This window comes from Gobio gobio, assembly GCF_949357685.1.
Source record: "Gobio gobio genome assembly, chromosome: 19".
Lineage (NCBI taxonomy): Eukaryota > Metazoa > Chordata > Actinopteri > Cypriniformes > Gobionidae > Gobio > Gobio gobio.
In genome coordinates this window covers 16,713,555-16,785,643 of record NC_137112.1, presented here as the reverse complement: position 1 = coordinate 16,785,643, position 72,089 = coordinate 16,713,555, and the positions used below count along the sequence as shown (strand labels likewise).

Below are 72,089 nucleotides of genomic sequence, written 5' to 3'. Positions count from 1 at the left end.
ACCTATGAAGGTTAGAGTTTGCTCTGGGACCAGATGACTCTTTGTGTCGTTCACAGTTAGACCCAGCCTCTGAATATGCTCCAGCACAACCTTGGTGTTGCGAATAGCATGTTGTTTTGTTGGGGCACAAAGCAGCCAATCGTCTAAATAGGGCAGAATCCTCATGCCCTTGGACCAAAGGGGAGACAGGGCTGCACTCATGCATCTTGTGAAAACGCGAGGAGCAAGAGATAGACCGAATGGTAGGACTCTGAATTGATAGGCTTGATCCTGAAAACTGAATCTTAGGAACTTCCTGTGGTGGGGAGCAATGGGAACATGGAAGTAAGCATCCCTCAAATCCACGCTCACAAACCAGTCTCCTTTCGTCACAGATCGAAGAACATCGACCGTGCGTAACAATCGGAAAGGAAGAGACTTTAAAAACACATTTAGGCGTCTCAGATCCAGAACTGGCCGAAAACTGCCGTCCTTTTTCGGAACAAGGAAGTACATGGAGTAAAACCCGTCCCTCTGACTGAGGGGAGGAACTTTTTCTATGGCTCCTTTCAGCAACAGTGAATGAATTTCTAAGGAAAGGGCCTTTGAACTGTTTGTATCTTTGACAACTGTCCGAAGGATTCCTGAAAACTTGGGAGGCCGGCGTCGGAACTGCAGAGTGTATCCCCTGTTCAAGGTTGCCAGAACCCAGGGGTCGGACACTGAATTTTCCCAGTAATCTAGGTGTTGCACTGTAAAACGACCGACTGCCGGCCCCATAGCTTCAGGGTTTTTGGCCTCTGGTTTTAGGACCTGTGGGGGGGCGCTGACGTGGCCCCCCCTGACGGTGACGGTGAAAAGGGCGGGGTCCCTGAGCCTGTTCAGTCTCTCTATGACGCTGTGGTGCTTGAAACTGATGAACATTGTGTTGACGCACTCGTTGCTCTGAGCCGTGGTAGCGTGGGTGAGCCGGAGCCAATGGCATCCTAAACGGTGGTGCCCGTGGTACTTGAGTTAGTTGTCGTGTTGCTTCTGACAACTTCATTCTCTTCTCCAATACCTCAGAAACGTTGGGGCCGAAAAGGTGTCCCGGTACAATTGGCAGTTCTCTCAGCGTCTTTTTACAATCTTCAGATAACCTTGCCTGGGCAAGCCATACCTGGCGCCTGGCTGTTAGAAGGGTCGATGAAAGTGTACCAAGTTCCCGCGTCACATGACCCATAGTCAGCAGAGCCGTCTGTAAGAACCGAGGAATGGAAGCATCCACGCTCGCGGACTCCAACGTATTATTACAGGCAAGAAGTAGCTGGCAGATAGTATTCTCAGCCCTCGTTATATATGCTACAGACTCATATGCCTTCTTTAGGAAAGAGTCAGTACGTCCACACTGCGCGCTTGGGCAGCGTACATTGCCTCTTAAAGCCTCATCCGGTGATACCACCAGTGCTGCAACTGGCTGTTCAATTTCAGGAGCCCGTCCTACACCAATGGAGTCAGCTTCGGCCATTGAAGCCAGTGTGCGGGCTAGGGATGTGCGGTATACCGGTACTGGAAAAATACCGGTATATATTTTATTTCAAACGGTACGATATCATGATTTTGCTCATTTCGGTATATGCTGCTGTTCCGAAGTACACCGCTAGGTGGCAGCGCTACCCAAACTGACGCGAAACCGGCAAATGTGGCAACAGAACAAGATGAATACAGCAGTTGAATCTCACTCAACACGCACAAAACTCATTAATAAAGAGAGGATTAGACGTGAAACTTGGAATTACTTTGCTTATAAAACTGCTGAAGAACCATCAAACCTTGCCAAGCATCGTCACTTAATTCCTGACTTGTAAGACATTATGAGATCGACAGGTGAGTGCATAATTCTAACGATCTAATTTAGACATTTTTCTTTTAACACTGATTAACGCACATACATAAGATCGTATCGTTTAAATATAATGAAATCTCCAGCGTTCGTTTCAACCAGTGACGTTACTTTAGACCTAATATTTGCACGCATACTATTGCACTATTTACATCCGCGAAAGACATACCCAACTCTGTTTATGTGACTACTCACTAAAGATTGACATTTTTGACATAATTTTGTGTGTATTTGACTGAGGAAAAACAATTTAATTTGGAATGCGCGAGCTCTTTAGGCCTGTGTGTGTGTGTGTGTGTGTGTGTGTGTGTGTGTGTGTGTGTGTGTGTGTGTGTGTGTGTGTTTGTTGTTGGCATGAGCGCAAAGAAAACTCTCTCTCTCAAAGAGCTCTCATCCCATATGTATTACGAAATGCTATAAAATCGCTTGCATGTTAAAATTGGCGAGGTTTAAAAAGACGTGGGCAGTGATTTCCGTCAGCTGTCCCGCAACGGAAGTGAAAGTGTTGAATCTGAGCGCGCAGATGCTTTTATAGTCCATGCATGATGTCTTTTGAAGCCAGAAGCAATTTGCTCATTTTGAGAGAATGGAGACGCGCAGTAATGCTGAAATTACTTACAAAAAAGTTTCCAAATGACTGATTAATGTGATAATCTTTGTTGATTAATTTAATAATAAACATTTGCGGTAATTTACCGCTTCATAAACCCAAAACTTGCGAGAGTGAGTAAAATTATGCGCAATACCCACATCAAAATTCAGACCCTGTATGGTATCGATTTAATATCGGTACTTCGGTATTAGATTGTGGTACCGTACCGAAGCCAAAATTGTGGTATCGAGCCATCCCTAGTGCGGGCTGTCTTTGATCTTCTTCTAGGTACGTTAGGACTTGTAAGTGCACTGGAGAATTCTGTCACAAAGTCCTTGCATGGTGGCATTGCAAACACATTACTACCAGCAGCTTGTCTGAAAAACACATTGGCTTGAACGGGCTGCACAGGTGATTCGTCAAGACCCAAACGAGCCACAGCCATCTGCAGAATAGATAAAATATCATCTGGAGAAGATGGGCCTGCACCCGATGAATGTACAGACCCACCACTCGAACCACCTGTAGCTGACAGGTTGGAAAAAACATCATGTGGGAGGGTGGGTTGCGTGGCAGGTTCCGCCAACTCTGCATCGAGAAAATGTGAATTAGACGCGCTCATGGAGAGAGCGTCCAAATCCATATCCATATCGTTTGAGGGTTGGAAATCACTCTCATCCACTGGTGTGTTCCCAGTATGGGTGGTTAGCGTTGGGGGTTGAAGAGACTGAAGAAGACGTTTCATCTCCATCATTTCTGAAGAGAGAGTAGCCACAGTCTTCGATAACATATGTTCTGAAGTTTCCGTCTGTCGTGAAGATTTTTTCTTACTCGTTGGAGCGCCAGCAGCTGCCGAAGCACGGCGCTTTTGAGCGCGTCGCGGCTGTTGCGCAAGACTAACAGGTGAGTTAGTGTCTAATTCAGCCAAGCGAAGCTGTCTTTCTGACAGTGGTAGCATACTACAATGCAAACACGGATCAGTTAGAGCCTCCTTCAAATGTTGAATCCCTAAGCAAGATGGGCATACATCATGTCCGTCGTCGGGAAGCATCGAATTCGGACACAATCTGCAGCTTGAAACGGGGATGAGAGGGCTATGATCCATGACTCCGTCAATAACGCGTCCTCGGTAGCACCGTAGGCACTCAGAACTGTAATAACACCCACTCCGGAGGTCAGACGTACCTCAAATCTTCGGATAGAACCGGAAGATTATAACGTCCAAGATAGTAAAATGTAAAATAATAATATATAGGTTTGCGGTGAAAACGCTACCCAAGCGCGGTCGAAACCAGCCACCGGTAGTACCGTGAAGCACAGGGTATCGCCGACACAACAATAAAATATAATAGTATGCACTCACGTAGAAATGGAATCCGAGATATCCGTCCCGAAGATAGCGTTGAGCGTGCTGTCACAGTTTAGGAGGGCGAATCCTCGCAACTCAGGTAAACTGTACAGGACAGCGCGAAATAATGACCTATCATAAGCGAGAAAGCGAAAGAGGCTGGGCACCGAGCTGCTGGGGATTATATCCTCGCGTCTCGGTCTGCGTCATGACGTGACTTTGTTGTTATAATTTTCTCGACCTATCGAGCTGGCGCAGCGATTATCCACTAGTGCTTAGCACCGCCTCTGGCGGTCAGGAGGAATGAAACAGAACTCGCGGTAAATCTTAGCCAGAAGAAAGTCGCTGTAATAGGGGGAAACACTTCAAAACTACGAACGCAAGGCAAGTGGACTTTGACCTCAATACCAAAACTACGTCTGGGAAATAATAACGTGAAGCGAACGAACAAATTCAGTCAAGACTAGGGTGACATTTAAGGGATAATAATCAGGGCTTGACATTAACAACCGCCATTTGTAAAGTGTTCATCTAGGTGTACAGGTATGATGCACACCTTTTGATATTTAATAAAATAAACTGTCAAATCATATGGAAATATGGATATGCATTATTTCACTAGGATACTGTTTGGGCTCTAACACAAAATATGCTAGATTAAAATGCATCATTGCTGAACACTGATGAGAATTTTGCTTGAATATATTTACAGAGATAATATTAGAGATTATATTTACGACAAATTATTATTATTTATGCGTTATGCGTTGCTATTGACGACGGCCATTATAAGGAAGGAAATCCCACAGAATAGAATCTATCTTAAAAAAGTGCTTAGAGCTGCTTGATTTATTTGTTGTTTGTTGATTTTCAAATATAAAACTTGTTTAAATGTTTTAAGTGTGTGCATCTGTTCTTTTTGAAAACTTTCATCTCATTTGAACAAAACCGTGATAATATTGATAACCGTGATAATGTGGGTTACTATAATCGTGATGTTAAATTTCCATACCGTTTCATCCCTATTACAAACCAAAATAAAGATGTGGTTGTAAGGAAGGGGTTGCGTAAAAAATTATGTCAGCCAAAAAGGAAGGTCGTTTCAGTGTTAAAACGTTGTAATAAACAGCTAACCAAAAGGCAATTTCCCTTTGGATTTATGGTCACAGATTTTTTCAAAATAAGAATAGGAAAAATAGGAAAGTGTGTGACAAATTACAGGGTAAGCTTTTATTTCAGGTTGACTTGTAGCTAGCAGGTGATCAGCTCAAGTTTTTGTTTGTGAAAATAACCACTGTCGTTTTGTCCATGGTCACCTGTGTTAGCAAGTCTGGACTTGATGAGTTTGTCCAGAAGCTCCTCTGGAATGGGTTTTCCAGTTTTGTAGTGCTTGGACATGCGCTGCAGTGGCTCCTTCTCCCAGACCCAGTTCTCCAACATCTGAGATGGAGCTTCCACAAAATCCCTCTCAACGTGAGTCCCGCTGAACATTGCAAAGTCAGTCTGAACAAACAAAAGTACATCCATATTAATCTTCACACACTGCAAAATAGTTACAACCTAAGTGACACTGAAAGGCTTAATTCAGACCTGAGCACAAAGCTGGTGCATCACATGTCCAAACTCATGGAAGTACGTTTCCACTTCGTCGTGCTGCAGCAGGGATGGCGCGTCAGCGGTGGCTTTGCTGAAATTAGCCACCATGGCAGCCACTGCCATTTGCCTGGTCCCATCCGGGAGCAAACAGCCGGGCTGCAGACCAAAGCATGCAGCATGGCCATACTTACCCTCCCTACAAAGATAATGAAGAATTAGCGATTAAGATTGTTTAAACTGCCACTGAAGCTCTGCGTTCAGGAAATAAATGGGTTCAAGGTCTCAGAAATCCTACACTGAAGCTGCCTGTCCACCCTCATAATTCAGGTGCCAGATTCACGAAAAACCTGCTTAAGAAAAAAAACTTAAAGGGTTAGTTCACCCATAAATGAAAATATCCCATACTTGACCTACCCTCAAAACGTCCTAAGTGTATATGACTTTCTTCTTTCAACACAATTCAGCCAAAATCACGTTGCCAAGCTTTATAATGGGAATACGTAGTAAGTGAGATTTTGAAGCCCAAAAAAGCACATCCATCTTTATAAATAAAGCTTTAAATATGAATATTTTTCTTACAAAAACTCATCACTATGGATTAGGGCTGAACGATATATCGTTATCGTATCTATATCTAGATATGAACTTTCAAGATATTACTATCGAAAAAAGCAACGATATAGACGATATAGATTTCCCCTCTCCGCACTCGCCCTGCATACAACTCTGGCAGTCACAACAAACATCAGTTTGAGTGCCCTTGAACGCACCGCTAAAAGCCAGCGCGCGCGCGCGCGCACTACAGGGACTTGAGAGGGGGGCGGCGTTTCCATGACACGTCATTGCTTGTCACGTGACACACCGCAGCAGCAACAGCGCTGAATGAATGATGATCTGCTTTTGTCATTTTTTCCTTTTTTATTCAGAATATTCACAAATGTGTTAGCTATGGCATGAAATATCTGATATTCCGATTGTCAAATACATGCAAGTGGAAGTATATTGTTGTTTAAACACCTTTATAACGATCGCGTTAGTTGAGCTGTATGCGCGATGGGCGCCGCCGTGTAATGCTGCCTTCACGTGCTCTCGGAATTATCGTAAATACGAGTTTCCTAGGTAAACATTGCACATGAACGCCCTCACATTTTGAAACTTGAATGCAATGCGCTCGTAATCACGATTTCAGAAGTTGGAATCATCCAATTTCCGATAGCACGTGAAGGCAGCATTAGTTTGTGCCGCAGACGCAGTTCAGAGAATCGGATCTGTTGGATTTACAACCTCTATGTTTACAACACGTGAATTCATCCACTTCTCCCGAAATACTTAAAAGTAAGTGGCTGGTGAACTGGGAATAGAATAGAGTAAACATTGAAGTTACTTACAATGTGTATCTGATATGAATAAAACGTGTCGAATTATAATGGAAAGGATTATTACCTCTTCCATAGACATCAGTGTGTATTTTACAAACTCTAAATGTATTGTTTTTTTTAGTACTTATGTGAATTTATATGTTTGAAACCTAAAATAAACAGTATGTGGTTGAAAACACTGAAAAGTTGTGATATATGACCGCTCTGAGCGCGCCTGTCTCTGTTGATCATGTGATGCACTTGATCATCCGATCCAGCCTAGACTGATTACACCTGTGTGATCGTACGTGCCAAAGGCTTAAAAACAATACATTTTCTGACACAAATTTTTGAAATGTAGGCTTAAATCAAACACATTTGAATTCAGATTCTGGTTTTCACCGAACACGTAGTCATATATTGTATCGATATCGAGATATCTGGCATGAAAATCGAGATATTAAATTTTTTCCATATCGTTCAGCCCTACTATGGATTACCTTTATGATTAATGGATGTGCTTTTTGGGGCTTCAAAATATCTACTATTACTATTCTCTTCCATTATAAAGCTTGAAAGAGCCAGAAGAGGTTTTTTTTTAGTGGTGCTTGCGTAGCAAGGCATCACTATTACTATCTAGCCCCAGAACGAGTTTTAGTGATGCCTTGCGCAGCAAGGCATCACCATCACTCTCAAACCTACTTATTAGTGATGCTTGCCAAGCAAGTCATCAATATTGTTATTCTCCATACTTAAAATTATTATTGGGGCTTGCGTAGCAAGCCATAAATATTTAATATCTCACCCAGATCGGTTTATTATTATTCTTACTTCTGGACACTTTTTCGGCGCGCTTCTCCTCCCACATTTTTTGTCACAGACCCATGAATGAGGCGTCAAATCGACCGGCCTATACGGGAATGGTGTGCTATATCTTTTCTAAGAGGTCGGGGGTGCGATGTTCGCCCCAGGGGCGAAAAAGTAGCCCAAAAATCCCATTGACTTAACATTGCAACGAATTTTGACCCCTCGTAGCTCCGAGCGAGGATTTCGTAGAAACTCGTGACTTACCACATTTGAAGAGGCTGACAGGCCCAGTAAGATGACACATCGCAATGGGGTATAAGTTGTACCCCTGGGGTGCTAGAGCTGCCCAAAATTTTATCCCATTCATTGTCTATGGGGAGGATGTCCCGTTAAGCTCGTGTATCTCTTACTATGGCAAATTGCATAGGGATTTTGTATTGACCATAGCTCTGGCTCACAGTGTCTCAGAGACAAGGGGGTGGGCTCAATTTACTCAGAGAGCCAATCACTATCTCAGGATGATTGTCAACATATGAAGCCACGCCCTAGCAACCACTTAGAGCTCCCTAGCAACTGATCCCATAGACTTCCATTGAAAGACATCAAAGTGATATCTTTGGATAGAAGTGTCATAGAAACACGAGGGTGGGTTTGTTTGACTCGGGCCATCAACAGCCAATCACAAATCACCGTCAACACTTCCTAGCCACGCCCTAGCAACCATTATCAACCTGCCTAGCAACCGTTTTACAAGACCTATATCTCTGCATCAGAACATCGTAGAGACATGGGGGTTGGTTTATATCATTCATACTGACAAGCAGTATCATCATTGGATGCTGCCAAGCCACTCCATAGCAACCAAACAGAGTACCCTAGCAACCGTATAACAAGACCTATATCTCTGCCTCAGAACATCATAGAGGCATGGGGGTTGGTTTATATCATTCATACAGACAAGCAGTATCATCATTAGATGCTGCCAAGCCCCTCCATAGCAACCAAACAGAGTAACCTAGCAACCGTTTACCAAGACCTATATCTCTGCCTCAGAACATCATAGAGACATGGGGGTTGGTTTATATCATTCATACAGACAAGCAGTATCATCATTGGATGCTGCCAAGCCCCCCTAGCAACCAAACAGAGTACCCTAGCAACCGTATACCAAGACCTATATCTCTGCTTCGGAACATCGTAGAGACATGGGGGTTGGTTTATATCATTCATACAGACAAGCAGTATCATCATTGGATGCTGCCAAGCCCCCCTAGCAACCAAACAGAGTACCCTAGCAACCGTATACCAAGACCTATATCTCTGCTTCAGAACATCATAGAGGCATGGGGGTTGGTTTATATCATTCATACAGACAAGCAGTATCATCATTGGATGCTGCCAAGCCCCCTTAGCAACCAAACAGAGTACCCTAGCAACCATATACCAAGACCTATATCTCTGCATCAGAACATCATAGAGACATGGGGGTTGGGTCTTTTGGCTCATGCTAGCAAACTGGACTTTCAACATGCTACACATGCTAGCAGTGAATAGCTACATGCTAATAATGATTAGCTAACAGCTAAATCAGGCTGAGAACATGCTAACAACTCTATAAAAACTCCATAGTAACCATTTGTGACAATTGACAACTGCCTAACAACAACATAGCGACCACCCACAATACCTTAGCAATGCCTAGCAACCACCCAGAAGACCTTAGCAACCGCCTAGCAACGCCCTAGCAACCACCCAGAATACCTTAGCAACCGCCTAGCAACCGCCCAGAACACCTTAGCAACCGCCTAGCAACGCCCTAGCAACCACCCAAAATACCTTAGCAACCACCTAGCAACCGCCCAGAACACCTTAGCAACCGCGTAGCAACGCCCTAGCAACCACCCAGAATACCTTAGCAACCGCCTAGCAACACCATAGCAACCACCCAGAATACCATAGCAACCACCTAGCAACACCCTAGCAACCACTCCGAGTACCTTAGCAACCGCCTAGCAACGCCCTAGCAACCACCCAGAACACCCTAGCAACCGCCTAGCAACCACCCAAAATACCTTAGCAACCGCCTAGCAACGCCCTAGCAACCACCCAGAATACCTTAGCAACCGCCTAGCAACACCATAGCAACCACCCAGAATACCATAGCAACCACCTAGCAACACCCTAGCAACCACTCCGAGTACCTTAGCAACCGCCTAGCAACGCCCTAGCAATCACCCAGAACACCCTAGCAACCGCCTAGCAACCACCCAAAATACCTTAGCAACCGCCTAGCAACGCCCTAGCAACCACCCAGAACACCTTAGCAACCGCCTAGCAACGCCCTAGCAACCACCCAGAATACCTTAGCAACCGCCTAGCAACGCCCTAGCAACCATCCAGAACACCCTAACAACCACCTAGCAACCACCCAGAATACCTTAGCAACCGCCTAGCAACGCCCTAGCAACCACCCAGAATACCTTAGCAACCGCCTAGCAACGCCCTAGCAACCACCCAGAATACCTTAGCAACCGCCTAGCAACCGCCCAGAACACCTTAGCAACCGCCTAGCAACGCCCCAGCAACCACCCAGAATACCTTAGCAACCGCCTAGCAACACCATAGCAACCACCCAGAATACCTTAGCAACCACCTAGCAACACCCTAGCAACCACTCCGAATACCTTAGCAACCGCCTAGCGACGCCCTAGCAACCACCCAAAACACCCTAGCGACCGCCTAGCAACCACCCAGAATACCTTAGCAACCGCCTAGCAATGCCCTTGCAACCACCCAGAATACCTTAGCAACCGCCTAGCAACCGCCCAGAACACCTTAACAACCGCCTAGCAACGCCCTAGCAACCACCCAGAACACCTTAGCAACCGTTTACCAAGACCTATATCTCTGCCTCAGAACATCATAGAGGCATGGGGGTTGGTTTATATCATTCATACAGACAAGCAGTATCATCATTGGATGCTGCCAAACCCCTCCATAGCAACCAAACAGAGTACCCTAGCAACCGTTTACCAAGACCTATATCTCTGCCTCAGAACATCCTAGAGACATGGGGGTTGGTTTATATCATTCATACAGACAAGCAGTATCATCATTGGATGCTGCCAAGCCCCTCCATAGCAACCAAACAGAGTACCCTAGCAACCGTTTACAAGGACCTATATCTCTGCATCAGAACATCGTAGAGGCATGGGGGTTGGGTCTTTTGACTCAGACTGGCAAATAGTCTTTAAATGTCACCCCATATATTGTATAGCCACTCCATAGCAACCATATAGAGTACCCTAGCAACCGTACAATCACATGAATAGGACATATCTCAGCTCCACAACATCGTATAGACTTGGGGGTGGCCTCTTTTGTTTTGGGTGAGAATCCAGTACACACAACATAGCATCCGAGAGGATTTTTTTGCCACGGCAAGCACCACTCACATTTTCTTCAGGAAATGTACATTCTAGTTATATAACTCCTATTGTGTTTGGCTGTAAGAGGAAAGTCATATACACCTAGGATGGCTGAAGGGTGAGGAAATTATGGGATAATTTTCATTTTTGGATGAACTAACCCTTTAAAAGGGGCTAGGCATGTGCCGGTATCAAATTTTCATTTTGCGATTAATTGCTGAAGCTTTTATCACGGTATACGGTATTATCACGATATTGAAATACGTTTTTTAAAAAAGTGTTATCATACTATAACAGGTTTAATAACTTTCTTATAACAAAAAGAACCAAACATTTAAATACATTAAAGCAATACACAAAAAAATGTATAAAGTAAACAAATATTTAAAACAGATTAAAGTGCAAAAGAACTATAAAAGAACAATAGGTAACACTTTACAATAAGGTCTCACTAGTTAACGCATTAACATTAACAAAGAGCGAATAGCTACATTTTCACAGAAGTTATTCTTCTTTGATGACTTTAGTTAAAAAAAAGCAAGTGGTGTAAGCTCAGGTCCATTAATACGGTTACAACTTTTGATTTCAATAATGTGTTATTAAATGCTGAAATTTACGTTTAACTAAGATTAATAAATGGTTTAGAAGTATTTTTCATTGTCAGTTTGTTAATGAATGAACTAATGATAAATAATGGAGCCTAATTTGTAAAGTGTGTGACTGAACAACAAAGAATCAGAACATATCCAAACAATATCTAGGGCATGTAATTTAGTCCAGATTAAAATGTTTAAGTTTGAAAATTAATACCCTTAAGTCTTTAAATATAAAGTATTTGGTTATGTGATGAGCACCATAGCAAATACAGACACCTGAATGGCTGGATTACCAGGGAAACGGCTGCATTTCTGCTGCTCCGTCATTGCTCTGCTGTCAGAGAGTGAATGTGCATTTTCATTCCGCCGTTCTCCTTCGTTCCGCCATGTGCTGCTCATGCACGTTGGGTCTGTTTACATCAGTGCGTGTTCCTCTTTGATGTGTTGTTCATTTTAAACAGTTGCTGGGTAAAGTGTTCTTAAAATCTGAATAATTCGTAATAAATAATTATTCACTTTATTTTGAAGTGCCCACGATAACAATATCGTGCATGTTCATTATTGTGATATATCGTATTATCGTATACCAGCACATGTCTAAAAGGGGTACTTCACAGATAGTAAAATAGACTTCAAAGAAAACATGACTGCTTATACAGCAGAGAGTCATAAAGATATCGTAGGGCTGTAACGATTTGACCAAAAATAAAAACCTTGATTAATTGAACATTTTACCTCAATTACGATTAATGAACGATTATTTTGCTTTTTTATTTTTTTGCCCTCATAAGGTTTTTGAGTAAGTTCCTGATAAGGTTTGTAGGCCTACTGTAAATATTTTCTACTATTAAAAGGTGGAAATTTTTTTTTTAATTAAAAAGTGTTTGTCACAATATATCAGGCATTAGGTCAACATAATACACATCTGATGGTCTAAACTCGCTTTAATGTTCAAACTGGCAGGGCTTAAAACACATACAATGACAAAGCTTTGTGAGGATGCAGGTGACACAGGTCTGCCTTCAGGGCGCGCGTGCGCGTTGTCAGAGGCGCGACACTGCTCGGCTCTCTGTGTCACAGAAAAAAGCTGAGCACTGAACGGAGAAGTTTTCCGTATTGTTGTTTTTGAATAGTGCACAATCGCTTTAAATGGTGAAACTGGCAAGCCTTTAAACGCATTTACTTGACAAACTTTAGGAGCACGAAAGTGAAAGCGATCTGGCTTCGGGGCTTGCGCGCGCCGTCTGTGTGTGTGTGTGTGTGTGTGTGTGTGTCAGTAGCAGCGCGTATAGGCTATAAGAACGGCGATTAACTGACCTGTATATAAACTGTGTAAAACATGCAGTTACTAAAGTGATTCTGGGCATCTATAAACACAGATAACTGCTCCTGCATCTCTCTGTGTGCCTGCAAACTGCACTTGATGTGACTGACGGGGCGGAGTCACGTGAAAACCGAAATAACCGACATGGGAAAAATATGTCGGTTAGAGGTTCTGAATGTCGGTTTCGGTTATTTTTCGATTAATCGTACAGCCCTAAGATATCGACTTTTATTGTTCTCGGGTGCAAAAAATTAAAAGAGTAAATGTTTAGCGGGAGTGAGTTATTTTCAGTTTCCAGTGAAGGATTCAACACGTAGGCAATGGCTATAGGGTAGAAGGAATCGGAAATATGGAGAGGACACTGCGACAGAAAAATCTGAAAAGCCTCCATGTTTGTAGTCAACATTTCAAGCTGGAGGAAAACAAACAGTGTTTTAAGCCAGATGGAGGGGAAACAACTGAAAGAAACTGCCGTTCAGTTAGTTCCACCCAACCCTCTTCCTCTTTACTACTAGTTACAGAACCAAATAAACATGAAAATCAGAAGCTATGTTGAAAGAAACAGTGCAACTTACTGAAATGTATCATGTCTCATGTAATCGCTCAATCAGGGATTCAACAGCTTGAAAACAATGGTATGAACCATAACGTTAGATTGACCTCAGGAAAAGCCATTCAATGTCCATAACTCATTAGTTAGCAAGGGGAAAAAATTAACTCTAAAGATCAACATTTTGCTAAATATGTACTACGGAATATTCCTTATTATTTTAACTTGTTTTCAAACATATATTAAATTAAGACAACAGGTTATTACAGCCACCATTTAAACTAGGGATGAAACGATTACCGGTTTCACGATAAACCACGATAAAATTTAGTGACGGTTAGTAATATCATATAAAATTTTATTATCATTAAAACCGCGTGTGATTATCACGGTTGTGAAAACTCGCGGTAAATCTTGTCCAGTTAGCGTCAGTCTGGCGCACCGCTGTTTTCTGAATGAGGAGCAATGGCAGAAAGCAGTGACAGCACTCGGGGGATTGTTCTGCCTTCTAAAAGGACCAAATCTGAGGCGTGATCATATTTTGGCTTTTACAAAAGTCCTGAGGGAAACTTAATCTAAGATGGTCACTCTGTCTGCAAACATGCCAGAAGAAAGTCGCTGTAATAGGGAAAACACTTCAAAACTACGAACGCAAGGCAAGTGGACTTTGACCTCAATACCAAACCTACGTCTGAGAAATAATAACGTGAAGCGAACGACCAAATTCAGACAAGACTAGGGTGACATTTAAGGGATAATAATCAGGGTTTGACATTAACAACCGCCATTTGCGAGTGTAACGTTATTTCGGCTGCACACTAGCCACTCTGGCTGTTGAACTTATAATAGTCTTCTCAAAAGCCATCTGTTATAATCGCGTTGCGCATTATAACCACTCACACCTGCTTCTATTGAGTTTATGAATGCAATATCTCATAATCAGAGGCGTTCAGATTAGCGGAGTTTTGTTCAGTGCGCGCGCCGCTCTCTCACGCTGAAATCTGCACTCAAAGCAGAGATAAACGTGTGCTGTACGCAGGAGATTCATTCATCATACAGTGGATGACTGCTTTTGTTCTATTTCAGCAGCGAAAATGGTTTAAAAAAAACACAGCAGAACCACAGCGCATCTGATATGACTAGCATAACGCAGGCGAATTTAGGGACCGTCTGTAAAGTTACATACAACATTGGTAACGTTATACACGTTTCAAACTTCAATAGCATTTGAAGAGAATGACAGTCATAAAAAGACTGTAAAGTGTTCATCTAGGTGCCAGGTATGATGCACACATTTTGATATTTAATAAAACAAACTGTCAAATCATATGGAAATATGGATATGCATTATTTCACTAGGATACTGTTTGGGCTCTAACACAAAATATGCTAGATTTAAATGTGTCTGATAGAACACTGATGAGAATATTGCTTGGGAATATATTTACAGTGATAATATTAGAGATTATATTTACGACAAATTATTATTATTTATGTGTTATGCGTTGCTATTGATGACGGCCATTAAGGAAGGAAATCCCACAGAATCTAGCTTAAAAAAGTGCTTAGAGCTGCTTTAGTTATTTGTTGTTTGTTGAATCTCAAATCTAAAACTTGTTGAAATGTTTTAAGTGTGTGCATCTGTTCTTTTTGAACACTCATTTCGTTTGAACAAAACCGTGATAATATTGATAACCGTGATAATTTGGGTCACTATAATCGTGATGTTAAATTTCCATACCGTTTCATCCCTAATTTAAACCATTATATTTCAAATATTTTGGTTGTGCTTCAGTAAAAAAAAAAATATGTTGGTGCATAACTAACTTCCAAGGCCGTCTATTGTGGTAATCTGCAGGCAGAGGAAATCATAACACACCATTCTCATCATGACTGGCTTGTAGGGATGGGCAACAGTGGTCGAGTAATCGAGTACTCGAACGTGACAGCGACCATCGATCATGAGAACGATGATCGCCCTGACTTTTCAAAAAAAAAAAAAAAATCTAATTTTTTATTGGTTATTGCGCCATTTCGCGCGGTACCTGAGGTCTGATTGGTTAGCGTTATACAGCACACCTCCAGACCGCGGCGAAATGAAGTGAAACTGAGGCGTGCACTACAGTGATGTCTGGAATCACTGAGATCATTAAATGGTTAGTGCAAGATGTGCAGCGCCAATCTGTCATATAGCATTATAATGAGACGATGGAAATAGAATGCTGTAAATTCTCTGTGCTTAGTTCCCCGTGTATCAGCTGTTAAAGGAAATCCACAGAGAAACTAGCGAGGACACTCAGACTAGCGCGTCAAGTTCATGTGCGCATTTGCGTCCTTTTCTGCAGATGCACATTGTAAAATAAGATTACTTTTATATTTTCTATATCTGATTAATCTAATATAAAACGCGTTTGGTTGAGCTTAATAAGCTAGCAAAACGCTGCCGTTATACCGGCTGTTGTTCATTCTCTTCAGTTTCAGCTCAAATGCATTAATGCTCGAAATTATAATATGGTTTAGAGAAACGGTCATATTCTTTTCAGATAGGCTATTTCTTTCTCAGAATCATTGATATTAGTAATGCAGCACTGCTATACTGTTTTCGTATTTTTTAACAGTAGACCTAGTTTATTTAAAGTTGTTTTTCGTTATGAGTTCTAAAACGCGCAGTGATGTCTGTAAACACTTCGATCATGAATAATAAAATTAAGTGCATGATGTGCAGAGTCAATCTGTCATAGCATTATAATGAGAACACGTTTTTAATAAAATTTTGTTTCTGTGTGAATTTGTTGTCCGTGTATCAGCGTTGTTAAGGGAAGAGCGCATTCAAAATGTTCAGTTTCAAACCAGCACGCTGAAGTTCACGTGCGCATTCACGTCCGTTGTGTTGATTTAAGTTGTAATAGGTTAATATTAATCTGATATAGGGTGCGTTTGGTTGAGTTTATTAACCAGCTAGCAAGCTCTGCAGGGTGGTGTTATTTCACCGTTTCAGCTCAAATGCAATGTTCGATATTATTGACTTGGTTATTTGAGACGGTCATTTTATAAAGATGTTTCTTTTTCAAAGACATTTATGCATCATAATCTAGCAGTTATTTTTTTTTTATATGTTCATGTTTTCATATACCTGTTTTCATGTCATGTTTGTATGTCAACAACCATTTTCATAACAGTATTTTCATTATCTCAATGACGACATGCCCCGCCCCCTGCACATGCCCCGCCCCAGAGTACTCGTTTTTGAGACCTATCGATGATCGAAATGAGAGATTGACAAAAATGCCCATCCCTACTGGCTTGATGGGCGTTCAGCACTGCATTTTTAATAGTTTTTTTTTGTTTCAATACACAGAGCTCTGTTGCATCCATTTGCACTCTCTCTAGACAAAATGGATGGTCATTCTTATTTGGGCTGAACACTGCTGAAAATTATGTTGTAATAATAAAATAAAAAACAAAGTCACTATTTTACTGTTTTTGTAGAGTGGTTGCTGATTGGTGTCAATTCAGAGTACTTGTGCACATCCTTATTTCTAGTAATAATACACATTATTAACGATTCTTAAGGGGGGGGGAAAGAACATTCTTAAGAAGCATTTTTAGCAATACATATCCTTAAATGTTTTTCTTAAATAAAAAAAGATAGCAGTTAAGAAGAAATGTATTATGAATGAAAGCTTTTCAGATCCCCACCAGTGCAATTTCTGTAGAAACTAGGTACGAGTGCTTACCTGGGGAAAAGATCCAGATAAAACTGGCCCACCACCTGGCCTGAGGAGCGGTCTTTAACGCAGTACAGCGTCACATCGTCGTGCCAGACAGGTGCTCCCTCTACCTGCTGAAAGGTGAGATTAAGTAGCTCCTGATAGATGTCCAGAAGGCCTTTGGTAACCACCTCCATTGGGAAATACTCCTTTAGCAGGTTCTGATCCACTGCATACTGGGTCTCCTCCACCTGGGTCATGTAGTAACGTGTGTCCCAGGCGTGGAGTTCTCCAGTGAAGGGGACATTTTTCTTCTGGCTCTCCTGTTCCTTCAGCTTCAGAATAACAGTCCTCTCCTCCTCACCCAGTGGCTTCAGTTTACGGGCCAGATCCTCTACATGGGGAAATAGAACAAAGGGTTAAACACAACAGCACAAAGATAACAATAAACCAACTTAATGAACAGTAATATTATTTTATTAACTAACATTAACAAAGATGAATAAATACTGGAATAAATCAATTGATCATTGTTACATTTACCAACGTTAACTAAATGGATCCTTATTGAAACTTTAAATTAACAATTTAAAATAACTGTTGTCTGTTTATAATATATTTGAAAATGTCATTTATTCCTGTGATGGGATTTTTAGCAGTCACACGATCCTTCAGAAATCATTAATTTATTATTTTTCTCAAATGCTTGCTTTTACACATTAGAACAGCATTTTAAAACAGTTTCAGCTCCAATCACAGCTCTATTCCTTTATATACACAGTCTCACATACACCTAGCAGAATATGCAAAATGTTAATTTAACAAAATAAGAGGGATCAAACAAAATGTGTATTTTTTATTTTATTTATTACTGTCCGGAATAAGATATTTTGCATAAAATAAGTTAACATGGTACACAACACACAAAAAAAAAAAAAAAATGACCAACAAATGATGGCTGTTCATGAGACCTGTATGTCCTGAGCAGTTAAACCGCTCAATGTTCTTCAGAAAAATCCTTCAGGTTCTGCTACTTCTTTAGTTTTCCAGCATCTTTAGCATATTTGAACCCTTTCCGGCAGTGACTATATGATTTTGAGATCCATCTTTTCACACTGAGGACAATTGATGGACTTAAACACAATTATTAAAAAAAGGTTCACACATTTACTGATGCTCCAGAAGGAAACACAATGCATTAAGGGTGAAAACTTTTGAACATAACATCAAAAAGTAATATCTTTTTTGTTCATTTAGTACTGCACTTCGGTAGCAACAGAAGACACTAACATGTTTTCCAGAAGACAAATTAAGTACAATTTACCTTGATCTTAATGCAGTGTTTCCTTCTGGAGCATCAGTGAATGTTTGATCCTTTATAATTGTGTTTGAGTCCCTCGATTATCCTCACTGTGAAAAGCTGGATCTCAATATGAACCGTTACATTCAAAATATCTTTTTCAAAAATCATATACTCACTGCTGAGTTCAAATATGCAAAAGATACTAGAAAACTGAATTTGCAGGACTTGAATGATTTTTCTGAAGAAACTATGGTAGTTTAACTGATCAGGACAAACATGGGACTCATGAACAACCATCAAAAAAGAAAAAAAAATAGCCATGGATCATCCAGGTAACAACACACAATATTAAGAATCAAGGGTATGTTAACTTTTGAATGGGGTAATTTTTATAAATTCAGCTATGTTTTTGTCTTGTGGACTATATAAACATATTTTATGTAAAATATCCTATTCAGGACAGTACTACATAAAAATATAACATGCATTTTGTTTTGTTCGAATAATTAACATTTTGCAGATTCTGCAAGGTTTATGTTAACTTTTGAGCACGACTGTACGAGAATCTTTTGGGTACATTTCCATGTAAAGACAGCAGTCATTACCAAGGAAAGTTGCGACCTTCTTGGAGGCCTTGGCCATGTTCATCTCAAGCACAAAGTCAGCATGAGTGCTGAAGCCCAGCAGGCTGCTCTTCTTAGAGCGCAACTCTACAAGCTCCTTCAGAATAGCAGAGTTCTCCTGTCAGGGGAATCATTACAATACAATTATTAAAATGACTCATTTGCATTATTTTAAAGCGTCGCCCACATAGCATGCTACCGGAAAAAACGTAGTCTGGTTACAGGTGATTTCTGGGATATCTGACCTCTTTGCAGCGCGAGTTGAAAGCCTCCTCTAACTTCTTCCGTGTCTCTGGGACAAAGCATTTCTTCATGGTGGGGAAATAATGAGGATACTTCAGAGTGAGCTTCAGTTTTCCAGACTCATCCTTCTCCAGAGAGTTGAGGAAATCCTCAGGGAGCCCACCTAAAAAAACATTTACCCCACATCTTATTCATCAAAACTGCATGTAACAGAAAAGAAAGAAAAAACTGTGTACATGAGCACTGTTTATCAGGGAACTAAAAGTAGAAATGCTAGTAAATGAGACAATTGATCAGCTTTTTGAAAATCAGTGCCGTTTTCCCCTCAACATTTTGAAGTGTAGCATGAAAAAACACTACGCGTGATGTGGATTTTTCTTAATGTGTTTTTGTCAATGAATTGTGCACAGCTGATCAAAGCTGAGACAATAAACAAACTCCTTAAAATCTGAATAATAATCAATTGTCATTTTGGCATGGAAAATTACTTTGAATGCCCCTTTACTAATGCTCATATTCAAAAGCAAACGAATTGAGAAAATTAATATCAAATCAATTAAAATTCAATAAAAAAAAACATTAAAGACATTTCTCAAGACAGTGTTAAAGTTAGTTAATACAGTGCTCTGCATTTAGGGCAAACTGTTATAAGCAATTATTTACACCCACAAGTTGAGTTACACTTAAATTCAAATGATAATTGCCTTAAAGGATTAGTTCACTTCAGAATGAAAATTTCCTGATAATTTACTCACCTCCATGTCATCCATAATGTTCATCTGTCTTTCTTCTGTTAAAAAGAAATTAAGGCTTTTGAGGAAAACATTCCAGGATCGTAATTAAGTTGGAAAGGTCATCAGTGACGTGATGTTCATTTGTGTACTCCGGGTCAAAAACGTAGGGTAGGGCGAAAAACTCCATCTCATTTTCTCCTCCAACTTCAAAATCATCCGGCACCGTTGTTTAGCTTTTTTATTTTTGTAAAGGGCACTTGACTCAAGTCTTTGCACGATCTGTGTGTAAACACTGGGGTGGTACTTCCGCCTATTTCCCGCGTGACCTTTTCAATGTGACTGCATAATGCGTGAGGTTGCGTGAAGTGGACGCTAGTGCAAGATGAGCATTTGTGGTTAAAATGTATATAATTGTTTTTTTTAGAAAACGACTGATTTTTTCGCTAGAATCCTCGGCTGGGATCGTGTAGAGACCTTTGAAGCTGCATTGAAACTGCAATGTTGACCTTAACCCATTGGGCCCTGTTGAAGTTCTGAAAAAATCCTGGAACTTTTTCCTCAAAAACCTTAATTTCTTTTCAACTGAAGAAAGAAAGAAATGAACATCTTCGATGACATTGGGATGAGTAAATTATCAAGAAATTTTAATTCTGAAGTGAACTAGTCTTTAAGGAGGGATTAAATCAGATCCTGTGTCTCTCTGAAAGGAAAGTACTCTGCCCACCCACCAAGCTCCTCTCGAGAGAAATACAGGCAAGTTGTATCTTCATTCAGGTGTTTGTTGAAATCGATACACAGAGTGCTCATTTTTTTCTTGATCTTTTTGATCTCCTGTTACAGGGAAGACAAAACTCAGTTACAGGCTAGAAAAGAGTGTATGCGCTACTGTTACACAACAAACTGAAAGTTTAATATCTGACCTCCTGTGTCTCTTTGGGAAGATGAAGGCCATTTCTCTTCCCAAGCTTTATGAGTCTCTCCATATAACGCTTGGCCTCGGGTGTCAAACTCTCATCTGACAGCTTCTCCTGTTAAAAAAAAGGAAAGATAACATTAAAAAAACAAATAAATATATATAAAAAAATATGGGGTGATGAGAGGTTTAGAGAATGTTTTTTTTAAACTTGCATCATCTTAATCTGTTTTTATATCATTCATGGCTAATAAAATTATGCACATGCTAGTAGGGTTGGGTACCGAAACCATATAACCTGTGTGTAACCGGACCAAATCAGAACGCAGATTTCGGTGCCACTTAAGTTCAAACGTGCTTTGCGCTTTGGCTGGTGCCGAGCCAGAGATAGACGCGCTCAGCGCTCGTCACATATCACAACTATTCAGTGTTTTCAACCACATAATGTTTATTTTAGGTTTCAGACATTTAAATGCTCATAAGTCCTAGCAAAAAACACACTGATGTCTATGGATGCGGCAAGAACAATCCTTTCAGACAGTTATAATTTGACTATGCCATTATTCATATCAGATACACATTATATAGTAACTATATAGTTTACTCTATTCTTCTCCCAGTTCAGCGGTCATTTACTTTCATGTCTTTCGTGAGACGTGTATACGTTAACTTACGTGTTGTAAATCCGACAGATCCAATTCTCTGAGGCGCAAACTAACATGGCGCCGCCCATCGCGCATTATAGATCAACTAACACACATTCACTCACAAAAAAAAGAAAAAACTAAATAAACCCGATACAGCTGAGCTGTCATACAGCGCTATTGCGGCTGCTGTGTGTCATGTGAGAAGCATGACGCTTCGCTATGGAAACAATAAAGCGATGCGTTCCAAAAGATTTAGCCAGATAATATGGTCATATTTCATAATAAGGCTGAACCTTGAAGCTGGTTTGAAGCACACCAAGAATACCAACTACTTAAGTAAATTGTGTTTTGTATTTATTTATATTTATACATTTACTTTATTAAGTATACTTTAAACTTTCAATAAATGGTTCAATTTAAATAATAATAATAATAAAAAAATTCAATAAAAAGCAATTCTTTAATGTCATCCACCTCGTTTTGTGACTTTTTTTTTTTAAGTATCGGTTCAGGTACCGTTTAGGCACCGGTACCATTTTAAAAATATCGGTTTGGCACCAGTATCGAAAAAAAAAAAACGATACCCAACCCTACATGCTAGTGGAACAACAAACTAATGTGTGACTTATTTGGTAGTCAGTTAACAGGTATCCTCAGCTTTCTCAAGAGCTCAGTTCAGTCCCTAAGAGATACTAGCGTTTAATTCCTGAGAGAGATGTGCTAGTGCTCGGTCTCTGCTCACCTCCAAAGCCACGATTCTCAGATAAACATCTTCCCTCATACTCATCTCCACATCAAACTCTGACAGCTTCTTATCGGCTTCGGTGCTGGCTGTGCGGACATCCTTACAGGAGGACACATGCTGAGGGAAATCCAACATGTTCCGCTGAACTGGGGGGGGGGGGGGGGGGGGGCGGGGTGGATGAGAGCAAAATGTGTTTTATATATAAATATATCTGTCGATAACAATAGTTGATTTTCTTAAGGGGGAAAACAATCTCCAAATTAATGCTCAAGTCTAAACTACACAGGAAACACTCACATTTGGTAAAGTACTATAATATTATAATAGGCTAATTATTTTCATATATAATAATTAAAAAACTAAACTGAAATGTTTGTATACAACTCAGCTGCACATAAGGTAGTTTTCATAAAAATTTATTTAAGCATACATATATAATTAACAGTAACTAAACTAAATTTCCAGGTGTAGATGCAATTTAAAGTGACATTGTTTACAAGCGGTTTCATTGACGTCTATCTGCAGTTGTAACACTGAGCAGTTACATGAGACATGATACATTTCGGTAAGTTGTACTGTATCTTTCAATATACCTTCTGATGTTCTTGCATGTTTTCTTCTGCTATAACTTGTATTCAAGTGGAAGAAAAGCCATTTATTGTTTGAATTTTATGAAAAAATTGACAGAATTTGAGTTTTTTTTATCAGAAGTAAAGCACAAAGCTCTTTGCAATTATTTCATGGGAGGTGCACTACAAATAATGTTTGGTGTAGGGAAAAAACACAGACCTGACAACACTGGCTTGAACTTTGAGTGATTCATTGGGTCAAATAGAGCCTGCTTTAACGTCACAAATTTTTTTAACAATGGTTTTTTTTCTAGTATTGACTTCAACAGACCTCAAGTCAACACAAGATCAATTTTCTTCAAACACAGAATGAGTTGCAGTCTGACACGTTTTATGATCAACAGGATATAATTGGCTGATCATTGGCTGTTGGCCGATAGTGAAAATAATAGCTTTTACCAGCCAATACATCCGTGCATCCCTATTTTAGATTATATGCATGTGACTTAGGACTCAACATAACATCAACTAATATTATATATATATATATATATAAACAATGTAAAGACAAAGGTGTATATATATATATATATATATATATATATATATATATATATATATATATATATATATATATATATATATATATATATATATATATATATATATCCGAGGCGCAATATATATATATAAACAATGTAAAGAAAAAGGAAAAAGGGGTAATTTTAATTGGTATAGATGCAATTCAAATTCAGCTAATTCAACACCTTAATGGTGAAATGCAGTGGGAAGCACAGGCAGGTCAGCGTGTCATTATGCAAAAAGTGCTGAATGGTGTATACCCCTGCACACAGCTTTCCTGCACACTCAGACTTTTTTCTATGGAGCTTACAAATGTAGATAGACAGAGAAATCTGTGGTATGTCACTTTGTAAATGTCACCTCTGAGTTGAACTATTAGGGCAAATGTAATCTGAAACAAACAATAATCAAACCAAATAACAAGTGTTGTGTCAATACATTTCTATTTATTAGTGAAATATGAATAAATGTGTAAAATAAGCGTTACATACCATTTAAATAATTTTGTGCAAAACAATATTTAATAGTTATAAATAAATTGTGATAAAAACAGTAACAGTTGTTCAATTATTTCTACCTGTGTACTCTACTTCCACATCAGCGAGGGCCTTCAGGGTGTTCTCATAGCTGACACTGACCAAGTCCAGGGCGCCAACTGTGTCATACACCTTTTTGGTCTTGACAATAAGCTCTTCAGTAAGCTGGTGGATCTGGTCAGGAGTGAGGTCCCAGCGCAAACGGTTGTCACCACAGACCCGATCCCCAGAGCCAAACACAACTTCACCTGAACAATGAAGATGACAATGCTTAGATTGAATAATACAACGGTATGAGTATCACATTGAACTTAAATGTGGAACTAAAAAGGTGTTCTGTTAATGAATCATAAAATGTATTGTTCCTGAAACAACATACCCATCAACAAATCACGGTAACTATGATTTTAAGGATGTTAAGGACTATGATTGTTCTACCACCTGGTAATAAAGTAAATTTTGTAACGTATAAAGTAACGTTTATAAATAAGTTCTATTGCAATCCCCTTTAGCGCCAAATAAAGACTGTTATCTGCTCGTTACAGTTATTCTGACTCATATTGTTATGGGTGTGTGATGAGTTTGCAGTTAAATCTTAGAGCTTAAAGGTTATCCAGCTACGTTAACCTTGCTCTACTTGAACACGACATAATTAAGTTGAGCCAGCATTATAAATAGGGTAACAGCGTCAGAAGAATACCGAGGACGTGTTTTTGCAAAAGGATAATGAAGATGAATGAGTCCCCTGTCCTACTGGGATGAATGGCGTGTGTTTCCACTTGTCGGAACCGGATGGTGGATGCGGAGACGAGCGGCACCAGCTGACCGAACTTTACAGCTGACCCACCGAATATTAGCTCACTGCGCTAACGAGCTAACTTACAAACATCACGTCGGTACTACCTGAGCTTCATTTAAACAGCAGACAATTATGTTCTTATATTCTGGCGGTATAATATGTGCACTTGAAGTTTAGCGTAGCATGTATTTCTTACCTGTAGGTGCCATTTTCCACTGAGTCACAACACCGCGTGTATCAACGACGATTCAAAGACCCTATAATAGCCGCTCAGTCACTCTTCCTGGTCCGGTCACATGACCCCCTGTGGATCCCGCGATTGGTTGGAGACTTATGCAACCTTATAAAAATCAGAGCCGTCTCTCAACTTCTCTGATAATATGCAAATCTATCTATCTATCTATCTATCTATCTATCTATCTATCTATCTATCTATCTATCTATCTATCTATCTATCTATCTATCTATCTATCTATCTATCTATCTATCTATCTATCTATCTATCTATCTATCTATCTATCTATCTATCTATCTATCGTGGGTGCGGTGCTCATTTTCATTTTGCACTAATTGGTGGTGTAATAATAGTAGGCCTACAATTCTAAATCTACAATCTAATATCCCGCTCTACTGATATTAAATATTAAATAGCCTATGAAAGAATTCATGCTTAATCAATTATCTTACCATGTTCTAAGAGCCTACGTTCTTAACCCTACAAATTAATTCATCACTTCGTATTGAATTTTTTTCAAATTCTGTGCCAGTGATTTTATGGGTTTCTTCAGGTTTTATACCACAGGGGTTGATTTTTATTAGGCCTAACATAGGCTAAATGAAGATCATATGAAAACTTTACTTTTTACCTTGCAATCATGATTTATTTCTGCTACTTTTCTAATGCGTTATATTACAGTTTTTCTCCATTGGTTTGGCTCATTTCTTGAAACAGAAATGACATTCTCAAAATTGTAAGATCATTTGGCAAAACTGTCTTACAGTTCAGCACTATAGCTCACTTGCAAAAGCTAATATCTCTCCCAAAACTGTTCACTCATGCTTCAGAACTAAATTCCTTTCCCATATAAATAGTCAGTGCCACCAAAATGGCAAAGATCCTTCTCATTGCTTTGGCTCATTTCTTGAAACAGACCGGACGTTCTCAACACTCTTGGTGCTTTTGCCAAAATAACGTGGATGGTTCGGCACAACACCATGGTTCACCTGCAAAAGCTCATACCTCTCCCAAAACAGTTCACTCATGTGTCAAAACTAAATTTCCTTCTCATTTAAACAGTCAGTGCCCCCAAAATGCTTCGTCCCTTTGGCATTGTGTAAGCACTGCGAGTCAAAATGTTTAGATGTTTTGTCACTATGGCAGAGGACCATTGAAATATCCCTCATGTCCACCTTTCAGTCTTAGCCCAGTCCTTCATTTTTGTCTAGCTAACAGAATACAATTGTGTATAAAACTGAAAAAAAAAAAAAAAAGAAACAGGATTTTAGGGGAAGAGTAGCCTCCAAGGTTTGACATCACACATTGCACTCATACTGCCAAGGAAATTGTAACCATTATCATTCACACACATAAAGTAACTTCCATACATCAGCGTAAAAAGAAAATGTATACAGCATAATATACTGTAATATAACACACAAACAAAAAAACTATGAAAATTACCATCCTCACCCTCCTGGCCATCCACACGCTGCTGTTCTCAATCTTACTGTAAACACTTGTAATATTGTAAAATTTCTACTTTTCTAATTATATAATCTGGGTTTGATTTTTTTCAGAGATATTGTTAGAGTAAAGTGAATATATGGACCAAACAGTACACACAAGACCAGTACTGCATATTGATGAAAATATTTAGTTCTCTCCACATTTGTAAAATCATTCGATTCATTCATGCATTTTCAAAGGTTTGTTTTTTTATATCTGCTGAGGTTGGGCTGAATTCTCTGTCCAGCCTCTCTCAAAGACAACCCATGGGTACTCAGTAGAATCGCATCTGATAAATTTGGTCCGTCTCTTCTTTGGCCACATCCTACTCCAGGTCTACCTCTTCCTGCCCCTCTCTTCCCCTCTTTACCCCTCTCTTCCCCTTCCCCTCCCTTCCCCTCTCTTCCCCTCTCTTCCCCTCTCTACCCCTCTCTACCCCTCTCCTACCCCCTTCCCCTCTCTTCCCCTCTCTTCCCCTCTCTTCCCCTCTCTACCCCTCTCCTACCCCCTTCCCCTCTCTTCCCCTCTCTACCCCTCTCCTACCCCCTTCCCCTCTCTTCCCCTCTCTTCCCCTCTCTACCCCTCTCCTACCCCCTTCCCCTCTCTTCCCCTCTCTACCCCTCTCTACCCCTCTCCTACCCCCTTCCCCTCTCTTCCCCTCTCTTCCCCTCTCTACCCCTCTCCTACCCCCTTCCCCTCTCTTCCCCTCTCTACCCCTCTCCTACCCCCTTCCCCTCTCTTCCCCTCTCTACCCCTCTCCTACCCCCTTCCCCTCTCTTCCCCTCTCTTCCCCTCTCTACCCCTCTCCTACCCCCTTCCCCTCTCTTCCCCTCTCTACCCCTCTCCTACCCCCTTCCCCTCTCTTCCCCTCTCTACCCCTCTCCTACCCCCTTCCCCTCTCTTCCCCTCTCTTCCCCTCTCTACCCCTCTCCTACCCCCTTCCCCTCTCTTCCCCTCTCTTCCCCTCTCTTCCCCTCTCTACCCCTCTCCTACCCCCTTCCCCTCTCTTCCCCTCTCTACCCCTCTCTACCCCTCTCCTACCCCCTTCCCCTCTCTTCCCCTCTCTTCCCCTCTCTTCCCCTCTCTACCCCTCTCCTACCCCCTTCCCCTCTCTTCCCCTCTCTACCCCTCTCCTACCCCCTTCCCCTCTCTTCCCCTCTCTTCCCCTCTCTTCCCCTCTCTACCCCTCTCTACCCCTCTCCTACCCCCTTCCCCTCTCTTCCCCTCTCTTCCCCTCTCTTCCCCTCTCTACCCCTCTCTTCCCCTCTCTACCCCTCTTCCCCCACGGGCTCCCCCTCTCATCCTCACTCTTCCTCTTCCTCGAGCAGGCAGTTGCCCATGTTCATTTACTTGGCCAGGTGCCTCCATGTTCAGAAATTGTACTGGTCCTGCATGGTCAAGCTCTTTACATATATGTTTGGCAGCATTCACAGTCATGGACAGCACCTGTCAGGTAACTAAACACACTGTTTGATTGGTCAACTGAGATGTGTGAAAGTCCTCCTTCATTAGTCTAGTTTCACCTGACTGTCAACTGCTGTAATACATTTATCAAATGTTCCAAGGGATTCATATATGGTATTCATGGTATGATGTTCTTGACTAATTTTGACAATTGAACAGACTATTGTGCATGTGATGACTTATACAATGAAATTATGCTGATACGTTTTGGAGCGAACGACCATTAGACTGAGAATCAAACAATCAGTTTAGATCAACAAGATTTATTCACTTGGAAATTGTGCTAAATGTAGGCTACCTGTACTTAATAATTTGCAAAGATGTACTGAGACATTGAGACATGTACTAAGACATTTGCAATTTGATGAAATGAATGAGAAATGCTATTCTGTTGTGAACAATTGCCAAGTGGTTTGGAGATTTGTCTATGTTGTTTTGAGAATGTAATTTCTGTTTCAAGAAATGAGCCAAATCAATGGAGAAAAACTGTAAACAAAATGAAATAAACACAAACCGTTCCAATATCTCGGTGAAAATAATTCCTTTTATTTATTAATTCATTTTTATTGTTTTTTCCACCCCAACCCCCCACATATATTTTTGTCCATTATTTGAATTATATAATAGCAAGATGTGAAAAATTTAAGAATTACTCAAAAGATTATCAAAGTAGTCATTATCTATCGAGAAGACCTAGGCTATTGATGTTAACTAGGGGTCTAAAGACAATGAATCATATCTGAGACATTTTTGTGAAGCTTTGAAAGGATATTGAGAAAAGCTCTATAAATAAACATGATTTGACCTCACTATAATCTCTGTGGGTCTGGGGCCATCTGCTGGCAAGGTGAGAATTTACTGGTAAACCCATTTAGGCCTAATATATGAAAACCGTCAGATCAGGGGCCTATACCATGAAGCCAGTTTAGCTGGCTAGCCAGATATGTTTAAGCTTAGTTTGTGCAAACTGAAATTGGACCAATCAGCTGTGAGCAAAGTGTCACACCTCTGATGTAATAAAGTCACTCCCCCTGTTTGTACTCAAAATTAAAGGTCACTACATAGCAAATGGTTTTTAAAGACTAAAGCGTCTGGCTTTTAACAATGCTAATTTATATTAATCATAATTTTGAATGATTTAGATATCATTTATGTAATTATTACCCTTAATCAATTACACATATATAATTTTAGTTAATCAATCATTAATAGGCACTTAGTTAAAATTAATATAAATAGCCTATATAAAAGTCATACAAATAAGCTTTAAAATCAATAAATAAAGCTATAATTACATGTTAACCTAAATGTTCAATGATCTATGTATACCTAACTAACTTCATAACCTTTTCTTGCATTGACGCAAGTTGTCCTCTTTCATAGACAGCTCTTTTCTTCTTACTGTGTAAATTTGTTTAAATTCTCAATATTTTTCAATCACGTAATATTCTGCAAAAGAGAGAAATGAATCTCGCTGCTTCTTTCGCGAGAAGTGAATCTCAGTTTCACTGCATGTGATTGGCTGTTCAGTACTGATGTCACAGCTAAGCTCCTAAACTCAGGATCAAAGCATCATGGGACCAACAAAGCCTGAATAGATTGGTTTGATTTTGTCAACTCGAAACTAATCATGTAACCCTGAGTTTGTTAAACTACCATCATGGTACAGGCCCCAGATGTCAGGATTCAGGACAATAATCGGTTAAATCATGAGATGGATCACATTATTTTACAGGTTTTGTATGTGAGAGATGTAACAACAGCAAGGTCAATGTGTCCTTGACTAATGGATAGAGTTTAACAGCAACAGTCGTGAAGAGGACACTGTTCATAAACACCGGACCTCCTTCTATGTTTACAGATTTTTTTTTTGAATGACGTAAGACTGACCCGACAGTTTAAAAAATAAATCAGGCTCCTGCTTATCGTGATCGTAATCTATCATCTCTGCTTTCTGGGGAAACTAAGTGTTTCGCCAGGCCTGGTGCTATGAAGCCACCTATAATCTATAATGTGCAGTAAAGACATTTCATGAAAACCTATTCCAAATGCCCTGACTCAACAACATAACATGATTGTCATTCTGCTAAATATTTTCACAATTTGTGGTTCATACACATTGAAAACATTACGAAACATTATAAATTATTCATTATTAGCCTGTCAATATGATCAATAGCCTACCTTGAAACCACGTGGCAATAAATGGTACATTTTATTTAGCCTGTTATGTGTTTGAAGCAGTGTTCGAATTGTGTCAATTCGAAATGTGTCGAATTGTGTGTGGGGGTTTTTGTCCCCCCACCCGCCACAACATTTATTTTTTTTGTGAGTTTACATTATTTGTCAAGCACATCCTGATAACAGATTTAAACATGAGAATCAGGTTAACATCCATCGTGAAAATGAGGATCCACTATGTCAGTGTCAGACGGGATGCCTGTAAATTCCTTCAGAAAACATGTGCCACACTTGAGCGTGTTTTTCAGACACAAATCTAATTTGGAGTAGCTTCTTGTGAAATTGGGAGTGGCAGAGGAACAATTTGTTAAAATAAGTTTTATTGTTATGTATTACGTTATATATTATGTTTCTAGTTTTAATGTATAACCGCATAATGCTTTACGGGAGGTCCGGGACCGTTCCCCAGCTCACCCTCAATTTGAACACTGATTTAAAAATACATTCAGTCAACTTAATTTCTGTTTAAATTGGAAAAATAAATAAATAATAATAATAATAAAAAATATAAAAAATAAATAAATAAATAAATAAATAATAATATATATATATATATATATTGACTGGGCTTACCATCCATTCACTCTATTACTGTTACTGGTGCGTATAGCTTCAAATATGTTTAATATCGATTCTTGATTATCAAGTCAATTAGTGTTAACTATAATTTCAGGCATTTTGGGTTTTTGATTTTCCCAGTAATTTTCCAACTACACATTTAAATCGATTTAAACCTTAGATTATTCACACTTTTTCTATTTAATCATTTATACATTTTTAATTTGTTCAATTTCCCCAACATTTACAAATGAGTTAGAAATAGTTATGTTGTGGTAATGAGTAATAAAGACCAAAATACTCTCTTATGGAAGTGATTGTTATCTTGATGATATGTTCACGTTATTAACCTATAATTAAAAAAAAACAGTTTGAGGACATGGAAAAAAAATTTTTTTAACGGTACCCATTAAATGTCATAAATTCATTCAAATATTTTTTAAGTATATAGGTTTTTGTAAAATTTTTAAATTATGTGTGATGTGTGAAAAACTAAACAACTAAAGGATGCTCATTTTATTTGTCTGCATATACTCAAAACTGCAATCTCATTTGTCATGCAATTGGCTTGCAAACACGTCATGGCAGTGATTTGAGCCAGTCATGTGACCCAAAAATATTCACAATGCAGCAGCAGAAACAATTGAAAGAATTTGAAACAACTTGTGCTTTTGGCTGAAAAATCATTTATTATAATTTATTTCTTGAAAATATATTTTTTCAGTGCCACTAGATGTAAAAAGCAGCAGTGTGCTGTGGAAATGGGGTCACCCAGCGGTGGACTACGAGTCTCAAGTTATTTGGACGACCCTTCAGTGAAGTCTGAATTCAAACGGATGGAAGCTGATTCTCATCTCACTGCCTTTCTTTCATTCATTCATCTGTGACATACTGCACATCATCAGATGCATGGGATAAATGGGGCTTCAATGATTGAAAACATTATGAAAAATAAATAAAGACAGAGATGTTGGCAAAGAGGGGGAAGCTATTTACAGAGTCCCTATGTGGCATGTCTGTCATTAAAAGCACCATTGAATGAGAAACTTGCATTGGTTTAACATCAAATTCCCTCCTTTCTCAAGCAGAGCTGAGCAGCTCTGTCATATCACAGGTTGGGTTGATGATTTTGTGTTGTAATTTTACTCTGCTTTCTTTGACTTCCTCTTGCGCGTTCCTTCACTCAGTTCCTCCTTGGTTTTGGCGGGAGACAGGGGCGCAGCAGCAGCGGCTGGGGCGGAGTGGTGGTGATCATGGGGATCTTCAATACCAAGGGGGGAGCCGAATAGCAAGTGGCACACCCAGGACTCAATGAGGGCGAACGGTGATCCGTGAGAGTGTCGGGCCGTCATAAACACCTAAACAATTAATAAAACAATAGTAAATGTTCTTGAATAATGAAATTAGAAATGTCTCAGTTATTGAGATTTATTACATTTTCTCAATGAAATGTGAGTGGTGCTTGCCTGAGCGAATGGGTGTTGGGGGCGGTTGCTTGACTGGGCATTGCTATTCAGTTTGCTCTTCGATTTTTATGCGTACACTAGGGTATGTGTACAGTACACGTTAAAGGACGGTCACACTACACTTTTTGTTTTCACTTCAATTCATATGCATGTGAATACTGGAAACGCAAGCTAATGTGAAACTTGCTGCATTCCCAAGTTCAAGTTTGGAATAGATGAATTTTAATACGTAGGGTTGGAAGTTGGAGCAAAAATGTTGTATCTTTATAAATCCAAAAAATATACATTAAAGGCTTAATGGAAATTTTGTCATTATTTGCTCATGATTATGTAATTTTTAACTTGTATATGATGGGTGAGGAACAAATTATATGCAATTTACGTCAATAAATACATATAATACAATACATACGTCAATAAACTATTTGCTGAAAACATTCTCTGCAGGGGTAATGTTTGCCTCAGGGTTGCTTGATGTAATATTACTGTTTTCTTATTATTGGATTTCACTTTTATTTTATTTATTTAATCCTTATATATATATATATATATATATATATATATATATATATATATATATATATATATATATATATATATATATATATATATATATATATATATGCAGACGCTTCTTCAAACATTTGTGAAAGAATGGGATGCTCTCAGGAGCTCAGTGAATTCAAGCGTGGTACTGTGATAGGTTGCCACCTGTGCAATAAGTGAAAATTTCCTCACTACTAAATATTCCATGGTCAACTGTTAGTGGAATTATAACAAAGTGGAAGCAACTGGGAACAACAGCAACTCAGCCACAAAGTGGGGTCATGCTCATGCAGAGGGGCACAGTGCACAGAAGTCGCCAACTTTATACAGAGTCAATAGCTACAGACCTCCAAACTTTGTGTGGCCTTCAGATTAGCTTAAGAATAGTGCATAGAGAGCTTCGTGGAATGGGTTTCCATGGCCGAGCAGCTGCATCCAAGCTTTACATCACCAAGTGCAATACAAAGTGCTGGATGCAGTGGTGTAAAGCACATCGCCACTGGACTCTAGAGCAGTGGAGACGTGTTCTCTGGAGTGACGAATCACACTTTTCTGTCTGGCAATCCGATGAATGAGTCTGGGTTTGGCGGTTACCAGGAAAACGGTACTTGTCTGACTGCATTGTGCCAAGTGTAAAGTTTGGTGTAGAGGAGATTATGGTGTGGGGGTTGTTTTTCAGGGGTTGGGCTTGGCCCCTTAGTTCCAGTGAAAGAAACACTTAATGCTTCAGCATACCAAGACATTTTGGACAATTTCACGGGGATGGCCCCTTCCTGTTCCAACATGACTGTGCACCAGTGCACAAAGCAAGGTCCATAAAGACATGGATGAGCGAGTTTGGTTCAAGACCAAGTCCTTTCTATTTGAATGGGGGAATCCTAAAATCTCAAAAACTGTTAGCTGAACAATTAAATATCCTATTTCAAATCAGCAACAAATTCTGACATGAATTGTCCCACAGATGTGGTTTCTTAAGGCCAATTTATACTTCTGCGTCGAGTGTACGCCGTAGGCTACGCGCGTAGCCGACGCCGTCGTGAGCATTTATACTTCTGCGCTGTCAATGTGCAATTACACATGCAGACGCTAGTAGGCAGTGTCCTCGGGCATGTTGGTGTAATCAAGACAACAGCCGAAGAAGAAGCAGCTTGTTGGGTAGAATGTGTACATTCATGTCGGATTATCAGCAGCAGTGAGAGAGCGGCTTTTCTTGCAGCTTGAGTTGTTGTATCTAATACAAATGAAGCATCTCTAGTTGATTAGTTAAGTTAAATAAGGTGATCTGGCGCTGGAATGCGTTTGTGAAATCATGCAGAGCTCGTGGCCGCTGTTTTCACTAGCGGTGGCTCGAGTAATCGATTGCTGTTGCGGAGACTTCATTCACGAAATGTACCCTAATGTGTCCCTGTTCTTGATATACAATTACTGATTAACATCTTTGGTTTTAATGAGAAAATAAATAAACTATACTCAGCGGATCTATGTATTTATTTACTAGCATAAAGAATCGCTGGACTACAAAATATTGTGTTATAGCAGACGTAAGGAACTATCATCTCATTTCTGGACACACACACTCCTATCGCAGATTTATTTATTTATTTGTTGACCTGAGGCGGGAGAGGTTCTGGCAGACCAATCACAACGCTTGCGGTCCGCATAGAATTGACGCGTTGTTACATTTTTGGAGAGGTGCGCGTCAAGGTACGCCATAGGGTACGCGCGTATCACACCGCCTACGGCGTAGCTACGGCCGACGCAGAAGTATAAATTGGCCTTTAGGCTCAAATTGCGTTAAAAAAGCATATTTTACATTTAGCAGACGCTTTTATACAAAGCGACTTACAGTGCCCGAATTACAGGGACAATCCCCCTGGAGCAACATGGAGTAAAGTGCCTTGCTCAAGGACACACTGGTGGTGACCGCTGGGATCGAACCAGCAACCTTCTGCATATCAGTTCCATGGTTTAACCCACTGGACCACCATCTCTCATTTTTCAGGCTAGACCAGCCAATGTGCATGTGCAGTCCTAAGCGCGAGTCTCCGGCTCCTATGGGAACCAGAGCTTCTAAGGGCATCTGCAGTGACGCAATGACTTTACCGATTGGCTCTTTTCTTTAGAAGGCGGAATGTATTTCGCCATTTTGTGTGTTGCCGTTTCTCCCATTAATAAGTAATAGGAGTGCACTGTCTTTGTAGATCTATAGTCTTTGGCTGTGCAGGAATTGACAATGTTCCAAGCATTATAATGGCAGTGAATGGCAGCCCAAAATTTGAATTCCAATGATGTGCATCCATCCATTATAAAAGAAATCCACGCGGCTCCGGGGGGTTAATAAAGGCCTTTTGAAGCGAATCAATGGGTTTTTGTAAGAAACATACATATTTAAAACTTTACAAAGTAAAATATCTAGCTTTCAGCGGACTGCCTTCCGTATTCAACTTACAGAAAAAGTGTATCTGGCGCAACGATGACGTCGCTTGAACTGAGCGTTTTTGAACTGAGAGAGGTTTGAACTTCGTAAGTTGAATACAGAAGGCGGTCCACTGGAGCCCATCAATTCACTTCAGAAGGCCTTTATTAACCCTCTGGACCCGTATGGATTACTTTTATATTATATTTTATATATTATAATGATTGGATTATCTGGGACATTTTTTATATAACTCAGGCCTGAAAGAAGAATGTCATATACACATAGGATGGATTGAGGGGGAGTAAATGATGGGATCATTTTCATTTTTGGGTGAACTATCCCTTTAAAGATGCTGAATATTACCTTGGATGTGGCCATGAAGAGTGTGAAGAGGCAGATGAGCGTGCTCTTTGACACAGGGAGCAAGTGAGCCTCCTGAAGAGTGAACAGAATGGCTCCATACAGACTGGCCTTGGTAGGGCTGAAAAATACAAGAACCACATTCTACACGTTTATATCAGTCATTCATCTAAAACATAGACAGAGACTCTTTCTCATTATGGACTTGGAATGAAGGAATGAAGGGCATGATTCATATAGACTACCTTTATGCTTCTTTATGGTGTTTTTTTATATATATATATATATATAATTTAATTTACAGATATGATCATGCCAGTAGAAAATACTTTCCAAAAAGATGACTTTTTTTTAGTAGATGACTTTCCAAAAAATTAGCTTTTGTGTACCAGCAAAGGTTTTAACCAGGAAACAGACCACTCACAATGACATGTTGAGAACTTCATTGGTCTCTGGCTTCCAGACTCCTCGCAACAGCTGCTCGAAATTGGACATGAGAGCGACCCCTGACCCTGGGAGTATTAACAGAGACAATCAGCAGAGCGGCACAGATCTCCTGAGCAAGAGTTTTTAAAGGGTCTTATGGAAGTGTTACATGACCCCCAAAAATAAATCCCTCTGGAGATATAAGATACTTACCCTTGACATAACCAGTAATGACCATGATCAGCCAGCCATGGTGATATGCATGGTGAGCGTGATGGACTCCAGCAGCAATTTTACGAGTTCGGACCACTTCTTTCAAGGCCACTAGCACAAGTTTCACAGGCAGAAATGCCACACATTTATAGAACAGGTTAAGAGGGCAGAAGAAAACCAGGTACCTGAAAAAAAGAGAGAAAAAAGACATTCTGATAAATAGATATTCACACAAGAACCCTGTTGTTTAGAGTTGCACATGTTGGTAAGAGGATTTCATCAAAGTAGTAAACTTGGTGGTATGATGGTATATACCTTGTCATGGGAAAAACATGTTAACTGGTCCATGTTTTACTATATATTTTGATATATTCACATAGCTATTAGTCTGCAGAACTGCTTTATGTTATTAGCACATGTAATCGATGAAAAAACATGGAGTAAATGTGAAAATACAGAGCGAGACATATCCCAAATAAGTCAAGATGTGGACAAAGATGTTATTAAGGGATATAAAACAAAGGAGTTTAGTTGTTTAGTTTACAGATTCATAGCAACTTACCACATTTAAATAGAGTACAACTGATGTGTGCTAACAAGTCTGTATATTAGGTAATGGCTTCAGATGTGTCTAATCCAATCGGAATGTACAGTGAGGACTATTTGTTTTATAGTATTAGTTTTCCTCATATTATTGTTTTACTGTACTAGTCGCACTTTAAATTGTAATTAATCGGATTATCAAAATAGACATGGTTATTAAAATAAAAAATAAACCATAACTATCAATAATAATTATTTGTGCTGGAAACAAAACTTTGTATTATATATATTTTTGTACTTGTTTTGTTACATTTCCTGCAAAAATAACAGTTTTGTGATACATAACATTACTGAAATTCAAAAATATGCATACTGTGATATAAGATTCTGTAAGAAAACTTAATACAATGAGTTATGACATTTTAATCAAGTTATTATCATGTTATAAACTGGTTAATGATGCAAAAGCACAATTGTCAGATTATTCATCAATGTCTGTCAAGGTCAAGTTCTTGAAATAATCTTCGAGGTAACTTCAGTGTCATATGCAAAGTGTACAAGCACTGAACCATTTAAAAGATCCTCACCACACAGCTGAGGCCAGGAGGATGTGACTGTTGTTATGGAAATAGTCGATGGGAGACACACCAAGAATGATGTCTGCTAGTATGTAGCTCCCAAAGCAGTAGAGCATTGCACAGAGCCATGAGGCCACTGGGCTTCTACGGGACACTTCCACAGCACCTGATCAACACAGACCATTATATATGACATTAACACTTAACATTTGCATATATATATATATATACTCCAAAACTCCATTGACTTTTATTTTAAAAAAATATTCTGTTCTTGTAACACAAAAAGAGAAATGTCATAAAAGGGGCCTATACGACTTGTTTGCCAAGTGATTGTTTTCTGTGAACAGACCAACATTTATATTGTTATTCAATGAAAATAATCCCTGGATCAATGATCAGTTGAACCTAAAAAACTGCATTAAGCAGCCTGAAAGAAGTCTCTGTTCATTGTACTGTAATTGCACTGAAAAATTCCAAAAATGGTTTTAGAACAACATAATGGTAAATAATGAGGAAATGTTCATTTTTGGGTGAACTACTTAACTCCTTTGTACAAGAAGTCAATTCATTTTGGATCAAATTGATCAACGAGTTTTTAATAAACTTGTGAAGTTCATAACAAAAAGGGGACACGCCAAAGACATTCAGAAATGCATCCACTTTCTTGCAAATTATGTACAGTAACGTATGTTAAATATATATGGTTTTGATTGGAAATTAGAAAAATGCAAAACAGTAGTGTTTCAGTGGTCTCAGACTTTTGGAGGCCACTGTACTTTAGTCAATGTAAAAAATATATATCTCTGTGAAATTGATGTTAATAAATTTGACGCTGTGGTTGCCAGAACTTAACCATAAAAATACAGTAGCAACATTTAAATTGTTTCAAATGTAACTTAAATTTACAGCAAATTATGTATATTTCATTAATATTAATATACAAAATTACTCAAATTTGCTTTTAATCGAATAATATACTGACAACCACCATAAAACCAGGCCGTAAAGAGAAAACCACATGATAAATAAAAGAACATAACACGTAGCATTTCTTGATGTAAATTTTTATATACAGAAGGTTTAACAGCATAAGATGTAACATAATATCATATGTACATAACTGATAAGAAAGAAAAATGTACTGCTAATTCATTCATTTACTCACCCTCAAGTTGTTTTAAATTTGTATGAATTTATGCTGAACACAAAAGAAGATAGTTTGAAGAATGCTGGTAACTAACAACCCCATTGACTTCCAAATGGAAAAAAAAAATCCTATGGTAGTCAATGGGGCCCATCAACTGTTTGATTACCACCATTCTTCAAAATATCTTTTGTGTTCAGCAGAAGAAAGAAATGTATACAGGTTTGGAACAACAATTTTTGGGTGAACTATCCCCTTAACTGATTTTTACTGTGGAATGTTTAGTCTTTTACCATTAAAATGAAAACATTTTTACAGTGTAACATCAAAAACATTACTCTCTAAAGCAGTGTTAGGTTTACCACATTATCTCTGACACCACTAAGAGACGTTATATCAAGATCTTGGGGTCCACACACCACCCCTCTGAAATCTCTAGGGATGAACACATCTTACAGAACAGGTGTAGCTTGGGTAGTTACGCACCCAACAGGCATTTTGAATGAAAAATGATCCTCTCAAATGTGGCCTAAAAATAAACAGAAGCCTAAAGCTTTTTGTTCATCTCAAACTGCAGGCCTGTTTCACACCACGACATCCAACACGCACAGACAGCTGACAGGATAGCAACTGGCTAATGTTTGGACAAAGTGGTGGATATATATATATATAAATATATATATTTATTCTATTATAGCTGTGCCCTGGTATATCTGAAAACCTGATGCCATTTTAAACGGTTAGTTCACCCAAAAATGAAAATTAGCCCCTGATTTACTCACCCTCAAGCCATACTAGGTGTATGACATTCTTCTTTCTGATGAATACAATCTCAGTTATATTAACCAAATGTCCTGGCTCTTCCAAGCTTTATAGTGGTAGTGAATGGGAGTTTCTGTTTTGAAGTCCATAAAAGTGCATGTATCCATCATAAAAACACGTGTACGGCAGTTAGCGGAAGTAAGAGATTACAGTTCGTGAAGTTTTAAATATTGATATTTTTCTTACACAAACACATTATAAAGCTTGGAAGAGCCAGGACATTTGGTTAATATGACTCTGATTGTATTCGTCAGAAAGAAGAATGTCATATACACCTATGGCTTGAGGGAGTAAATCATGGGCTAATTTTCATTTTTAGGTGAACTATCCCTTTAAGTGATGCACGCTCATTAAATTAAAACATGGAAAAATCAATCTCACCTAAAAGTATAACTACTGGATGACGACTAACGTGTGAATTGCACTAGTCGAAATGTCACCCCAAAATGAATGACAGTTAAGGACATTTCCCCACATTAAAAATAATCTCGTTCTCATTACCATAATGGCAAAAAAATGTTTTATGTAATGCCAAAAAAGCTCATCCTTTTAGATGATACAAACATATTTTCATAAAAGATTATTTAGGCCAACCACAAATGAAAAAAATTGGCTTATAGGCTACATAATGGTTTTGTTCAACTTTTCAAAATTGATTCTGTTTTATTTATTTAGCTATTTTTAAGTGTCCATGTAGGGAATCGCCATTGAGAATAATAGGAATTACAAAGTCGTAGTAAAACGTTCCTCAGCAACAAGAATTTGCTTAACAAATTTACGGGGCTTCGTTTTGTCCTCTCTGCTTCTGTCTATTTAGGGCGCTTCTATTTATTGCAGCGAGACTCGCAGAGGAATGTGCACAGACTCTATCGTGTTTCGAGGAGGGTCTTCGAGAGTGAGACAACTCTTCACCATAAAGAAAATAGCCGATTGAGACGTAGAGACATGAATAAAATATTGAAAACGCACGAACATGACTATTCTGCATTCTATTGCAAAAACAATGTCGGAGTTACAATGAACCCTGAAACAAATTAGGCTGCATAACACTTGTTGAAAACAATAATAATTAGCCTATGATTTGAGAATGAATTGTTTCATATATAACGCTGTTGATTAATTTATAGCACATGCCTTGTTCCACGCGTAAATGCAAAGATAAATAGCCTATAAAATCTTAATTTAACACAAATAAAGCTCTAGTGCAAGATTCTGTTATTATCCCTAAACAACAATTCCACTTACCTGGTTCATATTTGAGGTAGAGTATTGACACGATATAATAAGCGACATCAAAAACTGGAAACATCGCCATTTTCGAGAAATACTGGGCAATTTCGCCCAGATTGAGGACATCTAGCACGTCCATGATGTTCTGACTCTACCGCATGAACAGATCTTCAGGAGACTCGCCGTGTGCACGAGTGAAAGGCTCTACTCACATGCAGATGCCTATTAATACACAGCACAAGCTCAGGCGCACTGTTGAGGTGAAATCAACACACACACACACACACACACACACACACACACACACACACACACACACACACACACACACACACACGGACGCTGCTCACGCGCAGAGACTGCCTACTGGATGACCGCGACATGCGCGCGCTTAATCGATCATCAACTAAGCCATTTCGATCGTAAATCGCCTAATATAAGATAATACTATGCTATTCTTTGAATATACATTTTGGACGTGTTAGTAGCATATTCTATTAATTGGGTTGTGTGAATCAGCATGGTGAATGGATTTCAGTGTTTTTGAATCAGTGAATGCAATGCAGTGTTTTTGTACCAACATGGTCAAAGTACAAAATCTACTACATCATTTACAGGGCACAAGCCGATTAGCTCAGCTGATTCTGCAGCCAAAGAGCTTGCTTGATCAACATAGTCTGGTTCAGTCCCAGCTTTAAACTGGTCTTGTGTGCTGCTAGTTCTGAAACCCTCCACCTCCCCCAGCTCCACCTGTTTAGATCTGCTTTAGCATTTATGTATGCCCGCGGATTTCCCAGGTTGATTTCCACCAACCACTACCATGATCAAATACATTAACATTGTCATATCATTCTAAAAAAGTTGTCATGATTGAAATGCTGATTTATTAAATTATTATTTATTATTATTATTATTATTATTATTATTATTATTATTATTATTATTATTATTATTATTATTATTATTATTATTATTATTATTATGTGTTGTTTTAACTATATATATATCCTCCTGGGACCCACGACTAGACTTTTGTCCACTGTAGTGGACATTATATTTTTGTGAATTTCTCTGACATCATACATGTCACAGTTTTTAGTCTGGATGTCCTGTAAAGAGCACATTTTGGGCTTTGCATAGATACCAAATGTTTGGAGGTTTCACCAGGTCAACAACTTCTTGGTCTTGGCACTCTTATGGAAATATGATATTTTTAATTATAAATTAAATCGGATTCATTTTAAAATTGTTTGTTATAAATCAACATTTCAGGAAAATGTTTTGGGGTATTTCTAATCAAAATATGACTTTCTGTTACAAAACGGCATTGATTTCATAAATGTCCAGTGGACGCCAGGACTTAAATCATGTTTATCAGGCATTTTGGAGACATACCAAGTGAAAGAAATTACACATCAATATTCTTATGAAATATTAGATATTATTATGAAAATGTTGCCAATTATTACTCCCGTTATTACACTTCTTTTTTCCAGAAGTTGCTCCAAGAACACATTAATATGCAAATTAGATGCAGTATAGATACATTGTATTGAATGGGAAAATCCAAGTATGGCCATTTAGTAAAATGGTATAGCAATGCATTTCATTATATCTTTCATAACATAGTTCAGAATAATTGAAACCTAAAAATTGATTGGTGAATTAAAAATAAATCCCATTGTTTTTGCCTATACATGCAATTTAATGCCATTTTATTTTTTCCTGGTGTCAACTACAGAGGACATATCATGACATATGAATAAAATATAATTTTTCCACAAAAAAAATGTTATGCTCTAAACAATGTAATGACATTAAAAAATACTCAATTCAAAAAACCTTTTTTTCTGGGTCACATATACATCTTTTTTTTATGGATTGCATGTTTACCTCTTATAGTTTACCAAATGCATGTTACTGTAGGCCATTTCTGCCCCCAGATTTTTAGCCCTGGAATGGATTATATTTGACTCTTATCATGCTGTCTGCGGTACTTCTGGATATTAATTTCTCTTTGGAAAATTTTCATCATGTTTTGCATGATTGTGTAAGTATGTAAACATTGTTGTTTCCTTCTTTCATGCTGTAAAAAACAAAACAAAAAAAAACAATATATATATATATATATTTTTTTTATGTATTGCATTTTTGCCTCTTATAGCTTACCATATACATGTTATTGTAGGCCATGCTTAAAATGTAACACTCAGTATTGTATAGGTTCATGGCCAGGGGCTGAAGAGGATCCATGCCTCTGGAGCTCCAGCTCCCCCTCTCTTGACCTACTGTGGGCATGATGGGTGGAGCTGCATCCCCTAGCCACACCCTAACCCTATCTCTCCACCCATTAAACAGGTTAAGCTCCTTGAGCTCCAGAATCCAGATGCTCTGCAGCGAGCACTATTTGCTCAGTGACAGAATTGTCATGTTCTATTTCACCCGTGAGGTGGCGATGAAGATCTAACGACTCATACTGTGCCTTATACAAAGATCGAAGAAGAAGCGGAACCGAGGCGGATATAATCGGCCAAAATGATCGGAGATCTTTTAATTTTGGGGTAAATTTCACTGTTACTAATGTTTATTAAAGCAGGAAACGTTTTTGTGAAATATAAAGTGATTTGTTATGTTTGTATGTCTAGTATATATGAATTTCCCAGTGTAACAGCAGTTTGTTTTCCTCTCCACGTCACACATCTTCTGTCGTGTTCAGCACTCTGCTCATGAACGCTGGCGCTGTGCTCAACTTTAAACTGTGAGTAAAGACACAAAAGTTGTCTTACAGTTTTAGTTCGGAGGATTGTTTGTTAATCTGTGCGGTGTCTTTGCGCAGAAAGAAGAGGGAAACACAGTCTCAAGGCTTTGGCGATGAATCTGGATCATCCAGCACTGGTAACAGCAATTCATTAACGTTGTAACGAAGTAATAGTTAATTTAATGCTGTAATTTAATTGTAATATTAATAATCCACTAATGGTAAAATGCTTCGTTTTAGTTCAGCATGCAGTTTCAACTATAGTTTTTTTTCTTCTTTTTTTTTCTTAAAGTCTGTCTATCTATCTGAAAAAAAGAAAGTCCATCACATACATCAAAAAGTGTCGAATCGTCTATGTTGTAAAAAGTATATAAACTAGAATATTAGGTAAAAGATGCTGCATTTCTGCCTTTAGATTTTTAGCCCTGGATCTAATTTGACTCTTATCATGCATTATTTGTCTTTAGGTGACAATATCAGAGAGTTTTTGCTGAGTCTGCGGTACTTTCGTATATTCATCGCCCTTTGGAACATTTTCATCATGTTTTGCATGATCGTGTAAGTATTGACTGTAAAAATTTGAGTTGTTTCCTACTTTCATGCTTGTTTATGCAATATTGAAAGCTGTTTTTATGGAGAGTTTTTACTGTGTAATAGAGTTCTATGTGTGCTTTGTCTTCTTTTCAGGTTATTTGGATCATAATACATGGCTGTTACAGTGAGGATAACTACAAACACAAAATATATAATTATTGGGTGGATTTCTTGTAATGGTTATTTTTTTAGTGCAGGATGTCTTTAAGTCTTATACTTAGTCTTATCCAACGTCTCACAAGACGTCTGTATATTTTGTACAAAAGTGTGTAAATTAATATTGCTTTTACTTTCTGTGAATCAAATAAGGACAGAACATGGGAATTAGTTTTTGTTTGATTAAAAAGTACAGTTTAAAACAGCTGCGCACTACAGAGAAGAGTTTGAACTGTCTTCTCACAGTAACATATATATATATATATATATCTACTGTCAAGTATTTCACCCAGTAAGAGCTAGGTTTAAATCAATGTGCAGTCCATTCATGTCAAATCTCAGTATGGGAAATCCAAGCTTTTTGATCATGATATGAAATAATAAATTACACATTTTAATAGCTACTGTTTGATTAATATGAATACAAATTTAAGCAGTTGAAAATTCAGTTCTGCTATGAAAATGTCAGTGTTAAATGCGTTGAGGCACCTTGCTTTCAGGTTATAAATATTGACTTGGAGTGTATTATGCACCAAGTTATGGCTGACTCTAGCCGATGTGAAAGACCTCAAATATGACGAAAAAACAAAAATTCATAGATGTAACAGTTTTGTTCCTCTAGTGTTCTGCAATGTGACCAAAAAATTACACCATACACAGATTCCATTCACAAACTACCAGATTCCAGACTTTGTACACAGAAAATCCTGCAAAAATCTCTTGTGGTCAAACGGGACTTGAATAAAATGAAATGGCGATAACAGTGTTTGGACCGCTTTTTACAGAACATTTGCAGAAAAGGGTTTGGATCGGAAGCTCGCTTTCTGATTTGGTCTCAATCAAGACAATCGGGACTTTACCCAAGATTGTCAGAAGGAGTGATCTGGGTCCAAAATTGGCCCAATTTATCTTGTAATGTGTGGGTGCCTTTAGTTTGCAGAAGCACCAAGCTGTAAAAAGTGATCAGTTGACTACTTAAAAAAGTAAGGAAACCCGTTGCCTTAAAATTAAGTAATAAACGGCATGCATAATTAAAAAATATGAATTATGTGAACTTGACAATTCCACAAGACCAGGGTTCTTACACATTCCAAAAGTCCATACTTTTCCAGACCTCCTTTCAAAGGATTTTTCAGACCATATTTAAAATAAATGGTTCACACAGTATGATTTTTGATTAATAGTCCAGTCATTTGTAAATGTTCTGTTTTTCATTGGTTTTCTCAAAGTGATAACATCCAGAGAAGAAACCTAACCTTTATAGCCTGCATATATTCACCTCTGATACATGACTGATATTGTAAATGTGGTCTGATGTTGCATGATCACCAAACAGCAAAGTACAGTCTGATTTACATGATTGTTTGCGCCTTTATCTTTTGCTGGTTTGAGTGACACATGCACATTCATTTAGTGAAGTTTAAAACCGACTCACTTATGGAAAGGAATTTGACCATCAAACAATCACTCAAATTTTACCATGAAAACACTCCACTTGTAGGGCTGGGTATTGACAAATTTCATGACTCAATTTAGATTCTCAAGCTTGCGATTCAATTCTGATTTCAATTCAATATCAATTCATTGGGGTATGTATCAGGCACAGTACAAAAACATCAACTAGGTAAATGTAACATTACATGGCAGGAAGATAAATCTCCTAGAAAAGGATTGAGCACCCCTGGTTCACAAGCTTTATTGATGTCTTTTTGTGGTTTAAACACTGATCGAGCTATTACTTGAAACATATGGATTTCAGCAGTTGTGTATCATTTAATATTCCTTCTGACATTATATTTCATGCTATATCCAGTAGAAAAGAGATGATCAGTTTCATGTGCTCCATGCTACCGCTTCGCTTGAACTGAGTGATTCACATTAATGAGCACTAGAATGGTATCTATTGTTTGAATTTCATAAAATGGACTGGTTACATAAAAGTAAAAAAAAAGCTAGTGATTTGGGGCTGCAAATTATGGTTAAAAAAAAAAAATACATGGAGGAACTGATATTAACCCAGCCTGAGATAAATTGTCATAAATCCTTAATTTTATATTTTAGAAAACTGAATAGGAGCAATAGTCTGGAAACATTTTCCATCTCAGGAAATTACTCAGATTCTGTACTTTTCCTAACTGTAGGAACCCTGCATAACTTAATTTCTCAACTACACATGAAGTTCATTCAAGGGAACATGCGTCCTCACTGTTCAGTGAAGTCAACTGATCGCTTTTTGCAGCGCATTACTGTTAACTTCAACTGGTATTAAAAAAAAACACCTCATGATCAGTCTGGGGGATTTGATTTTAGGTTCCCACACCTTAGTTTACTTCCAATTCAAGGACACATTTTAAGTGAGAGCAAGGTTACACCATATTACCTTGTAAAAGACAGTTACACTTTTCATGCGTTATACACAACTAGACAAAAAAATATTTTTTGGCCATATGACATTCTATATGTTGCATTTCTGTTTTGGATAAAACTGAAGAATATCAAAGTATTCCAAAATGATTTGATATTTTGCATGGATTTCATTGAAAAGAGCTTAGGCTCATGCAACCAGAAGTTAAGATACATGAATATGCTTTGAAATGCTTACCTCATGGGTTTACATTATAAGTAAAACAAGTTAACATTACAGTAAATAAAATACTTGGGCAACAGATTATCATAATTTGTTTATTGAATATACAGTCATTGTCTGAACATATCTGGGTTCTGTGTAAGCACTGAAAACGTGTAGGTGCCATCATAGCACACTTTTTTTGAAGATTGTAATTGCAAGTTAAAAATCACTTTGCCCCCAGATTGAAAATAATTCATAAGTTTAATGACTTGTCACAAACCAACCATTAATTTAATGGGTGAAGGCATAGGTTGCCTCAATCACTGGTAAATGTGGGCTGCTTTGCAGACAGCCATCACACACTTCACGTAAGTTTGGCACTGAAGGGCCTTTGGGGTACAAGTCTTTCAGAGCCCTAGAAGTGCACAAGAGAAAAGATTAAAATCTACAATTGAAGTTGTGAATGGAAGAGAAACTACATACAAACACTAGAATAAAAATACACAGACTACCTTCACATGTTGGCATCCATCAAGGGACACTCATGTAAAAGTCCTCTTGAATTACAATGCTTCCTTTTGAAAGGGAGAAGAAAAAAAATTAATGACAAAGAAATGCACATGTAACTTTGTATGCCAAGCAAGTCTGGTGGTGCTTCAGATAAATTGGCTTTTAAGTTTAGAGCAAATGTCAACACTATCGATCTGCTGGGGAAAAAAGATCAGTCATCATGTGCACCTGGTAAAACTGCAAACACAAGTCTCAAGGACATGTTCAGCCTTACCTGTTTGAGTGCATGTAGGACTTAAGAAACAAAGCCTGATGACCATGAGGTTATCCGTTTGGTTCTAGCATGATCTGTGGGGACAAGAGTAGTAAAGTTGTTACCATTAAAAAAAATCCTTGAATAGCTCTAGGTTTTTGCAACTGCCTGGCTGCTCAGTTCACTTGGCTTATTTTCTTTTAAAAATTAAGTCAACAGAGTCGATCTGCTGGGGAAAAAAGATCAGTCATCATGTGCACCAGATAAATGGCAGGCAAACAGTCCCAAAAACCATGTTCTGCCTTACCGGTTTGAGTGTGTGTAGGACTTAAGAAACAAAGCCCGATCCCCGCGAGGTTATCCATTTGGTTCTAGCATGATCTGTAGGGAAGGGAGTAGTAAAGTTCAGTTACCTTAAAAAAAATACCCCTTACTTCTTGAGTTCTCAACTATCTGGTTGCTCAGTTCACTTGGCTTATTTTCTTTTAAAAAATTAAGTCAACAGAGTCGATCTGCTGGGGAAAAAAGATAAGTCATCATTGCTACCAGAAGTTTTAGAGCGGAGTCTAAAGTGAATCTGAACTCACCAAGATCGGAGTATGCGCTAGAGCAAAGATCCATTTTCCAACAGCCCACATACTGAAACAAACAAGATAAAAGGGAGTCAAGTATATTGTTAGAGAATTAGACATTTACAAATAATCTGCTATAAAGAAACTGAAACGATGGCCAGTATGCAGTATTACGATGAAACAGAGTCACATTAACCTAGTGTTTGGACATTTCATTTACGTTAATACGAGAAACATTACAGTTTTTAATCAATTAAGTTTCGAAGGTCTAAACGCCTTCCCGCTTGCAACGGAAACGAGCCACGTGGTCGGCAAACTACACGAAAAACCGTGATTAAAGTTTTTTTTTAATCCATACAATTTAAGCACAATGTGAATTTTTCAATAACTCCATAACATCTGTTTTTACAAACACTTAACTTAAATAAATAGAGTAAATAGGAGTAAATACTGCTTACCCTGAACAAAGAAGAAGGAACTGGGAAGAACGAACAGGCGACCACGCATTATATAGTCCGTGCGCATGCGCAGTGATGGACTGTCGCGATTAAAAGACGTAGACAAGCGGTAAATCTAAAGGTACATTTTTATATAATTTTAACCATTCAGGGTGTGATGTTACACGCAAAGCAACACATATCATGCCATTCTTTATATCATTGTGTTGTTATTTGTTTAGCCTTACTTTAACATGCCTGAAAAAGTGATAGCTCACTAAAATATTTATGATCATTAATTGCAATATGCAACAATAGGCTACTCTCGTTTTAAGTGTTTTAAAATATATGTATATATATTTTTATTTAGAAGATGGTTAAAATAGGCTACTCAAAAAAGCGTGCAATTGTAGGCCATTAACAAAATGAGATCCACTGCATTTTCCACCCCCCCCCCCCCCCCCATATATAGCTGTAAAATGATTTTTACCCGAACTACTTGGAATATTTTGAAAAATACTTTAAATATAACACAATGGCTGTAAAATTGCTGGGTGACTATCAGGTGACTATTCGTCTCGTTTTACCATATTGTCTCCGGAAGGTGGCAGTATAGGCTAAATTTGAATTCCGCCTATACAGCTCCCCCCTCTGTATTTAATAAATGATTGTGTTTTAAACTATTTCTGCATTCAGATATCAGAATGTTTTATACAGGCCTAGGTAATGTTTTTTACTTTCAGTTGAGGGTTTTTATTGTGTTTTTACCGAATTGCTCAAAAACACAGAAAACATCGTCAACAAAAACAGCTGCACAAACTGCCTTTTTTTTTGGTCAGAATGTTTTTTATCGCTCTTACCCATACAAATCTAGCATATTCGTATCATATAGGATATCGTAAGAAATTTAGTTTGCAAAGTGCCAATTTGGCAAGGCCATGATACTTCAGTATTGATATGTTCACGCCCATCTTAAAATATATTTTTAAAAGTCTAGCCTATGCCTATATTCTTTAATTGTCTAGCCATTAATCTTTGTATTATGTATTATTATTGTTAATATTATTACTAGACTAGAGGTAGTAGGCTGTTTCGTAGTGTTATCCATGGTAGGCCTAGTTTGTGTGTGTGTGTGTGTGTGTGTGTGTGTGTGTGTGTGTGTGGGGGGGGGGGGGGTCGCATTTTTATGCACAAATTTGCACGTTCACTTTAGGGCAGTTAACGCCTATTTGTGTGATTACATTAGCACATATCTTGTGTTTTGTAAGTCGAGTAGGCTACATAGAACGGCTGAATGTGTTACGTCTGCACATAAGGGGGCTCCCAGCTCTTTGTTTTAGCACAAAGAAACTAAAGTCGCGAATTACCAGTAGTGGGATTATCTACCATCAACAACTGATATTAAAAAGAGCCCGTCCCCCATGTGTCTCTGGTGCAAAACATCCCTTCAAATCATGTGAAGCGCTGCTAGTCTTGCTAAAAATGATCAATCACGTAATAAATATATTTTATTTATTTTATTTGCGATGCCATTTCACTAAAGCACGTGAGCCATTCCACCGAATGAATAACATTTCAGTCCCCAGGACATTGTATGAAGTAGGCCTATACATTTTCATGGGAATTAACTATAAAATACATGTTATTATTAAGCAAAGAGTCCTACTGATATAAAATATATAATTTAAAACATTAGTAAAAACTACTGAGAACACACAAAAAGCATTTGTTAGGCTAGGCTACATGTCCCCGGTATGAAATATAGCCTAGCTAATCATTAAAATCGTTCAGAAATCTTTTTTTTATTTTTGTTGCCAATTTAAGTTACTTGCAATTGAAAGCAGAAGCGATTAATAATAATAATAATAATAATAATAAAAAAACAATACAAGTAAAGGCTGGTTGGATAGCTATTGCAAATACGTTTTAAGAGCTGGTTTAAATAGTGGCTTTTTGCAGTTGATCTTGTTTGAGAGATCCCACCTGTCAGTCGCTTTGTTCCAGTGTTTGGGGAATTAACTAACTAAATTAGTAGTCTACTAGTTGAAGTTGACAAATTTCTGCCTTGTTTAACTAGTCGAGAGGAATCAAGATCTTAAGAATGGTTGAATGGCAGGAAAACCACTGTCCAAAATGAAAGGATTACCCAAATAACAGGAAAATGCATGTTTTGGCTATAGCTATGATTTCTTCACTTTATTTGAATTTTTAAGCACTAAAATCATATCACAAAAACCCAAGGTGTATCTTATTTTAAATCATCAACATGATCAAAACTTTGCTGACGTGAGGTGATGCGTCTCTTTTGGAAATCTTTTCTTTACTGTTTTTTTTATTTTTTTTAGAAGGTAGCCTAAATGTAATAACTTTTGTATTGTTAGTAATATTTTACTGAATTGAAGCAGCTAGGTTTCCTTGATCCATACATAATTTATTTATTTATTTTTGAAAAATCATGTTAAAATGTGAGTATCAAATATGATTTCGAGGAAAGTTTATCCCCCCCAACAATAAAAACTAAAGAGCTTTGATCACAAAACTAAGCATTTAAATATCTTATGACATATTATTGTGAAATAGAGAGTAACAACTATGCATTTTATGTAATGCTAGACTGTTATAAAGATTGATCAGCAATTTCACCATACTTTTTGGCCATGTAAATAACAACATATGCACCAAATGTCCTATTTTTGCTCAGTTGGTGCCTCTGGATAAAAGTGTGGCATTTTTCCTTCTTTATGTAAGAGTATGAGATCCATATTATTCAATATCATGCTATATGAGCCATAAAACAAACAACACATATGCAAAGGTCTAAAGATTCAATTAAAAAAAGTCAATTATTTCATATGTCAGGGCTAAATCATGTTGATTGAAGTCGATGTCTTGTTATTCTCATGAAGAATCCAAATGAGCAGCGCAATTATTTCCTGACAGTTCACATTTAATAAAACACATAGCAGATCCCACCAATTTAAGTTCACATTATGATCTCACAAAAAGGAGAGGCAGCTTCAAAGAGAGACAGATATGTTTTGTTTTTTTACAGTGAAACAATCATGGATGTCTGCAGCAATTTTTATGGGTTGGCCATTCCGTTCTTTTCTGGGGCCCAATGGCTAACCTTAGGGGGGCGGCCTCATCACAAGGCCCAGGACAACTTTCTGAGCTTTCAACCCCCCCAAACATCATCCCATACCAAACGACAGCCCAGGTCTGCAGAGGAAAAGTGTCTGGGAAGGACTAATCGTAGGACAAAGAGAGTTGCTGGTGAGATCACTGGTGCCTTTCAGCATGGGCAGTGAGCTAACCAGGGTGTGGGACTTGTTTGACCTTTTGGCTCAGGCTTGCGGGTGCACGCAGACTGGAAACACAGCAGGAGGGTGGTGCTGGTTGCCAGACTTGTGTCTCCAAGCTGCTCTCTATACTAGTGACATAGGGAATAGGGGCCCGAAACACAGCAGGTGGTCAGCAACATGGCAGATCACCATGGCAGATTATTATATTCTATTGACTTTTAGAGTCCCCAGCAGGGTCCTGTCATGACGTGCATGATGTTTTTTTCCCTAATCGGACAGAGATGAAGGCAGACAGGGAATGTAACATGGTACCCTGTGGCAGGCTACAGGTCAAGGATGTGCTGGGTGTTTTCATTGAACAGGTCAGGTGGTAATTGTGTGCTCAGGCTAAAGCTACAATTATTAACCATGAGAAAATAAAGCAGAATTCTGTTATGGCACTGAGCAAGTGATAGCACTGGCTGAACAACAAAACTGCAGCATTATTATGGGATCTCATTATTGTTTGTATATGTATTTATTTTGATAACTGGTGGCTAAAAGATACCCTAATTTTATTGTAATAATAACTGTAACTGGTATTTTGAAGAAAGCTTCGATTGTCGAGTTCCCATCGTTTTTTAATAAGATGTGACACATTGGTGACCAACATTAAGTTTATGGGGTCTACAAAGAATTGAAGAGTTTGTGTGTATATATGTATAGGCCTATATTATGGAAGTCAGTGGAGAATAAGTGGGGACCAGAAACTGGTTACACACATTCTTCAAAATATCTTCTTTTTAACAGAAGAAAGAATTTCATACAAGTTTAGAACAACTTGAGGGTGAGTAGCCTAAATGATGACAGAATTTTCATTTTTTTTTGGGTGAACTAGCCCTTTAATGCTGTTGTTTACTAAAAGAGTGGTCAACTATAGATGCAAACTGTATTTTTTGTTAGGTTGTGTAAATAGTCATATGACTTTTTCTTAGTTTTTTTTTTTTTTTTAAAGGGGGGTAGCATTTTAAATCAAGCTATTCCAATGAGTAAAACTGACCCCTTATTATAATAACGTAGGCTATGCAAATGTGCCTTTACTAATCAGGACATAATTTTCTATGTTTTCTATGTTTATGCTGTTGTTTACTAAAAGACAGCCCATGTGCGCGCGCCCCACCCACGAGCTTCAGCGGGCTATTTAAAGCGTGTAGACAACAGCAGAAGCAACGAGACCATCAATGCAACATTACAGATCATGCTGGATTTATCTCCGGACTGGATTATTCAACACATTCAGTATAGCTATTCATTATAAAACTCAACTCAGCTTCATGATATAATCAAATGAAGTAGCAAGACGTCAAGTTATCTAATCAACTGAGGACTTAATCTTTCTTATATTTTTTAAAGAATACGTTAATAAATATGATTCCAGCGCAGCTGATCTCAACTTTGATAGTGGCGTGGGGTTGCAGTGTGCTCGCGGACGCAATGCAAGCTAACTTCACCCTGGATAATGACATTCAGTCCAGCTTCATCCAGCGGCGGTTGAAGAGCCAGGAGCGCAGGGAGATGCAGCGGGAGATCCTCTCCATCCTCGGGCTGCCGCACCGGCCCCGTCCGCTCCTACACGAGAGACGCACCGCAGCTCCCATGTACATGCTGGATCTGTATAACGCCATCCTGGAGGATGGAGATCTGCGCAGCGGGATTGCGTACTCTTATGAACCGGCATACACGACCCCGGGACCCCCGATGATGACCCAACAGGACAGTCGCTTTCTCAGCGATGCCGACATGGTGATGAGCTTTGTCAATCTGGGTGAGCAGATCAGATCAGTTATCATATCGCAATTTAATCAGTTTAACAAAGAGGATATGATCTTTAACAAAGAGGATATGATCTTGGTGGATTGCATAAACCACTTAGAATTTTATATAGCTATATATATATATATATATATATATATATATATATATATATATATATATATATATATATATATATATATATAGGTATTTAGGTCAAGCCTCTTCCTATCAAAAAACATTTTGATTGTATTGGGTTCTTGAGAACTATGATTCTTTGGAGATGACAAAAAGTTTTGTTTGTCTCTTGTTTATTTACATTATAGGTAGCCTATATTTAAAAATAATCATTCACACAGAGAAAAAAAGGGTGTCAAAATTGTACCTTTAAGGGTACAACAGCTTGTCCTTGGGGCAGTACCCTTAAAATGATGTCTTTGTACCTTTTTACCACAAAAATGTTCATTAGTTTAGCAGTAGTAGCTTAAGGTACGTATTTGTGCTCTAAGGTAAAAAGGGTGTCCTACATAAATGTCATGTTAAGGGTACTGCCCCAGGGACAAGCAAGTTGTACCCCTAAAGGTACAAATTTGACACCCTTTTTGTGTGTTGTGTGCTTTTGCTTCTACTTTGAACCTTTCTTTTATGATAAAGTGTTTTATAGTATTAGATGTGTGTTATTAATCAAAGCTCTTAATATTCAATGTGTTAAGCAAATGTATGCCCAAATCTGGAATAGCAGCTGCATTTAAAATCCAAATAATGTGTTTTGCAGTAATTCCATTTAAGAGAGATACAAAATGTGATGCTTTATTTTATTTTTATTGGTTACACTTTATTTTAAGGTGACCATTACATTGTACTTACTCAAATAAGTACTGAGTAATATCAATTAATTACATACATATACTTTAGAGTTACAGGTAGGGTTAGTTACTTGTAATTATGCATAATTTACTGTTATTAACATAGTACATGCTGTAACGTTTTTTTTTTTTACTTTCCTAAATTGACTTATTCAACACTGTTAAATGTAATGGCAGCAACCGTGTATCCAATTTCCACAGAATCCCCTCAAAGCTCTGAGACATGGGGTTTAATGGGGCTTTGTTTCGCATGACTAGGATTTAGGGAGGCATTTTTTGGAGAGTGCTGAGGGCAGTAGACATGGAGGGTCACATACATCATCCAAACACTCTTACTTTCAAGACTAGACCTCTTAGTGTGTGTGAAAAGTTTGAATGTGTGTGGTCGAAAGAGATGCTGAATATTTGAAAGACAGGGCTTTAATTTTATTCAGAGATGTGGACATGAGTGCAGTTGCGTGAAACTAATGATGCAAATGTGTTTGCCAAAGTGTGTAATTATTAAGTCCACAAGGGCAAGATTTGGTCAGTGAATTCCTTGAACATTTCTTGAACCCAATTCATGTCTTTGTTTCCTTTGCACAAGGAAAAAAGTATTCCAACACACTAGAATTTCATCAAATGAATTTCATCAAATATTCTACACATTTAATGAGAGGGCAGGCTTACGATGTGTTTGTAATCAGTGTTGGAAGGGGTGATCGGGCTGGTGTAGCACAGGGTGTTTTCTTTCTGATGTCTGGCAGAATAATCACCCTGGAGCCCACCCTAGCAACTACTCAGAGCATCTTAGCAACCATGTAGCAATAAAACATTTGCAACTCCCCTTAGGAAACACCTTTAAAGGCCTACCAACTACCAAGCAACCAGCACTGTAGCAACTTCTTAGGCATCCCTTCAAATCTGAAATCGCTCTTTAAGCTTCCAAAGAGTATAGCACACATTGATTATATAAACTTCAACCTCTCTCCAAACTGCACAATGTTTATAGCCTTTAAATGGTTTTAAACTTCAAGTCAAGATTTTTTTTCAGTCCAACTATCTAAAATATTAATGTGTTAATTTTGACAGAACAAGATTCCATTTAAACTGGTTGAAATGGACATAATAAAAAAAATACATTTTAAAATCATATACAATGCGTTGTCAAGCTAACATCAAAGTTTGCTTTCCCAAACTTTCCTTTTCTAGTTTTAATTTACAAAGAGGTTGTGGTTTTCCAGTAACCTGGTTGTGACCTCATAGAGCAGCTTGTGGTAAAAATGACTCCCGTTTTCCATGTTTACGTGTTTCACATAGAAGTTTGACACAGACACTGATGCTCCTAATAATGAAAATGTTAAAATCCTCCACAACTTTTCTTATCAGAATCAAGACCTTTCACGCTTATTTGGCCTATTTAGACTGGCATGTTTTTAAACCAAAAAAACTCAATTAAATGAAGTGTTTGACATGGAATAAAAGGCTGCAGCAGACACCTAATCAGTTTACATTTAAGATAAAAAGTCAACCAAGATTGTCATAACCAAACATAAATGAACAGCGATCCCTTATGTGAATTGTTAATCCAAATTCCATGCAACTCTAAACTCCAAGTAGAAGCATGCACAACACGCAGTGTACAAATCCACCTGTTTTTGTTCATAAGCTGATTTTAAAGAAAGTAAGCAGATTTTACCTCAGATTTCTTGCCTCGCCATCAAAAGCCGATTAGACCCCCAATTAGTTTTTCAGCCATCTCAGAAAACACATTTGTCATTGTCTGTTTAGCATTTAGCCTAGCATGGAGACAATAGAATGCTCTCTTGTTAACTTCTAAAGCCACTATTTGTAAAGTTTATTCAATGTTTTAAATACCTTTGAATCGTCTTTTGGGGGCTTTTCTAAGCAAATATTGATTGATTGATTGATTGATGTAATTCATTTTATTAAAACCTTTAATTGATTGATAGCACATATCCCACAACAGAAAATGGCTTGCATCTGCAAGTGTAATGATTATTTTTACTCAACAGAGATTAAAACAATTCAAACTGGTTGTTCTGCCAAGTGTATTGGCCCTCATGCCTGTCCTCAGATCAAGGATTAAGTGTTAGAACACAGCACATGGTGCTGCATGCATATCTGAGTGCAGATCATTGCATCATGGTATTTCACATAAACGCACCAAACCTTACAAGCAATTATTGCCTCCATAAAATACCCATGTTTTTCTTTCCACTGTTTAATTGCGGTCAAACAAATGACTCGATATTTTGAGTATGCACATACCTCAGAGTTCTTGCTCTCAGAGTGCTTCCCCCTGTAACCGCGCTCTTGCAAGATAGTGAGATGTTGGAAAACACTCAAATGCATCACTGTTCCCTAGCATAGGATGTCATGAACTCACAAACAGGATGTGTATGTAAAGATGAGGAATCATCAGGACTGTTTCCCTGAATACCTGCAGGAGGTTACTTGAAAACCTTGGAGTGAGTGGAGGGGTGGTACTCAAGGACGACAGACTGGTTAGCATTGTAAAAAACAGCGCAATACCTCCAGGAAATGTTCTGCTCATGCCACCGTCAGACTGGAAATTCTGAGGATGGCCTCAGCTGGGTTAGGGCTGGGTGGAAACAACATGGGGGTTAAGTCTGTGTCGGCCAAGACTTCATTATGATTTTTTTTTTCTCTGCACTCATGGAGATACTTTATTTGAGCCTCTCTTGCTGTTTATGGGTGTGAATTAACACAGATCCAGATGCCTATTGCCAACAAAAGAGGAAATGAGGCCTACCCCACTGAAAAAAATAGCTTGGAACTGTTGTTTCAGAATGTTATGCTGGAATGGTCAAGCTGGTTTCTTTGGGGAAGCTAGTTGATCCCAGCATCCACAACCCAACATATGCTGGGTGATATGGTGGTCTTTCAACAGGATAGGAACAACCTTGTCCCAGATGTGGTCAACCATATCTAGAATATTTTAAACAAGCCAGATGCTACTTAAGACCTCTTCCTTATCCGGTATTTGATTAATTTACCACAGTTAACAGGTCTCTCAGGTTAGCATGGCAAGGAGTCTCCATCTGAGCCACCAATATACTATCTGAACATGCATGTGTATCCATTACGTATATGTTTAAATGGGGCACCGTTGGTTTCCGGGCCAGGCCTTTAACAGAGCTTTTCTTGTGGTTGGCACATGTGTGTGATTGAAGTCTATGGTGGGTGGGTGCAGGGCCTGTGGTTTCTCCCCCAGCTTCACTCCCCAGGGTACCCAGCGCCCAGATCAATCACTAGCTTATGGAAGCAAACATTTCTTTTTTGGACACAGTGATGTGGGTGAGGCAATCAAGCGTAAGCGTTCAGTGTGACTCCACTGTGTTTCTGACAGAATGAAGTCTGGGTAATAGTGACTTATGCTGTGGTGTGAGTGTGTGTACTCATTAGCTGGCAGCGGCACTGTGAAGTTAAATGAGACAAAAGCTTGTAGTTTGCATTGACACCAAACCAACTAGGCACAGAGTCTGACATTTTAAATAGAAAACATTCCATGCAAAATATCAGTTAATAACACTGATTATGGATGTCACTCCACAAACTCAATATTGGTGAAAAATGAATGTGGACTGTGACACAAAGAAAATAGACACCAATTAGATAATAAAAGTATTTTAAATAATATTTCTGACCACATAATGGACAGTCACACTGTGACTAATTTCCACATTATTGTCTTAAAACAGCTAACATTAAAGCGATAATTCACCCAAAAAAAGAAAATGATTTACTCACCCTCAAGCCATCCAAGGTATATATGACATTCTTCTTTCAGACGAATGCAATCGGAGTTATATAAAAAAAAATATCCTGGCTCATCCAAGCATTATAATCGCAGTGAATGCCAGACCAAAATTTGAAGCTCAAAAAAATGCATCCATTATAAAAGTAATCCACATGGCTCGGGGGGTTAGTAAAAGCCTTCTGAAGCTAATCGATGGGTTTGTGTAAGAAAAATAACCATATTTAAAACTTTATCATTTAAATTTTTGGGTGAACTATCCCTTTAATAATATTAATAGATAATTGTATGTTTATGTGCAGCTAAATTAAATTATAATAGAATTTTGTTTTGTTTTTGAAGGACAGTTAAATTACATTTCATACCTATTAACAGTATTAACTCATTCATCTCCCCCTTTCTGAAGTGGATCCAGAAGAAGAACTCCATTTGTATCATCAGCACCGTAGAGAGTTCCGCTTTGACCTCTCCCGCATCCCAGTGGGTGAAACCGTGACTGCCGCAGAGTTCCGTATCTACAAGGACTTTGTGCATGAGCGTTATGAAAATGAGACATTCCATGTCAGTGTGTTCCAGGTGCTTCAACAGCAGTCCAAAAGGTATGTCATTATGAAATATATTAGGAAAAAAAAACGTGTGTTTGGCCATTCAGCCCATGACATCGCTTAAAACATTATTTGTAATATCAAATCTCATCCTTTCATTGAAAATCTGTTCTATTGTAAAATATGTCCGATAATGGAAGTAAAATGGACATGGTGTTTCACGTTGACTTTTAATTTTGATGTGCATCTGTTTGCCCTGGGCCTTTAATGGTTTGGTTATTTATGTGTCGGCTGTAAGTTAAGGATATAATTTTTCAGATATGTAAAATTCACGACTTTGGTATGTTCAATTTGGTTAGGTTTTTAATAGAGCAGGCTCTGGTCATAATAAAAAACACAGGGAGATGTCTGAAATGAAACATATGCCACCACTCACACTTTTTAAGCCTAAATGTGGGAGGGATGGACCTACACTCACACACACACACACACACACACACACACACACACACACACACACACACACACACACACACACACACACACACACACACACACACACACACACACACACACACACTGATTTGTCTGCCCAACAGTACATGTCTTGTGCCAGGGCTCCCACAGAATTCCTCAGTCTGATTTACGGTGTGGCCGCTAACAAGCAGTGAGGGCAGCCGCCATTACAAAGCCATTACTGTCAATTATCGAGATGCAAAGTCCTCAGTGGAAGGGAGGTTCTCTGCCCCTGACATCTGGAGAAACACCCCGTTCTCCACTCAAAATGATTTCCCCTTCATTCCCTCATCCTTGATCACACTTCTTCTTGAAAGTTCTGATTGTGTCCGTAAAATGAAAAACCTGAAGAAGTCCTCCAGGTGAGACGTGCCCAGACAGACTGTCTCTCTTGAGTTCTCCAATTGCTTGTCCTAAATTACATGCACACTAAAGCATTATCCACCCCCGATGCACACATTCCCTGTGAAGACCACCCATTGTGAATCATCCTTCCTGCACCTCTCCCATTGTCATGCAGAGACGGTTCACCCCGTTGATGCGCACAGACAGCAAGGCGACTAGACACCTAGTCTCCTGATGCCCTCAAGGTTTGAAATCCTACCTGTAAGTCAAGTCATTGTTCAGGAGAGCCATCCAGAAGCCCCGTTTTCATCACCGGAGGACAATCTGATGTCTTTTAAGTAACATCACATTTAATCAGAGAGAATTTCGAGCTGTCTTGGAAACATGTTGTTGCCTGTGCAGCGTCAGTTGTTTTTGATTTTATGGGTCATATGAGCCAGACCTCAAGTTTTTATCTCATGGAATAGAGCTTATTTTGTGTTATCTTTATCTGAGAAGGATAACAAGTTCTGGCATGAGATGGCATTTTAGCTTCTCATTTCCTTGTCTGCAAAGGAAACCTCATGAAGAAATCATGATGTTAATGCTAATGACGCTCAAATTCGACTACATTATGAATGACGATTTACATGTAAACTACACTGAAGTAAAAGTCTCACTGAGACACATGGCCACATTTACCGTTGTCTGGCCAATTTTATATTTTTGGTTGGTCTTACAGATTCGCTGTGTTGACCAGGAAGCTGCTTGGTTTGAAAGTGAACTATGTGTGAGCTATGCGTTATATATTTCTACCGTGCTGAAAAACCCAACATTGCTGGTCACCAGCATAAGGTATGTTTTGCATGCTAGGACATGCATGGGATGTTGTTTGCTGGTTTGCTGGTCACCTCAAGGGGAAGCGGGAGTACCTGTGGACCAGCTACACCAGCTGTTTTGCTTGAGAACAGCATGACTATGCTGGTCCACCAGCTAGACTTGCACTATACCAGCTTCAACCAGAATAAACCAAATTCATGCCGTGTTTATACTGGCTTTTTCAGCAGGGTACACCATTGACAATGAATAGACCTTTTTTTGCCTGAGAAATTTAGCTAATGTTATAGATAGATAGATATAGATAAATTAAATTCACTACTTAAATTAGAAGATCTAATCATTCTATGGGCCCTATCTTGCACCCAGCGCAATTGACTTTGTACACCGACGCATGTGTCATTCCTATTTTGCACCCGCGCAAAGCGCTCTTTTCCCTCCACAGAAGCACGTCGCTAAACTAGTGAATGAACTTGCGCTCCCTGGGCGGTTCAGCGCAAAAAAGGAGGCGTGTTCCGGCGCAAACAATCCCTGGTGCTATTTTGCTGTTCCATTAAACAATTGCGCCACTGACCAGAAAAAACCTAGTCTAAAGTCAGTGGCGCGTTGCGCGTTGTTCATTATGCTATTTTAAGGGCGCATGCTTGACCATAATGTATAGCGTGCACAACGCGCATACACTTTGCTCATGTAACCTACACAGATGCAACAGTTATTTTTGCAAATCATAAATTGTTACACTAAAAAAATATTAACACATGAGATGACGGAAATCATTGTGGTGTGCCACGAAGATGTGAAAAAATAGGCATAAATCTAGATTGCAAATGATTCAGGCTAATTGTAATAATTAAGGATAAGACCTGTTTGCCCAATAGTGGCAAGACATATATGTATATAAGGACATCTGACAAATTGGTTTGTCCGTCAAGAACCAGGAAAAAAAATCGACTGAAAAACTGAAAAAACTGAAAGACTGAAAAAAAAAAAAGACTGTGAAATCACCTTTACCATAATGTACAACATTACAACTTCACTTATCTGTCTTTCACTGCTCTTACAAGAACATCAGTCTCCTCGGCTGTGAACCGCTCCTGGCGTGCGCCTGGTAAATACGCCATAATAATAGCAATCCATAATGGAACTTGCGCACCTGCTTTTAAAGGGAATGTTGGATGACGCTCGGATTGGTTTATTCACGTTACGCCCAAACCACACCTATGAATAATGAAGCTACTTCAGACAAACCCATTTTAGATTTGCGCCGGGCGCAAGAGCCATTTATCCCGCCGGGAAAATAGCAACAGCGCCGAGACCCGCCCACAAAGTTACTTGCGCTTCGCGCTTTGACACTTGCGTTTCAGATCGTTAAAATAGGGCCCTATGTCTGTAGTTAGTGGTGCTTAGTCATAATGTGTTTGTTATTTGAACAAATAAAAAAATTAAAGTTCAGCATGTATCTTGTTCCCATTGACCCATATATGACCTTTTCTGACCCTGCTTAGGGAGTTGTACCTGCTAGACTCACGAGTGATATGGGCGGCAGAAGAGGGATGGCTGGTATTTGACCTCACGGTCACCAGCAACCACTGGGTCATAAACCCTGGTCAGAACTTGGGACTGCAACTTTCTCTAGAAACAGCACATGGTAAGTAACTTCAAATATCAAGATATCTTTATAACATAACCTGCCAAACTACCATCCTACTATATGGCATTATAGTACTTAAAGGGTTAGTTCACCCAAAAACGAAAATTCTGTCATTAATTATTCACCCTCATGTCGTTTCAAACCTGAAAGACTTTCGTTCATCTTCGGAACACAAATTAAGATCTTCTTAATGAAATCTGATAGCTTTCTGTCCCTCCACTGACAGCCTATGCAACTATTGAAACTTTCAAGCCACAGAAAGGTAGTAAAGGCATCAAAAAAGTAATCCATGTGACTCCAATGGTTTTACCTTAACTTTAGTGATGTTTTATTAACAAATTTCAGGTGGAGTAGATCATTAAACTTAATTAAACACAAGTGGAGCTTGTGGGTTGTGATACTCTGGGTTCGGGCCAAAATTCAGAGCCCGGAGCCCTCCCCCGGGCAGCACGCCAAATACGCATAATCTTTACTCTATTTAATTTGATGTAAGTGTGATCTCGTGAATGAAGTCGGGATTGCTTTGTTTGCGCAAAAACAAAACAAAACATAATTTACCACTTTATTTGCAAAATATTAATATCCAACATCTTGTCTGATGCTGCCTTCACATGCTATCGGACATTTCCTACTTCCCACCTCGGAAGTCGAGAATACGAGTTCATTGCATTCAAATTTCGACTTGAGAGGGCGTTCAGGTCCTATTTATTAACTAGGAAACTAGTATTTACGATAATTCCGATAGCATGTGAAGGCAGCATTAATCTCCAATGTTTTTACTACCTTTCTGGAGCTTGAAAGTGGTCGTTGTGTAGGTTGTCAACTGATAGACAGAAAACTCTCAGATTTCATTAAAAAGATCTTCATTTGTGTTCCAAAGATGAACGAAAGTCTTACATATTTGGAACAACATGAGGGTGAGTAATTCATTACATAATTTTTTATTTTTGGGTCAACTAACCCTTTAGATGAATAGTTGGCAAAAATGAAAATTCTGTCATCATTTATTCACCATCATGTCGTTCCAAACCTGTATGAATTTCTTTCCTCTGTGAAAGACAAATTAAGATATTTTGAAAAATGTTCGGGACAGCAAAAACAAACTATTGGAATGACATGATAACTCATAAGCAGAATATTTATCTTAAAGTAATCATGCAACTCACTGTCGCCCTCTGTAGGTCAAAGAATGAACCCAAGGAGAGCAGGTCTGGTGGGCAGCAGTGGACCTCAGAATAAGCAGCCGTTTATGGTGGCGTTTTTGAAAGCGTCAGGAATCCACCTCCGTAGTGTACGCTCAGCATCAGGAAACAAACAGAGGGGTCACCACCGTTCTAAAAACCCCAAACCTGGTGTTGCACCCAGCCAGGTGGCTTTAAAGACAGCCGAGGCCACAGGTAACACTTCTTACAATACAATGTTATCTTGTCTTAGTTAATTGTTGTAATTTTCAGCCTTATGCATTTTTTTATTTAATTTCTACCATCGGACATATATACCATCATACTACCTAACTCTAATAAACATACAAATGTGCTACATATAATAATCCTTCCTCCTGTTCTATGCAGACGGTGCCAGTGTAGACCCCAAACAAGGCTGCAAGAAGCATGAACTCTATGTCAGCTTCAGAGATCTGGGATGGCAGGTACAGTGAGCTTCCTGTTTCAGACACCTTTCATTGTATGCCTTTATCTCCTCTAAACTTTCTCATCTCTTCTCTTCTATCTTTTTTTTCGTTTCCAGGACTGGATCATTGCTCCAGAGGGTTACGCTGCGTACTACTGTGAAGGAGAATGTGTGTTTCCTTTGAACTCTTATATGAATGCCACAAACCATGCTATTGTACAGACACTGGTGAGTCCTACAAAAAAAAAATTCTGTTAAATGAATGGTTAACCCAATAATTATAATTTTTTCATCATTTAATGATCAACGTGTCATTCCAATATCATATAATTGTCTCTCTTACACAATGATATTCAAATGTTTCGCCTCTTTTTGTTCACACAATGAAAATCAATAGGGTCCAAAACTGAGCAAAATTTAAGCGGTTATACAATCAAATCAAATCAAATTATTGATCAACTCAAGTACATAAAGCCCAACTCAAATATGGCGACACGTCAATAACATCATATCTCACTGGTAAAAAAATTGTGAGCCAAGGTATTCTAAAGGGCTTTTCACACTTGAAATAGTTACCCGTGGGCCATTCTAAACCCCAGGTAAACTGAACCCTGGGTTATCTTGCTTCACGTTCCACACTGCTCATAAATTACCCAGGTTTAATAATAAATCCTGGATATTCATATAATGACGTTTCACACTGTTAAGTGTGCACACCGGAGCACTTTCGACGCATCTTTGTGTTCATACCAAAGCGATTTACACGTGCAAATTCACTCCCTGACAGTAGATGCTGCTTTTGATTTTGATTGCAGATCAAATAGGATTTGATGGAAACTCACCATTCGATGGAGAATTCCTCTCCATAACAACTCCCTCTTATCGAGATTTTTGTAGTCGCTGCGGCATTTGTCATAAAGTTGTTCAGACACCAAAGAGACCAGCAGCTCTACATTCATCTTGCCTCGTTGCATCGAACTTATACATACTTACTTCCTCTTCGTCGTCTTCTTCTTAGGTATCAATGTGTTCTCGGCAAGACCGTGTTGTGCTTGAGCACTACCAAGTCTTGTTTTACTGTAACTTCAGCAGCTCCAGGCACGTGAACAAAAGTGGCAATCTCATTGATTCAAACCAGGGCTTAAAAACGGAAAAAAATATCAATCGGTTCACTCCGAGCAGAATCGATATTTTAATGTTTCCGTTTTTGCGTTCCTCATTAAACATTACTGTTCCGAAAACGGTTTGATTTGAAAAAATAACGGTTAATAACGTTATTTTAATTTAGCCTATACTTTAAACAAATATGTATAAATAAAGACTTATTTTCACTCAATAATAATATAACGCATGATAATTAAACTTGAATATTTATTTCATAACATTTTTAAAACCATAACAGAAATACATGCATTATTTACAAAGCATAAACAGCGGGACAAATATTGACCTGTTTTAATGGAGCGGAAAGTGGCCCTCTATATGCCTATTCTTTTCAGAAGAGTGATAACATTCTTTGTACATAACTTTTTTTTCAACACGACTTGTTTTAAAAATTGCATGAATAAAGAATAAATAAACTGGATAACCATTGCTCTTTTAATGCACCGTCAACTGGTATTTTCAAAGCAAACACTGCGCAACACGTCCTTGCATCACATAATCAAATTCAGTCAGCTAATAAAGCTTGATCATTTAATGCAATATAACATACCATTTAATACGAAGCATCAACTGTCTATATAGAAAACATTGACCTGTATTGGCAATCTGAAAGACTATAGGAAAAATGTTTGATAGATGCTAGTAACCTACTTGGATAGGCTTAAACGAAATCCACAAACTAGCCTAAATCAGACTATTTGAGCTTAAAGTCCGTACTGCTTATTTAAACATACGAAAAGAATGTCCTCCAATACCTTTCATTGTAGACCTCAGTGGTGAAAGAAATGTACTTGAGGCATGAAAATGCGCGCTCTACACTGACTTGCGTTACCGGTAGATTCATAGATGACTGGTGCGCGGGCATTTCACTCACGCTTGATCCGTCAACGTCACATGCTGTACTACTCTATTCATTATTGGTCACTGCCAAATTAAAATATTGAAGAGAACGATAAAATAACGCTATTAACCGGTTAATGGTCATTTGAAATTAACGTTTCTGTTCAGAACTCACATTGGCGCCCTTTGTTTAGTCACGAGGCATTAAACGTCATCATCCAAGTGTGCGCGATAATCGTCCTCGTGTGAACAAGCCTTAAATTCCTAAACCTTGGGTTAACATTCTAATTTGCATATTTGCTGTGTCAGTGTCCTTTGCTGTGGACGAACGCAGCACACAACTGGTTTACATAAGCATACTAGCATTGTGCATCCTCTTTTTATATATTGCTCATTGTACTATCAAGTTTTTCCGGAATGGAGCTTTCAAACTATAAAGGTAAAAATTTAACAATCTCTTCTTTTCATTTTCATAATTTCCAGTCATTTTCCATCACAATTTGACATTTTCCCCCCTCAAACACTGAAACTACTATTTACACAACATGTAGTACACAACATGACTGTCCAAAGTGAAGTTCACAAACGTAATTTCAGGAGGAGTGAACCCATCTCGTTACCATACTCATCATCCAAGCATTAGTAGTCCCACTGGGGGTATATCTAAGCTTGAAATTGCTTCCTCAAGCCAATTTGAGTGTGCACACTGACACGCAAAACTTGGCTTTGTTTTTTTGGTTTGACGCGCCACATTAAAATTAGCCAACCAATAAGATTGCCGCTTTTGTTCACGTGCCTGGAGCTGCTGTAGTTTCAGTAAAACATGACTTGGTGGCGCTCAAGCACAAATCAGTCTTGCCGAGCACACATTGATACCCAAGAAGAAGATGACGAAGAGGAATTAAGTAGATGAAGAAGACGATGCAATGAGGCAAGATGAATGTAGAGAGGCTGGTCTGTGCATAGATATCTATAATAAAGGCTAGATGTCTCGTCCGCGCTGCTGGCCAATGGAGGTCGACGTCTGCGCCTGGCGGCCATCTTGTCACCGGCAGCTCGCTCACTCGTAACATTGTTTTCATGGTGCACGCACTTTTTAAATAACCATAACTTGCTAAATTTTCTACCGATTTTCAAACTGTTTGGTTTGTTATTAACGTCAGAGATGTAGTTATGACACTGTATACTTATGAACATTTTTTCATAATTTGTTCAAGCATCCATAATTATAGCCACGTTAATAACGTTTGTAAGAAACCAAACCATTTGTAAATCTGTCTAGATTTGGTGCAGATCACTCGCCTTACATCAGGTACCACAGAACTCTGCCTGTGACAAGATGGCTGCCGGCCGCACGTTCATTCGGCTCATTGCCAGTGAAAAGCGTTTGGGTATGAACACAAAGACACGTTCAAAAAAATTCTCAAAAAGCGCTGGCGATAATCGTGTGCAATAATCGTCCCGGTGTGCATATGCACAAGGCAATTAAGACTGTGAAATTGGTGCTAACCCTGCTCCAGAGAAGTGTTTCATAACCCCAGGTAAAAAGCGGTGCTAAGCCCTATGCTTTTAAATTACAAGTGTGAAACATTCCTCTATCCAGGGTTAAAAGCGGGGTTTAGAACGACTAAGGGCGCAGTGCCCTTAATTAAGCCCTTAATTGTTTGGAAATTTGCTGAGCTCTCTGTGGAGTTCTATACAGGAAACGGGCATTAGTAATACAAGTTTATGTTCAACTATTTAACATTTATATACTTATGCTCTGCAGTTGTTATCATTATAATGTTTCACTTCAAATCATGTATTTCTCTGGTCTTCCTAGGTCCATTTCATAAACCCAGAAACAGTCCCGAAGCCCTGCTGTGCTCCAACTCAGCTGCACGGAATTTCCGTTTTGTATTTCGATGACAGTTCCAATGTAATATTGAAAAAGTACCGCAACATGGTCGTCAGAGCCTGCGGATGCCACTAATCACTACTTCTGCCCTTGATGGAGGGATTCATAAAGGATGGAAAAATATGGGATGCAAATACTTATTTTTTTGACTATCATGTGCCCAGGGAGGAAAGAGACTCATTACTGGAGCCAAACTGGACTTTTCTGTTAGAAGAGAATACACTCAAAGCATACTTTTTCATGTAAAACTCAAAACTCCTGGAACCGTATGAGGTTGACCACAGCTGAGTCAAGTGTGTGGCGTTCTGGCTTTCATTTCTGTATAGAAAGCCAAGTTTAGAGTATCAAAGAAGACATAAGCAGATGCAGAGAGAAAAAAAAACTGGCCTCAGAGATTTAACCAGACTGACCAGGGAAGATGCAATTGATTTAAGCACATTGCTCTATAGAGATTTAATTACAAAAAACACTTGTATGGCATGATTTATGTATATAATTCACTGAAGTAATTTCTGGAAAAAATCTTGCCATGACTAACCTTATCAAAAAGTCTGAGACCACTAGTGAAAATGTTTGTATTTTGGTGAAATGAAAATGATTTTATTTTTTTTATATTTTTTCCTTTAAAAATTATATTATAAGCATAACAATGTGAGTAAAAAAAAGAATGAAAAACAAATATGGATTTGAGAATGTTTTAGTACTTGGTATGTCCTCCTTTCAGCATGATTTGAAAATAGAGCATCTTGTGTGTTTCAGTGGGAGAATTCATAATCTTAAATATTTATTTGTAATTTTACATCAAATTCGGTTACTTCCAGGCTTAAATGAGATGTTAAAGGGATAGTTCACCCAAAAATGAAAATTAGCTCATAATTTACTCACCCTCAAGTCATCCTAGGTGTATATGACATTCTTCTTTCAGACGAATACAATCAGAGTTATATTAAAAAAGTCCAGGCTAATCCAAGCATTAGAATTTTATTAATAGTTGCTCTGTTTTTGAAGGCCATAAAAAGTGCATCTGCCCATCAAATAACATGCTCCACGCGGCTCTGGGGATTTAATAAAGGCCTTCTGAAGCAAATCGACGCGTTTGTGTAAGAAAAATATCCATATTTAAAAATGTATCAAGAAACATTTTGGCCGACCGACTTCCGTGGAAAAGTGTTGAATGTTGAAAGTGAAACTCAAGATGCGTACGTGACGTCATGACGAGCCTACCTGGTCGCGTTAGTCTTTCGATCGGCAGGGGAACTTTCAACAATTTTTCCATAAATTGAACAGGGAAGGCGGTCGGCCAAAAGTTTACTTTATAAAGTTTTAAATATGGATATTTTTCTAACACAAACGCATCGATTCGCTTCAGAAGGCCTTTATTAACACCCAGGAGCCGCGTGGAGCATTTATTTGATGGGCAGATGCACTTTTTATGGACTTCAAAAACAACTATTAATCAAATTCTAATGCTTGGATTAGCCGGGACTTTTGTAATATAACTCAGATTTTATTAGTCTGAAAGAAGAATGTCATATACACACCTAGGATGACTTGAGGGTGAGTAAATTATGGGCTAATTTTCATTTTTGGGTGAACTATCCCTTTGAATCACAGAAATTCCACATGGTCGCAGACTTTTAGACCCCATTGTATTTCAGCACAAGATATGAGTTAGAAATGGAAATTATGGGTGTCCATTACAATGAGGCGAAGCAATGTTTTCCCTCCTCACAAAATTGCACTATTTCAGGACACTCAACAAACCCTTTCACATATGTTCAGCACTCGATTAAACATGACTGCAGAAAATATGAAATTCAATTTTGTCTTGGAGTCGCTTTGGTTTCATCACATACATGAAAGAACACATGTTTTCTCTCAGCAGTTATCAGTCATTCAGCAAATAAAAAGACATTTGCCTGGATTTGGCATTTTAGGGGTTTGGTCAAGCTCATTTTTTGAGTTTTGTGTTTACAATTCCACTGGCAATTGATTTTGAATGAATATATTTCAATTACTTTGGATATCATTCATTAATAATTTGACACACTTATGCCGTGCATTAGAAAAGGTTCTCATGCTAAATTTCTGTTAGACTCAATGTGTGTGTGCATACATTTGTTCTGACCCTTATTTGGTTGTTGATGAATACAGTGTCATACAAGAGTGTTATGCAAGATCCTCATTCCTCAATACCTGATCAAAAACATTTTCATGATAGGCCTATCTTGTATTGGCAAATTAAAAGGGCTTTTCTTAACCAGTTAGCGCTCTATGCTAAGCTAGTAGGCTATTAGATTAAGCTATTATCTTTCTAACCGAAGGCTAACTGAAAACACTCAAAAATGAAATGTTTCATTGTACTGTAGTTATTATTATAGTAACTGTAATATAATATGAAATGTAAAACACAATAATTAACATATTTTCTTGATTAAGACTTGATTAAGGCAAGTGTTTTTTGCTAGTTTCAGCCTGAGGCGGTTATCATTTCCACGTCCTACACCACGTTGCTTAAATAGCAAATGCATTTGCGCCCATTTGTGTCCCCATGGGCGTGCTGGTCTGAAAACGAGGTGTGTTCAGGTGAGTTGTTGGTGTGTTGTAAAATAAAACGTTATTTTGGTTGCACGCTTGTACATTTTTCTTATTACACACACAGGGCAGCAGCACACAAACATTTTTTAAATATTAAAAATAAATTCCTCTCTGGAGAAGGGTTCAGTCTTTCCGCTCACAAATTCCGCCATGCAAATAGCGAATCCGCCATGGCATGAGCACAACTGGCTTTTAAAGGGAATGGGAGATGAGACTCTGATTTGTTTATTACAACCCCAAATCAGAAAAAGTTGGGACAGTATGGAAAACGCAAATAAAAAAAAAGAAGTGATTTCTAAATTTACTTTGACTTGTATTTCATTGCAGACAATATGAACACAAAATATTTCATGTTTTGTCTGGTCAACTTCATGTCATTTGTAAATATGCATCCTTTCCTGTCATTCAGCCCTGCAACACATTTCGAAAAAAGTTGGGACAGGAGCAATTTAGGGCTAGTAATGAGGTAAAATGGTTAAATAATGATGTGATTTGAAACAGGTGATGTCAACAGGTGATTGTAATTATGATTTGGTAAAAAAGCAGCATCCAAGAAAGGTCTAATCCTTTAGGAGCAAAGATGGGCCGAGGATCGGCAGTTTGCCAACAAATACGTGAGAAAATTATTAAAATGTTTAAAAACAATGTTCCTCAAAGAAAGATAGGAAGATATTTGGATATTTCACATTCAATAGTGCATAACATAATTAAAAGATTCAAGGAATCTGGAGGAATTTCAGTGCGTAAAGGACAAGGGCGCAAGCCTAAGCTGAACAACCGTGATCTCCGATCCCTCAGGCGACACTGTATCAAGAATCGTCATTCATCTATAAGCGATATCACCACATGGACTCAGGACTACTTTGGAAAACCTTGTCAAGTACCACAATACGTAGTTACATCCACAACTGCCAGTTAAAACTGTACTGTGCCAAAAGGAAGCCCTATGTTAACAGTGTCCAGAAGCGCCGTCGACTTCTCTGGGCTCGGAGGCATCTGGGATGGACCATCACACAGTGGAAACGTGTACTGTGGTCAGATGAATCAGTATTTGAGGTATTTTTTGGGAGGAATGAACGCCGTGTGCTCCAGACCAAAGAAGAAAAGGATCATCCAGACTGTTACCAGCAACAAGTCCAAAAGCCATGGTATGGTGTTGTGTCAGTGCCCTTGGCAAAGGTAACTTGCACTTCTGTGAAGGCACCATTAATGCTGAAAAGTACATAGAGATTTTGGAGCATAATATGCTGCCTTCAAGAAGACATCTTTTCCAGGGACGTCCATGCATATTTCAACAAGACAATGCAAAAACCACATTCTGCACACATTACAAAGTCCTGGCTGCGGAGGATGAGGGTACGGGTACTTGACTGGCCTGCCTGCAGTCCCGACCTGTCTCCAATAGAGAATGTGTGGCGCATTTTGAAGCGCAAAATGCGACAACGAAGACCCCGTACTGTTGCCCACCTTAAGACTTGTTTGCAGGAAGAATGGGACAAAATTACACCTGAAACACTTCATCACTTGGTGTCTTCAGTCCCTAAACGTCTTTTAAGTGTTGTGAAAAGGAATGGCAACATTACAAAGTGGTAAATGCTTTACTGTCCCAACTTTTTTTGAAATGTGTTGCAGGTCTGAATGACAGGAAAGGATGCATATTTACAAATGACATGAAGTTGACCAGACAAAACATGAAATATTTAGTGTTCATAATGTCTGCAATGAAATACAAGTCAAAGTAAATTTAGAAATCACTTCTCTTTTTTTTTTTATTTGCGTTTTCCATACTGTCCCAACTTATTCTGATTTGGGGTTGTACATGTTACGCCCAAAACACACCCATGACTCATTAAGAGACTAGGTACAACCCTTTTAGACCATGTGCCGGGCGCACCG

At 38.6% G+C, this 72,089-nt stretch overlaps 4 protein-coding genes and 1 long non-coding RNA gene across 8 annotated transcripts in view; 2 read left to right on the top strand and 3 right to left on the bottom strand.

Moving 5' to 3' along the window:
- Positions 1–25,346, bottom strand: part of LOC307143438 (thimet oligopeptidase-like) — a 317,590-nt gene extending 292,244 nt beyond the window's left edge. The window contains exons 1-10 of one of the 2 annotated variants that reach the window (XR_013818607.1): positions 25,061–25,346; positions 24,107–24,313; positions 22,376–22,524; positions 20,994–21,101; positions 20,802–20,904; positions 19,342–19,502; positions 19,079–19,214; positions 17,198–17,564; positions 5,392–5,593; positions 5,118–5,304 (exon numbers count right to left, since the gene is read on the bottom strand). Coding sequence is in view for 1 of the 2 variants with exons in the window: in XM_079844990.1 (XP_079701116.1) it covers positions 5,118–5,304; positions 5,392–5,593; positions 17,198–17,564; positions 19,079–19,214; positions 19,342–19,502; positions 20,802–20,904; positions 20,994–21,101; positions 22,376–22,524; positions 24,107–24,313; positions 25,061–25,073 (1,633 nt within the window). In the remaining variant the exon portion in view is untranslated. The remainder of the gene's footprint in view (positions 1–5,117; positions 5,305–5,391; positions 5,594–17,197; positions 17,565–19,078; positions 19,215–19,341; positions 19,503–20,801; positions 20,905–20,993; positions 21,102–22,375; positions 22,525–24,106; positions 24,314–25,060) is intronic. The other variant, XM_079844990.1, reaches the window with a different exon arrangement.
- A 6,009-nt stretch (positions 25,347–31,355) lies between these two features.
- Positions 31,356–40,920, bottom strand: tmem38a (transmembrane protein 38A). The gene is made up of 6 exons (XM_079844858.1): positions 40,619–40,920; positions 37,414–37,570; positions 36,284–36,468; positions 36,069–36,156; positions 35,648–35,765; positions 31,356–32,211 (listed from the first exon to the last, which is right to left on the bottom strand). The coding sequence occupies exons 1-6, from the start codon at positions 40,740–40,742 to the stop codon at positions 31,996–31,998; spliced, it is 888 nt and encodes a 295-aa protein (XP_079700984.1). The 5' UTR covers positions 40,743–40,920; the 3' UTR covers positions 31,356–31,995.
- A 2,114-nt stretch (positions 40,921–43,034) lies between these two features.
- On the top strand, positions 43,035–45,278 carry smim7 (small integral membrane protein 7; the record flags this gene model as incomplete). 2 transcript variants are annotated; one of them, XM_079844095.1, is made up of 5 exons in its annotated part: positions 43,035–43,164; positions 43,320–43,361; positions 43,440–43,498; positions 43,829–43,919; positions 44,049–45,278. In XM_079844095.1, exons 1-5 carry the CDS (start codon positions 43,139–43,141, stop codon positions 44,062–44,064), a joined length of 234 nt encoding a protein of 77 aa, XP_079700221.1. In that variant the 5' UTR covers positions 43,035–43,138. The 2 variants fall into 2 exon arrangements, with proteins under 2 accessions (XP_079700221.1, XP_079700222.1); XM_079844096.1 differs by lacking the exon at positions 44,049–45,278 and having other exon boundaries at positions 43,829–43,923.
- A 1,133-nt stretch (positions 45,279–46,411) lies between these two features.
- On the bottom strand, positions 46,412–48,544 carry LOC307142920. 2 transcript variants are annotated; one of them, XR_013818530.1, is made up of 6 exons: positions 48,474–48,544; positions 48,031–48,082; positions 47,751–47,824; positions 47,465–47,538; positions 47,193–47,255; positions 46,412–47,095 (listed from the first exon to the last, which is right to left on the bottom strand). It is a non-coding gene; the product is annotated as an uncharacterized lncRNA (long non-coding RNA). The 2 variants fall into 2 exon arrangements; XR_013818531.1 differs by lacking the exon at positions 48,474–48,544 and having other exon boundaries at positions 46,783–47,095; positions 48,031–48,149.
- A 4,411-nt stretch (positions 48,545–52,955) lies between these two features.
- Positions 52,956–68,252, top strand: bmp7a (bone morphogenetic protein 7a). Its single transcript, XM_079843946.1, has 7 exons — positions 52,956–53,558; positions 58,599–58,791; positions 61,920–62,062; positions 63,247–63,462; positions 63,637–63,713; positions 63,812–63,922; positions 67,521–68,252. The coding sequence occupies exons 1-7, from the start codon at positions 53,162–53,164 to the stop codon at positions 67,668–67,670; spliced, it is 1,287 nt and encodes a 428-aa protein (XP_079700072.1). The 5' UTR covers positions 52,956–53,161; the 3' UTR covers positions 67,671–68,252.
- Positions 68,253–72,089: the final 3,837 nt, after the last annotated feature.

Coding starts and splice junctions, on each gene's coding strand:
- tmem38a (XM_079844858.1), bottom strand. CDS start 40,742: ATGGACGTGCTAGATGTCCTCAATCTGGGCGAAATTGCCCAGTATTTC. Junction 37,571..40,618: donor CTACCTCAAATATGAACCAG/GTAAGTGGAATT, acceptor TGTGTTGATCAG/GTGCTGTGGAAGTGTCCCGT. Junction 36,157..36,283: donor CATTACTGGTTATGTCAAGG/GTAAGTATCTTA, acceptor TAATACTCCCAG/GGTCAGGGGTCGCTCTCATG.
- bmp7a (XM_079843946.1), top strand. CDS start 53,162: ATGATTCCAGCGCAGCTGATCTCAACTTTGATAGTGGCGTGGGGTTGC. Junction 63,463..63,636: donor AAAGACAGCCGAGGCCACAG/GTAACACTTCTT, acceptor TGTTCTATGCAG/ACGGTGCCAGTGTAGACCCC. Junction 63,923..67,520: donor ATGCTATTGTACAGACACTG/GTGAGTCCTACA, acceptor TGGTCTTCCTAG/GTCCATTTCATAAACCCAGA.